The sequence below is a fragment of the Eupeodes corollae genome, chromosome 1, assembly GCF_945859685.1.
Source record: "Eupeodes corollae chromosome 1, idEupCoro1.1, whole genome shotgun sequence".
In the NCBI taxonomy this organism is placed as follows: Eukaryota; Metazoa; Arthropoda; class Insecta; order Diptera; family Syrphidae; genus Eupeodes; species Eupeodes corollae.
In genome coordinates this window covers 239,531,070-239,585,265 of record NC_079147.1, presented here as the reverse complement: position 1 = coordinate 239,585,265, position 54,196 = coordinate 239,531,070, and the positions used below count along the sequence as shown (strand labels likewise).

Sequence of the window (54,196 nt, the reverse complement as noted above, 5' to 3'; positions counted from 1 at the left end):
TTCTTATTTACAGGATATTGAAGATTTTTGGTCAAGTGTTAAACTATGTCCCCATGACTAATTGTTCCATATGCCAAGTGAGGGAAAGAAAATTAAACTTAATCGTGGTCGATTAGAAAATGTTTCACATCCCAAGATTAATCCAAAAGTGGTTCGAGAACTTTCTAATGGCGCTGATAAGTGCATTTTTGGCAGAACAAACTAGAGGAGGGGATTTGAAATAAGTGGAGTCAGCAAAAATTTTGTTGGTTATTAAATGAAATTATTTCTTTTTTTAACTAAGTACAACAAATCTTGACAACTCGATAAAAGCTTTACGAATGAATTTGTACCTCCGCCTTTGAATTCTTTAAGTCTTCAGTTATCCCAAAAAATTAGAAAGTGGACATATGTATTCAGTAGCTGATCTTCATTTGAAGTCACTTTTTCGAGGTAATTACTCTTTGTGTAAAATGACTTTTTGAAAAGCTTTTGTTGAGTTGTGCAAAACTCAACCGCCAACACTAGAGGCACAATCTTCCAAAGGTCCATCCAATTACTCAGATACGCAAATGATACTGACATAATTAGAAAATCGAAGCGTGATGTCAGTGGAGTTTTTGAGCATTGCGACGGAAGCGAAGAAGATGGGTTTAGTGGTCAATGAGGACAAGGCCAAGCATATGCTATCACCAAAAAAGTACATTGAACAAAGACGTCTTGGACTAAACGTCAACTTTGAGGTAGTTAAGGACTTTTTCTACCTAGGCACCAACGAAATTCATACGTTTCCCAATTTTATTGATCTGGTATTACATTTTCAATCCTTCACTTAATGGTCTTTGCACTGATGAACTGATAAGTAAAAACGTTCTGGCCTTCATCGTTTTTAAAAAAGCACGGCCAAATTATCCCACTAACCAATTAAAGTCTACTAAACCATCAGTTTTGTTGATTTAACGGTGACTCAACATACACTTGAGGAATATCATCCACTGCCCAATATGGCAGTTTTGTTTATTCACCTAACCTTTCAACCAAGAGTGAACCTCATTGCTCACCAAAAAATCCTAAACGACAAATTAAAAGCTTAATGTTGGTTTTTGAAACAACTTTTACCCATAGTCAGTATTGGAAGAGCTGTCTTCAAGGCTCTATGTGTTACTAGAAAATTTTAATAGTTAAGCTGTCTTCTTTATTCAAAATGTTGTTCACTATAAAATGGCAGTAAGGGATCGATACAGTACAGGGTTTGTCATTCATATGCTTTCAATTCACAGTGCCTTTTCGCAGGATATTTCATATGGGGAGGTGAGATCTAATCTCGAGTACATTTAATGGAAAGAATTCCCGCCTCTTAGGTTTCAAATCCCTAAATACCCTTTGCCTTTCCATGTTTATTATTCCGATGTCAACTTCGTCTAAGTGTACGCGAACAAGGCTTAGGCCAACCATTTGTTCTCAAGTTTTCTGCAGAGGACAGTAAAAATGATTATTTCATGGTTATCGACTAAATGTTACATGAACAAGCCTAGCGTCGTGTTTTTATATTCTAAATAATTACTTGTATAGTGAAAACATCCAATGACTTGTGAATTTTAGCTTCAAGGAAAATACAGCACTTGAAACACCGTATTTAAATAGTTTTAAGGTCGATAATCAGTATTTGACAACTCTAAAGAAGTTGTTTGCTTTCCCGGGGAAGAACTCTGGAGTTTGGACAGTTACGAGTGTGAGCTAGTCTTGTATAAAAAGGATCACAACTTGATGCTTGTCATACATCATTTGAGCTCCAAGGACAGTTCTGTTTTCCTAATACGACATTGATATCAGCAGGAGCAAATTACATTCCACAATTCAGTGGTCTTAAATGCTATTTAGTACACTGGTCTAAGTTTATAACCTAAAGAGTGTTCCTTCTTGATTATTCAATAAAGGAACGTCAATTTGTTGCTAGGTCTAGACCTCAAGGATTGTTGTTTCCGAATGTGCATTACATTGCTATTTTTCTACTGCCTTGACTTTTCAGGTCAAATAAGAAGATTTAAAGAATCTGAGCATTACTTTACATCTACTCAAAATATATGCCCAATCCTACGCATCAGAGATGATAAATTATTGGTCCCTTGTTAAAAGTTGTACATTAAGGCTTTTCAACCAAACAGGCGTTTTCAATCTACACTATACTAAAACAAACTGAACTTAACAAAAGATTTCATAATTCGGCTCCTATAAAGATCACCAAGATTAGGTTTTGTGAACGCTGGAATATCTAAGAGTTACACAAATCGCATTTCTCATAGCCCAAAATTTCGAGTCAAATTATTATCATTCATTATCAGAAATCACGGCAAAAAATACTTCAAAGTTTAAACAGTAGTCAAAAATTTCTGGTAATTTGTAAAATGTGTGCAACACTAACTCATCGTAAGTTCCTACGCTCGTTTCCATTGAAACTCCTTTTGTAAGCTCGATTGATAAAGCCAATTCGCTTGCAGCACAGTTTGCTGATAATTCGATGCTGCCATTGAGTGACATGACTCCTCCTGTACTTGAAAGCGTTAACGATTCTATGGGACGAATTTTCTGTCGCACTCGTATACTTCCTAGAGTACTAAAAGATCTTGACATTCACAAATCCGCTGGCCACAATATATACGCTGGGGTGCCCCAGGGCTCCGTTTCGTCTCCAACTCTCTTCCTTATATTCATAAATCATTTTCTGTCTGAAGCTTCTAACCCACTACATTGTTTCGATGATCGTTTTAAGATTCTCATTATTGTTCTTCGGATAGGGACAGCGTATGATAAGCCCATCAAATTCTGATCTTGATAGCATTGTTCAATGGGGATTCAAAAACCGTGTAGAATTTAATGCTTCGAACACTCATTGCTGCCTACTATCACAAACGCATTACCCTCCCCCAACGATACTCTCCATGGATGGTACTTGCATGGAGGAGATTGAACAACTAACAGTCCTTGGTGAATCACAAACCACTTGTTGTATAGTGATCACATATTTGACATCGCCAAAAATGCTGCTAAATGTTAAGGTTTTCTCCAACAATACAATAAGCTTTTTACCCCTTCTGATTCGGCTATAATTTACAAAGCTTTTATTCTTCCAAAATTTGAGTATAACTCTCATAATTGGGCTGGTGCTCCAATAACTTGAGTCTTCTGGATAGAATTGAAACCAGAGCTCTTAAAATGATTGGAGATCGTTCTTTTACTGAGACATTTGTTCTCTTGAACACCGCCGCAAGGTTTCATGACTGTCATTGTTTTATCGTTACCTTTATAAGCAATGTTTCATTGAAATAGCCAGTTGCATTCCTCCCCTTAAACAATTCAACCGTAATACCCGTACAGCTAGGAATGCCACTAGTTTAACCTAGAGCCGTATTTCGGACGTGCTGTTAAGTACAGAGATTCTTTCTTTAGCCGCACTTCACGAATGTTGAATGCTTTACCAGACTCAATATTTCCCACTCATTACAATGTGCAGGCATTTAATGTCCATCGGTTTCTAATTTCTAATCCTATCCTACTTTCCTAATTACTCGAACTGTGTTTAATCATTATGAGGGTATTCCCAAACCCCTAAGTGCGCGCCTAATAATAAAAAAAAATCATTAACAAATATACAACTTAAAATCGGCTTACCAGAGGAAAATAGTTCACAAGAAGGAATAGTTCACAAATAATCCCAATCATGGTCCGTCTTATTTTCTAATAGAAGTTTCCTAGAAACTTACCCCTACACAAATCACAACCCACCAAACAGTAAGACTTAATCAATATTCAACTACCTACCTAAAACTCCATTAGTGGTTTAGGCATTTAAATCAAACTCTCTTTAAATAACTTCTATTCGAAAGTCTCCTAAATACATAGTACAATAGCCCAGTACTAGAAGATGTTCATCAAATAGTTTGACCTAAATGGAAATACCATCACCACCACTATAAATTCCGTCTAAAAACTTATTTCACTGGCTATCTCTTCGTTTTGAGTTTGAGTACTTTGTGATATAGAAACACTCTCTTTAGATACAGTGTCGTAATTTGATATAGTGACATCAAAAATCTTACTCCTCTTTGACTTGTCCACGACAACTACGGACGTTGCTGTTAAAACTATCATTATACAGTATAGAAGCCACCCTACAACCTCCTTAAACCGCCACAGGGTAGATATACCCTAAATTGGCTTCTACTTTCACATAAAATGAAGAAAAAAAAAACAACTTTAAAATATTTTGTATTCTTACTTTTAACATTCTTGGTTCTAGGTATAAGAAAAACTAAGCTTCGACCTTCAAGAAAATCTACATATCTAAGAGGGCAGCTGTGGAAAATTGCTGAAATAACCTTCAATACTCCAGGCAAAACCTATGAACGGAAAACTAAGGAAATATTGAAGGAAAACCCAATTTAAATTCTGCATTATTAAATTTTTAAGTTTTACATAAGAGAAGACGAAGGTATGTAGATAATTCAAACTTAAACGACGTCAAAATTTAATCTTTTGTGATGCATGAAAAAATGGCAAGTCTCCCTTTTGAAATAAATGGATCAACTAATTTCTCGATGAGGAAAGTCCATTATAAAACCATGAAGTAGTAGCTTGAAAACCCGGTACCTACCAATTGATTCCTCTTTCTCCAGTCTTCACCACAATTGAAAATACTTTACCCCTAAAACCCTTTGTTTCTTATTTTATTTCAATTGACATATCCACTATAAGTACCTCTGCCATACCTAAAACAAATGTTCCATGTCTACCGCACACTACCAAAACATTTAGGTTAAAGGTCTATCTAAAACTTTTGATGTTGAAATAAAAATGAAAACTAAAAAAAACAACAAAACTAAACTAAACTAAACGAAAACGAAGAAAAATTGTTCTTGCTCTAATTGAATAATGTCCTTGATACTTTTTCTCCGCGAGACAATAGAAAGAAAACTATACTTCTATACGAAACGAAGCGAACCGAAAGTTTGTATATTATATATATCCGCACCCAAAAGGGCAAACAAAAGCCTTTAAAAAACGTTTCGTTTCGTTGCGTTGCGTTGCAATTATTTTATTATATTTTGCAACTTTAGCGCAAACTCAACGAATTTTTCAAAATTGAATTGCGTTGAACAACAAGTGTGCGAAAGTGCACCTAATAAATTTTGATTGAGAGAGAAAATACCTCTACATTTATATACATAGATACATATGTATAGATATAAAATAATATATAAAATTTTATATAAAATATAAAAATGTCATGGCCGGACATTATAACCGAACTGAAAAGTATCATCATCATCATCATCGTCGTCGTCGTTATATTTTTAAAACTCACAATCAGTTTTTCTTTCCTTACTTCTGATACCCAAAGTAACTTCAATGCTAAAAGATGCTGCATCTTCCAGTTTTATATCTCTGTGTGAATTATAAGAAAATAGCCTTAAAAAAAGATCAGAAAAGAAACTAAAGACTCTAAAGAACTCCAGCACCGGAGCGTAACCGAAAGCCAACACTTGCCATTGCCGCACATACGTTTTCTCTACTTGGATTTCAAAGTGAGATGTGAGATGACGATGGGGGCTTCAGTTTAGCTTCAGCTTCTTGCATTGCGCCAGCCAGGGCTATCATCAAGGGGCCTTGTGGGCCAAGGAGGTGGTAGGGCTGGCGTGAGAGGGGCTAACATCTCTACGCATTAAAAATGCATCCCAACGCCAACCGTTTCTTCGTTAAGTTCATCTTAAAGATTTCTTCCATCCATCCATGGTACTCGCGCACAGTTTCTTCGCTTCGGTCCATATTCTCAATTCTCGAAATAACCTTTATCAACCTCACAAAGAGTGAGAGAGTATATTCTCTTTCTTCTCAAAACCTGCCATTCCCAAAAACTGAGCATAAAAAGAGAATCGAAAGAAAAAACCTGCGCATTGACAACATGGTGCTGCAAGAAGGCAGGAAGTCATTCGACAAGTGTATCTTTTCGCAAGAGTGAGTATTTTTTTCGACTTCGAAACCTACCACCGTTCTTTTTTTGGTTTTCCTTCGTCAAATCAAAGACTCTTTATTCAGCTTCCGTTGGACTCGCGGTGGCGTTGTAGTATTCCTGATGGCTTCAGTTTTGTCTCTCGTGAGTTTCTCAGGAGTTATAGAGATGGTATTGTGGAGTTTTTCGTAAATCCGAATCTGATGGTTGTTTGGGACTTTATCAACATTTTGTTGTGTTCATGTCTTTCGTATATTGCATGCATGTGATGACATTTGCTTATGTTGTGTTGTTTTTTTTTTGTATTCGTTTTCTTTGTTTCTTTCGTCAACATACAAGAAAATTTATATGCGACCAACAACGACGACCAACGACAACAACGAGACGAAGTCGAGGAGAGAAAAATGCGATATAAAAGAAAAACCTCTTTTCTGAGCCTGTTTTTCTTCTACAGCACTTCGCATTCGTATTCGTTTTCGTATACTCTAATAAAACACACCACCTAACCTACCTTACCTACAATACAGGCTACAGTGGTTATAAATATAAGACGAAACAAACAAGAAACAGAAGGACAGCAAGACTGAAAGACTGAAAGACAGACGAAAGAAAAAATTAAATGAATGCGAGCCGGGACTGAGCTTGGTTTTGACGACGAACTCGAACAAACCATCTTAGAAGCTAAAACATAATGTTGCCGCACAAATAATCAGTTTTAATTCGTCTGTGGTGTGGTTGAGTCGTCGGTTGTTCTCGAATCTCGAATCTCGCTCCTCTTCGACAGTGAGTTAGCTATAGCTGAGTATTAAGGTATTAAAAAAGAAGAAAAGACTCACAGAAAAGCGGTTTCTGTGTTTGTTGTTGATGAGGGTTTTAATAAGAAGTTGCTTGCTGAAGAAATAGGTACCTATCTACCTACCTTACGTATCTCTATCGATAGATATTCCTTCAGAACTAAACATTAAGCCAGTACCTCTGAGAAGCTTGATATAAAACGCATAATAAGGGGAATGCACCCGTTAATGGTGATGCTCGTATTCCTCGTAAACCTCTAGACTATAATAATTTTGTGCTCTCCTGATGACTAAATGTTATGTGGATGTAAAAGATAGATTTTTTGTATCTTTGAGATAATTTAGATTATCTTCGATTGGATTTTTATTAGAAACATCATTAAATATTATAATTGATTTTATTTTACTGCGTTTGTGCTGAAGTAAAAAAGTGTTTTATTTTTGTTTTTGAAAAAAAAGAAATACATTTCAAAAGTTTTGTGATCATTAAATCGAAAACAGAAAAGATTAAAATATAAATATCCTTAAAATGCATAAATTAAACATGAAAATTCTGCCGGTTTGTGAATGATTAAGAAATTGAATTTTTTAAAATAAAATTGAAATAACAGTTTTATTTGAAGCTGATTTGTTTAAAAAAAAAAATTGATTTTTAAAAACAGTTAGTGATTTAAAGAACATGAAACAAGGATACACAATGGCTCACATAAATAGCCAAGGATTAAGCATTAGCATACTTTTTGGACTTGTTTTAGGTAAGTGGAGATTTTTTTTGAAAAGTGACAAATTTTTGAATTTATTTCTTATTCAATATTTAGCTGAAAAAAAAGAAGAAAAACACGAATATTGAATTAAACTTACATTAAGGACGTTTTAATTCCTTTCTATTTCTTAAAGTTTTTAAGTAGGTAGGAAGTAATGACTTATAACAGGTGTTTTTTTTTTGTTCATTTTTGGACACGTGAAGAGTTGAATATTTAATCGAAAATCTTGACTCGGATTTTCAATTTTCATAGATTTTAGATAGATCTTAGACTTTTACAGGAGCTTTAAAACTTTTTGTACAATATTTTTGCACAATATTTTTTAAATTAAATTTTAATATTCCTTTTTTTTGACGGTGTTCGAAAACTACTTAAATTATTTTCCGAATAACGGTAAATTTCAAATATACAAAAACAAGTGAGTTTAAAAATGTGTTCCAATCAATAAAAAAATCATTTTTCAAAAAAAATTATTATTAAAAATTAGTTATATAGTAAAATTTTTATCAATTATTGATTAAAATAACAATTTCGTTTCAAAACCCGAATTTGAAATATTGATTTTGATATTTGCGATTTAAAATACGATTCTGCGCAGTGAATCATCATCATACTTTGAAGATCTTCAACCAGCATTAATGTGCTCTTATCGTTTTTCGAATCAAAGGGTCCTTCAATTTTATTGCATTTTTTTTTAAATCTTCTTTTTTATGAACAAAAATTAAACAAAATTTATATCCTTCGATATAAAATTTGAAGTGAATCAGTAAGGCTTTTTACTTGAAATCTCAGAAGCCACCTGACGACCTTTAAAGTTTTTTTGGCATTAGACTCTTCATTTCCATTGAAAAATCGAAATTTTTTGAAAGATACAATTTTTGATAGACAAGAATTCAATGATTTACGAAAATAATTTTGGATTTAAAATTAATTTCTTTAACGCAATTATTGTTTTAATATTTTAAACATAGGCTGAATTTCAAGTGTTTCAAGTCAAAGATTACCTTCGGTTCTCTGGGTTACATCTTCTTCGAATTATTAATCTTTCTCTTTATGTTGGACTCTGTTATTATATGCAATAGAAGTCTTCTATGGGATCATAAGCTAAAACGATTTTGTATGATTTTAAGCCAAAATATGTCTCTCCTTTCGTCTACCCGATCATTCTAGCGTGTTCCAAGCTGTAATCCTGGCTTTAAAAGAAGGCCTATCCTGGCTTAGAGAAAAAGTTATACCAACTACTGAAATACGCATAGCCAAGCTGCGTTAAAGTCCCTAGAATCTGTCTCCACTAACTCACTAACAGCCTTAAATTGTCGATCATCTCTTACAGAGATGGCTACACAGTTCAAAATTCACCTTTTCTGGGTGCCGGGTCATAGAGACATTCCAGGAAATCGCAAAGCTGACGAACTTGCAAAAAGCTGATCAACTTTACTTCTGCTGGCTCACAATTCTGGCATAGGTATCCCCTTAGCTACATGTAAACTCATGCTGAAGCAAGATACCATAGAGAAAACAAACTTCAGCTGGAATAACACCTCCACCTGTTTAGCGACAAAACTAATTTGGCCTAATCTTAGCGCCAGGCGCTCAAAACAATTAATCTCTCTGAAAAGATTGCACATTAGATACGTTATATAGGTGTCCTGAATGAGCACTACTTAATAGGAAGGCATGCTAATCGACTTGGAGCCATTGCAAATGATTTTTGTAGGAGTTGCATGGACGAGGAGGATAAGGAGACAATCTCTCATCTTCTGTGCACATGCCCTGCCTTATCGCAAAGACCTAGAATCCACCTTGGAGAATACTACTTCAACGACACCAGCGATCTTAAAAATTCTGACATTATTTGTCTCCTACGCTTCATTCGGAGCTCCAATTGGTTCGACGAGTTAAGCTGATCAACTGATCCATGTGGTATCACAACGGACCATACTTTGATCTAAGAGTGTTGGACTTCCCAACCAACAGCCACTTTAACCTCACCTAACCTAAGCCAAAATATGTGTTCAAAAAATAAAAAAAAAAACATAAATACCCTCGCTGAATCTTTGAATTAAAATAATACTAAACATTTGATACCCGTGGCATGATGGTAAGTGCATTGGACTGTCATTCGAGAGGTCTTGGGTTCGATCCTATGCCACCTAAAGTTTTTTTCACGGGTACTGCCTCTTGCGAGGAATTGACAAATTCTCCAAGAGTAATTCTTGTCATGAAAAGTGCTTTCTTAAATTTGCCGTTCGGATTCGGCTTAAAACTGTAGGTCCCTTCCATCCCTGACAACAGTACTCGCACACAGGAATCGTTGAGAGTTGTCAGTAACTGGGCCCTAGTTTCCAAACGGACTGTTGCGCCACCCAATTTATTTATTTTATTTAAACATTTGATAAAAAAAAACCTCATCGCTACATTCGGAATTTAAAGCCTTGCAATTAAGTCGTTTAAGTTAAGTAACTATCCTCTAAGAAATTAGAGTTTTTAAGGAACTTAGAGATAAGATTCTTTAAAAAGGGAAAAATAAAATGATTTTTAGGAACTTTGTTGCATCTTGTAATTTATTTTTGGAAATTTATCGGCTTTCAGATTAAGACTCAAAATTAATGAGTTAAGAATAGAACTCAACGTTCTCATTTCTCTCCATTGAAATAAAAGAAAAAAAAAGCGAATACTCCAAGAGAAATTCTTGTCTTGAAAACCTTTCTCAAATTAGCCTTTAAAATCCGCCATAACAACTGCAGGTCTCCTTTATTCGTGGCATTTTCGCACGTTGTAGTTGTAGAGAGTTATTAATCACAAAGCCATGGGTCTTTAAAAGCTTTTGCGGCACTTAACTTAATTATCTAGCGCAATTAACCCAAAAATTCGTGCTGCTTACTTTTTTCTCACATTTTCTCATTTTTTCAAAGAGTTGAAGTTTGCGTCATGAAATTTGTACACATTCATAATTTTAACAAACATTGCGTCAGTCATTTGAACAAATCTGTCAGTTATTGAAAGAACCAGAAAAGTTGCCAGAACGTACCGAAATAAGGTATGCAAACAGGCACTAGGGCCTATTGACTTACAACTCTCAGCCAATTCGTCAATTCTTAGCAAGAGCCAGTACCCATGAAAAACATACTTAAGATGGCGTAGGCAGGGATTTAACCTAATTATTCAATTTCAATGCTTAACACTGGTATAAGGTTCAAGTTAGGTATAAGTTGATTTGACCACCAAATCAAATTTAAAAAGATTCCTGAAATCAGTGAATTAAAGTTTGTATAACTACCAAAACCATGTACTCCTACTCAGGTATTTGAATGGGTTCTCGCTTACTAATTTCGCAGTAATTAGCCGTTCACGGGTTTTGAAAAATTGACCTTTTTCATGCTACGTTTGTTAGCAAAGTTTTCACTGTACACTCATGCTAGATTAACACAACTCTATAAAACACAAAAAATAGAACTGAAATTTTAGCTCCTAACAACAAATTATGCAATAAACAAGAAGATACTTTCTGGCTTCTAGGACGAGACCCTCAATAAGCAAATAAAGTGCAACAAATTTTGATTTATCTCCAAAAATCACACTAAAAGATACACATTTTTAGCCCAGTTCTAGAAACGTAACTAATAATGTTGAAACTAAGTTATCAAGAAACCAAAGAGACATGGATAACTTTATAAAGAAATAAACAACGTATTTAACAATTATTATATCCAATAAACTTATTATCGATCTCGCAATTCTTCTATCATCACAAAAATTTTCTTTTGCTAACTTGACACTTATCTTTTACTACCAAACGTAGAACGAACATTAAAATTACTAACTTTTCAAACGAAACAAAAATGTTGACCTTTTCGAAAAGTGTGCCAATATGTTTTATGTTACCACAAAAATAGAAAAAAAAAAACAACAACCGAAAAACTTCTTTCAAACTTTTGAACATTTTCATCTATGACAATTTCCACAACAAAAAAAATGACTTTGGACCTAAAACTTATTGTTTTGTAATCAGCTACCAATGAACAGTTGTATTTTTTGTTGTTCGAAAAATTTAATAATTGAGTTTTCCTTCCCCCAAAAAATATTGTATATATACCTTTCCTGTTGCGTTCAAAAAGTAATATAATAAACATAAGATTATATCCCCTATAAATTTCAAAAAGAAAAAATAAACTTATAGAAATAACTCTTGAACAAAGTTAAGCTCCAATTCTATGTTGTTGGTCGTTTGTTTTTTCTATTTTTTTCATATTAAGCAATTTTCCAAAAATATGTTTCTCTCTACTAAATAAAAGACATTCCACAATAAAAATACCCCGATACTAGGAAAACTTGAAAAAAAAAACGAAAAAACCTTTAACCTTTAGAGAAGATATTACCAATGAAAAACAAAAAATAAGAAACTTTTCAGTGTTTGATCAATTTGAGACATAAAAATTCAAGGAAAAACTTAAATTCCATCTTCCAATCGTCCACCGAGCGACACTATAGCTTGCCCCTTCCCCTTCACCCCACTAATTCAAGCATCTGTGATGTATCTTCGTTGAATGAAGAATAAATACAAAAAAAATCTATCATCAGAAGGTGCGTTCTAGATACATAATTGCAAAGTTCAACATACTTGTTTTTTGTATCTTAAAGATACAAACACATACAGTAAGTATATTGTGAGCTAAAGCAAGCTATTAGGTATACAATAAGAACTCAATCAATCCAACTACTTTAGACTATATAGCTAAGCTAGCAATTTTAAAAGCTGCTACTTTTAATTGGACAACAGACTCATAACCTATAAGCTACGTCTCTAATACCATAGAGTCATATACCTGCTGCTGCCTACTCTGCTCGTACATCAACTTTACAGACCATAGATCTATAAGTTTTTCGTTCAAGAGTCATTTAATGGGTTTTTATTTATCTATATCTATATTTTGTATACATGTAACTTATTTTTAAACCTACTAAAACGTTTACTTAATCTCTGTGACTAGATTTCTTGAATGAAAAAGAATACTGATATTTCCTGTCCTATTTCATTAGATTTTATAGGCATAGGCATAGTTTAGACTTAATTCAGTGTGATACCTACGATATACATTTACAACTATGTAGCTACGAGTCGGCTTTAGCTGCTTAGCTGCTGGGAAAACCTGTCCATAATAAATAAAATAGGGCCTAGATGAAAAAATATGTATGAATGTAAACTTGTAGACTTGTAAAGTGAAATTAGCACAAACATCATTGCCCTCTGCGACGAGATGTGTGACAGTGCTGACCATCAAGGTGTGTTCTACACGTATAATATAATTAACCGATTTTAAATTAGTTTTTTTTGTTGTTGTTGTTGTTTTTGTTGTTGGTTTGTATTGTTTTGGCTTTGTTAAGTCAATGCAGATGGTTTGTATTAATTTTAAATTTAAATTAAGTGTCGTTTTTTTTTTTCTTTCTCAAAACCCACCAGAAATAAGTTGTCGATATATCGAGGGTATATCTAATTCATTGGGGGCTTTAACACTGCAGTTCACTTGGTTTGGTTCATTATTTTTTATATTCAATAAAATTATCTTTCAAAATAGAAAAAGAAATCAATTTGAAAAACGAAAGTAAATTGTTGCACAATGATGATGAATAAGTGCGAAATTATCGATAAATATTTTAGTGTTATACTTAAGAATATTTACAAAATGTGTATTAAATGAATTTAAAAAAATAACAACATTTAAACTAACTAAAAACATTCGAAACATAAAAAAAAACTCTAAACTAGGATAAAATGCTGCGATTTTGGTAATTTTTTCAAGAAAACTGCTAAGACGGGACGCTATAAAATTGCAAGAAAACAGCAAAACAAAAACAGTTTTCAATATAAATTTCTGCGAAATTACGATGCAGTGAAATAACTGTATTGCGAAACAAACCAATAATGACAACTTAAGACTGTCAAGTAACTTCATGCGAAGCTTTCTAATAACAAATATGAAGATTACGACTTGAATTTGAGTGATTATGATTATAAGCGAAACAGTAATGATATGATTCAAATTTAATGAATAAACTGTTAAATAATGAAATGCGGCACAAATAAATTACAATATTTATTACTGTGAACTTAAAACATGCTTATTTTTCTTTTAAAATTGGTCTCTGAACAAATTTTCTCTAATTTAGATAGTTTTTCAATAAGAGGTTACATTTTGATGGAACTCCATTTGGACATTTGTCGCTTTTCAAGATGTCATCTTTTGACATTTGACAGATAACAACTTCTTACTTATTAAGAACGCATTGAAATTCTTCAAGTACTCTAACAAAATATTACAATTTTTACAATTGCTGTTCGAAAAAGTAAAAAACTTGTGGGTCTTCATTAAAAACCTTCTTTAAAGGCAATATTGGATATTGGTGGTAAAACATCTGAGAATCGAAACCCTGTACGTCGCTTATTAAAAACTTAATGGTTGGCTCACATCTAGGTTTGATATTTGGAAATAAGCATTCCAATAACGACATTATAGACATTGTGTCTTAAGGTTTTTAAATTTCAAAAAGGTTGAATTTCAACTTGACGCCTCCACATGCTACAAAAGCAACGAAAAATTCACCATTTTGTAAGACAAGGATCCTGACCGTGTTATTTTTTAAAGAGGTGATCACATGTAGCTATTATATCTTCGGTCCTAACATATGTTGATTTCAACCTTTGCAGTCATGTGAAAGAAAGTTCTAGTTTTTCTCAATACCTGTGTTTTTTGGCATTCTATAAATGGGATAGTAGAAAATTCCCAAGAAAACGCATCGGCAGTAGCCAGAGTTTTGTATTCAAAAATTGGTACAACTGGAAGAAGATCTGTCAGAATAATGATTAAAAAAACACAAGTAAATTACCATCAACAAAAAAAATAATTAAAACTAATAAAATGGACAATTTTTAACAAGAAATATTTAGAAAACATCTGGAAATTGAGATTCTATAAATCTAGTTCATTTAACAATTGCAACTTTGACATAAAATAAAAGCTTCAAGAGGGGGTTTGTTCGTAGATTACTACTTAACATGTGGTATTGGAGCTAGCTTGAAGCTCTTTTCAATTCTTTATATAACTGAATCGAGTTGAAATGAGCTTAATTTGACTCGATTCCGGTCGGGGATCGGAGTCGATTCAAAAGTTGCGAAGAAAAACCTGTGTGAAGGAGTTGGTTTTACGGATAATGCATAATGGTCTGTTTATTTGAATGTTTGTTTTGTTTTAATCAAATTTAAAAAATGTATCCGTTGCTGAATTATTCAGTTCTTCATTGTTTAAAACGAATCAAACTATCTCACTTGCTCTTCATAAGAAACATCGAAACACCCTTTGAATTTTAGAAAGTGGTGTCAAACTTAATCATTTTTGAATCCTCTTGTGCGGTGGAAACACCATAAAGATTTATTTAATCTAAACTCAGATAAACGTTTAGTGAAAACGTAGCAAAACTTAATTTTCTTTTGTATTCTTGCATAATAAGCCCAGTCCACTTTCATTTATAAAACTAAATAATGTCAACATGAACAGATTGATTTTTTTCGCCAATGGAAAACACATGATTCCAATTGCACAACTACTCAACGAACACAGCCATTGAGATAAAAATGCGATATCAATCGTACCAACATTTAAGAAAGAAATAACATAAGATCCATTCGAGATTCGTATAAATGTCAAAAACCAATCCGTAGTAAGATTCTACTTTAACTTTTATCGGTAGTTTTCATACTGCGGATATTATTTTTGTTATTCGTGTAAAATCCTACTACACTATTGATAGATTTTCCAACAAAACACGGCTAATGTCAAATTAAATCTTCTTATTGGAAATCCTTACATTTTTCTTTATAATTTTGTTCCTAATTAGTAATTACATTTTAAAATACAATTTTTACTAGAAATTTCAAAGCTTTGAAGCTCAGTGGTTTAAGTTACACGTGTTACGAAAAGTTTAATCATTAATATGTACAATTTGAAGAAGTTAACCGATTTTGATGAAAAATTGATTAGAAATAAGAAATGTCATTGTAGTCTCAGAATATTTTCAGAGTTATTCATCAAATTTCTTAGAAAATGAGATTTTATTGTATAGACAAGTTGAAAATACTATGATATGGTTTCTATTAAACGTTCCAAATGAACTTAAGGAAGAAAACAAAATAGAACAGAAAATAAAGTTTTGTAATAAAAATGAATGCATTTTTCGACAATAATAAATGTTCTTCCTGTAATTATTTGTTAAGCATTCTTAGAACACTATTTTTAATGAAAATAGTATCAAAATTGGTAATATATAAATAAAACAATAATTAAGTTGAAAATAATTCATGAAATTACAAAACAACAAATCCTATATTATTATTTAGTTTAAATGTGGAAGTCACTTACTTTTACTTGATAGGAGTGAGTTGCTTCTTCATTTGAGAATCTAAAAAAAAGAAAAAGAAAAAGAAAAGAACGCCATGAATATAAATGGGAATTATTTTGTTTAAATATAAAATAAAATAAATTAAACAATATGTAGTTTTTATAAGCATCAAAAATGACTTCTTAAGTGCCTCAAATTGTAAATTGCTTTGAATTTTGTAAATATTGGAAATATGACAAAACACAATAATTGCCTCTTGCGAGGAATTGACAAATTCTCCAAGAGAATTTCTTGTGATGAAAAAGTACTTTCTCAAATTATTCCTTCGTATTCGGCATATAAACTGTAGGTCCCCTCTTTCCCTGCAATTACTCGCACACAGGAATGGTTGAGAGTTGTAAGTCACTAGGACCTGGTTCTCTACGAACTGTTGCGCCACCTTATTCATTTTTTTAGACTAATGAACAAGTATGGACATTTTTAACGAATAGGCTGAGCAAATATTTGAATGTATTTCTATTAATATAAAAACATATAATTTGATAAGTTATTAATTCTTCACTTAGAGTTAAAATGGTTCCTTGAAGTTAGATCTATGAAAAAGCGTAAAGATCTATGAGAGCTAAAAAAAGGACAGTCTTAGCAGATGTCATGAATTAAAAGTTATCGCATACATCTTTCTTCGGTACTCCAGTGACTGATAAATACCAATAAGTTGACATCTTACAATATTAAAGGGCATTTCAATGTTCCACCTTAATTTATTAAACACATATCCTGTGAATTTTTTTAAAGTTTATTTTACGGTTATTTTCATCTCTCTTCTACATTTCCCGCTGCTAGAAGCAGCACTTTAACTCCTTCTGAAGCATAGGTCAGCCAACAGTTCCTTACATCTCCCTCTATTCCTAGCACGATACCTTAGCTGGGACCACGTCTTTAAGTTTTGGAACCGAGCTTCCTTCATGACAGATGATCTCCATGTTTCTCTTGCCCTTCCAGGCCACTTTCTACCTTGAGGATTCCATCGAAAGCACAGCTTTGCTATGTTGTCGTCCGGCTTCCTCAATATATGGCCAATCCAGCAACACTTTCTCTGCGCAATATCAACATCCACTTTTGTTTGCCCAGTCCTGAGCCACAGTTCAACGCTAGATATGGTTTGTGACCACCGGATGTTCAGGATATAACGTAGACAGCTGTTGGCAAAAGCTTGCAACCTTCTCGAGATGTCAGCAGAGCACTTCCACGTTTCGCAGGCATATAGCAGCACGGATTTTACATTGGACTCAAACAACTTTAACTTGCTACAGAGCGCTGTTTTCCTAGAGTCCATCATTTTAGAAAGCATTCCAAATGCACTACGGGCTTTATTTATTCAATTATTGACATCCAGGTCCGTTCTACCATCGAGTGCCAAATAGCTTCCCCGATAGTTGAACTGGGTGACCTCTTCTACTGCCACTTGTCTCACAATAACCTGTTGTCGTTGGTTTCGATTGGCGTAAATTAACTAAGTCTTACTGGCATTAATCCTTAAGCCTGCCACCTCCCCATTTTGTTAAAGAGAGTGGCACATTTGGCTGAGGTCTCCATGTCTGTTTGCCATTAAGCATATGTCGTCAGCATAGTCCAAATGGCTTAATGTTTCCTTCAGGTGACATTGGATACGCAGTCTCTCGTGTTCACCCTCCAAAGCAGTCATAACATCATCAATAGCAAGCAAGAACAGAATCGGTGACAATACATCACCCTGTCTCACTTCAAATGCGCCGGAAAACTGTCCATTGTGCAAAACGAAGCACCTTGCGTTGTTGTAAGACTCTTTTATTGTAGCAACAATGTTATCAGGAATGCCTCTAGCAACAAGCGATCTCCAGATTACATCACGACTAACGCGATCGAAGGCCTTTTCAAAACCGACGAGCATGAGGTAAGGCGGTGATTGGTACTCCGACGATTGTTCAAGAATAATTGCCAAGGTGTTAATGTGGTCGACACATGATCGACCACTGCGAAATCCCACTTGAGCGTAGACTCGATCTTAGATTTTAGCATCTGGAGAATGATGGTTGCCATTAACTTTGGAAATACGGACAGAATGATGATGCAATGTCAGTTATTGCAGTTCTTAAGATCACCTTTTTTTGGTAGCTTGACGATTACCCCTTCCTTCGATTCCCTAGGAAAGGTTTCGTTTTCCCAGGGATGTTATAAAAAGGATTCTTAATTATGCAGCAGTATTTTAAAACCTACCCTTCATAACTTATAAAAAGACGCTTCCACGTATACGGATTACGTAGGTCACCAGAGTTTCTAAAACCAATCATGGAATCCACTTTGTTAATTAAAACCTTGAGATTTTTGTGAAAGTTCAATTTATGGTCAAAAATAACTCCTAGATCTTTTTTTGTGGAAACTTTTCCAACCGTCGATCGATAATTCACGGAGTGTAAAAGAAATTGATTGATATTAAGGAATGTTCAGATTTAACTGATTTATCTTACACCAGTGAGAAGGTCTATTGATTTCATGATGCAAAAGATCACAATAACTTGTGCTTTGTATGCGTCTAAAACATTTCAAATCATCTGCAAACAGGAGACACATTGAGTTTTGAAGTACATTAGTTAAGTCATTTATTAAAACAGAGGAATAAGATCGGACCTAAATGGCTCCCCTGAGGAACTCCTGATGAAACAATCGTAGGATTTTATAGATTTGAATCAATATGTACATACTGATCACGATTAGTTAAATATCTTTTTAACCCAAAAACCTGACTTTAAAAAATTGTAGGAACTGAAATTGAATTTTTGAACAATCTTACCCCAAATCACTCTACCGTTAATATTAGGCTGATTCATCTAGTTGACCAGAGTGTAGGTTAGGTAGGTACCCTTGTGTCTGTCTATTAAGTTTCTTGCCCCGCCGCGCGTACCTACAAAACATATGCGCGAGTTGGTATCGAAATAGAGATTTTGTAATCCAATGTTCCCACTGACATTTTCAAAAACAAAAAACCGTGGGACCGCATAGCAAACCAAACTAAAATCTTACAACAGCCACAAAAAAAAAGAACGTGTTTTTCTAGTTTATTGTTTCTTTTTTATTTTTGTAATGAAAACACAAAATTATTAATATATGCAACGCGTACGAATGCTGTTTATCCCAATAAACATAAAGATACATATACTTAAAGATACAATATGTCTTTAATTCGACGACCTGTAGATACTAGATAGTATAGTCGTAGGCAGCAGCAGAGAGCTGGGTATAGGTATATAGAGGCAAGGTATATAGATTGTTCATTGTCGATCAGCGGTCCATTCATAATTTTTGATCTGACTGAATTTTTGTTTTTTTTTTTATTGTATAATTTTATGTTTTTTAATGACATTCACGTTTCCGCTCAACTTTGCATGAAGTGGTTGTGATTTTTTTTCGGAATTTTTTTTTTATTTTGTCGGTCTGATATTTTTTTTTCTTCACGTACTTATACGCTTCGTTTGGAGATTTTGACGTTGAAGACTTTGTCATACAAGTAAAGCGTTTTTTTTTTGTTTGCCTTCTTTCTTCTTCATCATCATCTTACTTTACCTTCTAAATCACCTGTTCTTCCAAAAAGTTAGGCACAGGAAAGTAAAAAAAAAGAAAAGAAATAAATAAACCCATGTGATGGAGAGGCTGGGAATAAAGGGAAGCACAACAAAAAAAAAAAAACAACTTTTCCAATATTCCACTTGATTAATTTAATAAGCCAACGCTCTTTTGGAGCCCAACGAAACGTAGACGAAATAACCTGAAATCAATTACCTCTTCGCAACTCTAACAGTCCGAAACATCAAGACGGGGGGAGAGGGCGAGAATCATGTTGATGTTGATGATGATGTTGACGATGATGGGGAGGACGGAGGGCTCTGCTTCTTTTTTCTTGTACTTTGTTGGTTAGTTTATTTTTTTTTTTGGCTTTGATTCCTCATCTGTTCATCTGGACGCCATCAACATTATGGTGGTTGTAAGAAGACGTTGTATGATGGTCGATTGTCTTCGGTCTGAATCGACCAACAACAACAACAACTACGATGATGTCGAGGACGACAGAAATCGGTTAACGCAGGAAACGCCACAACACACAAAAAACAGGCCATTCTCCTCGTTTATCATCTGACATTCAATAAAGTTACTGTAATGGTCCCTTGAGTTTTGAATATGACGAAAAAATGAAGACACCCAAGCAAAAAAAAATGAAGAAAAAAAAAGAAATCAAAAAATCAATATGACGGATAAAGGATCTCCCTACATTACATACCGTTGGTATATTTACGGTACCTATACAATACTTTAGGTATATGATAGAATATACAATGTGATAGACGTCTGGCAGACATTGCTGTGCAAAACACTTTCAAGTAACAAAGAAGCTTCTTGGTATTTTTCAGACAAGAAAGAATTAATTTAATTCTTTTTTTTGCATGTAAAAGTATTTAGAAAAGTTTTCTTGAAACTAATCGAAGGAAGAATTGTTTCTAATTTAGAGAAGCTTAACTAAAGTTACGCAAGTTTGTTAAATGACAAAGAATTTGGGGGTAAAGGTAATTCTCGCAGATAAAATGTATCGAAAATGTACAATGAGTGGCAAACTACACAAAAAATCACAATATCAAAGGCTAAAATATGTTACGATTGTGACAAACACATACAACTTTAAATTTTGACTTCAATTGAGTTTCAATTTCTTCTTTTCAAAAAAAAAAATAGTCTAGTTTTTCTGTTACGTTAGTGACAATTTTTACTTTTTTCATAGCCGTATTCAAAACTTAGTATGCTTAACTTATACCATTTGTGACTGGGAAAGAATTTTAGAATGATTCTTTTAAAATACTGCTTGACTTAGTTGTTACGTTTGTGACGTATTCTATTTGTTAAACAAATTAACCGAAAAAACTTAAAACCAGCTAAAAATGTAATTGCGCGAAAATAATTCTAAATCATTAAAATGTTGTCACCGTTGTGGCACATTCGATTAAGAATTTTGACTTGTAGTAACTTCTTTTTTTTAACGCGTTTATGACAATCTTTGTGGGTAAAAAAGGTGGGTACACATATAAAAACGCTCAACCTGTTACGGTTGTTACACAAGCATTTTATTTATAAGGCATCCTGAATTCTATTCACAAACAATAAGGACATTTTTGTTACGTTAGTGACACTTTTTTTAGCAAATTATCTGCAAAATGACAAAATAATATTTAATATTTTAGCTTGTTTAGCTTGTTATGGTTCTCACACAAACCTTCAACTGTACATTTTAATTTAAAGTGAATACTAAATTCAAGGAATAGTTTCAGACTAATGTAATCGTTCTCAGTATCTAAAATAATAAGCAACTTTTTGGGTAACTTTTGTGCTTTTTTGGGAAATTTTATTGTTACGTCAATGACCTAACTTAATGTTTTGTTTTAAACTTACTAAAAATTGTAGAAAAAAGTTTAAAATATAAAATCAACATCTTGTTACAGTTATGACACAAACATCCCGTTGTACATTTTTAATAAAAGTGAATTTAAAAATCTTCAATCTTTTCAAACACATACATTCTTTTGCAGTATCCAAAAAAATTAGCAATATTTTTGTTTACTTTTGTAAAATATTTCTGAAACTTTGTTGTTACGCCAGTGACACAACTCACTTTTTTTCTGAAAAACTATATTAAAATGACCGACGAAAGAAGTTCAAGGAATCTTTTGGAAACTCTTACATTCTTTCTCAATATCCAAAATAATGGGCAACATTTATTGTAACTTTTGTGACACTTTTTACATTTAAGTACAAATTAGTCAAACATATAAGTATCGGGACTTCTATTCACAAAATATTGATATCTATAAAAATAAATTGGATGGCGCAACAGTCCGTTTCGAACTAGGACCTAGTGACTTACAACTCTCAACCATTCTTGTGTGCGAGTAATGTTGTCAGGAATGGAGGGGGCCTACAGTTTATATGCCGAATCCGAACGGCTAATTTGAGAAAGCACTTTTTCATGACAAAAGTTACTCTTGGAGAATTTGTCAATTCCTCGCAAGAAGCAGTACCTGAGGAAAGACTAAAGATGGCACAGGCAGGGATCGAACCCAAGACCTCTGGCATGACAGTCCAACGCACTAACCATCATGCCACGGGTACTACATTATTGACATCTCCTTAGTGAAAAAAGTTGGTCCTCTACCGCACCTAAGGAAAAAAATGATGTAGTGTTAATTTTCTTCACAGTAGTGTTTTTTTTTTATGTGCTGGGTATTCCTTAAGCCCTATACTTTGCATCATTACTCATTACTCCTTTGCTATCCTGCGACAAAACTCCATTCTTCACTTAACTCCTTATGCATGTTTGCCGTTGCAACGGAACATCAATTCCTGTAAATGTATGTATGAGTATGTGTAGCAATTTTTATTATTTTTTTTTTTTGTGTGTCGAAAGCGAAACAAGGATGCATATGTGCCTGTCGTCTGGATGGATACAGGTGGGTCCGCACCATTCATATGATGTATACAAAGTATTACCATCCAACCAACAATCCAACAGAGAACAGAAAACAGAGGCTACAGAAGCAGCTATAACCGCTCAACCAAGAATCAAAAGGGAAACAGGGGGGTCACAGCAGCCCCAAAAACAGACGCGACTTTTGTGTGCACCTGCTCGATTTCCATGCTGCCAAGCCATACCATTCCATGCCATGCCAATGCCATACCATGATGATGGGTTGTTGTTATATAGCTTATAGCCTGTTAGCTGGATGTTGGCTGATGGCAAATGGCAAATGGTGGATGGTCGATGGTGATGGTGATGTTGCTGCTCCTGCTGGTGCTGGTGCTTCTGCTTCTGACTGACTGTGTGTGTTCTGGTTCTGTGTTTTCTGGGTGCTCTTAGGTCCCTGCTCTTTAACCGGCATATTGGCAGAAGGCAGTTAAGGTAGAAATTGGTATACCTACCCATAGTAGAGACGGAGTCAGCGAAAATGAAATGAAAGGGGGAACAATGACTTCCTTGGGAAAGTGTTTTCTGTTTTTTTTTTGTTTTTTGTATCGTCGTCGTCAATATTGTTGTTGTTGTATGATATTTTTGTATTTTAGGTAACTACCTCCTGTGAACTTTTCTGTTGAGTGTTGTGGGTATTTTTCTTGTACTTTTTTCTTGTTGTTGTTGTTGATGTTTCGTTAGTTAGGATTACTCTCTGTACACTTGTGTATCAATTGAAGTACAATTTTGTTTTTTTCTTTTTTTTTTATTGTTGACCATGTTGTATATCATATCGTCACAGTTCGGGAGCCCCGTCCAATTAAGTGTGATTTTTATGGAGCGTAAAGTCATTGTGTGAATGGGATGAAAATTTTGGGAAACACTTAATGGAAATACATATACATTCATACATAAATAGTTAATAATGAAACATGTTCTTTCTTTTTCAAGGAAATTGAGAACGGGGTAAAGGTGAATATGAAGTTTTATAGGTTTCAAAGCATCAATTTTATGTTTTATCTCTCATCATTATCATCAAAAATACTTTGTGTTATTTATGAATATTATTTCACTGAAAGTTCTGAGAAAATTAATTATCTATTAACTATTCAACTTGGAAGACACAAAAAATGTTTAACAACTTTGAATATTTTGTTTGACTTGCTGATGCGAAACAACATTTAATTTAGTTGAAAAGTATTATTTTGTTGGAGAAAAAGCCGGTAATTGAATACTTGGACAATGTAACTGAAATGCAATGAAATTGAGTCGTGAAGGTCAGGAAATGAGTTCTCAACTATTAAAATTGACAATTTAATAATTAGGAACTTTGTGTGGGATTTTTAGAAAATAATAATTACAAGAAACAATAAGTTTTCCATCAGTTTGAACATGAATTTCTGTAAAATTTAGTTGGGAGTTCTTTTAGAAAATTAAATCCATTGAAAGGTTATTGAATTGAAGAACAAATTGTAATGAAACATGGATGTGGCTCAAACACCCCTATTGCGATTATCAACTATGTATCAGCTATCGGTTAATAGATGCCAAGTATTGGAATTCCAAAAATTCCAAAAAACTGGCTTTTCGTCAACACTATGAAACAATATTGTCAGCTTTTTAATTCACTCTATTACGAACTTTCCGAAAAACTGACATTTTTTGACCATTTTGACTACTGTCGACTGTCGACTGTAAGGTACTTTACGACAGACCAAAATTGCTTTAGACTTACGAACTATGACTGGAAAATGTTTACCTTTTTTTGAAGGGAATTTTAACAACGCAAAAAAGGTGTTAGAAAGGATATCGTTCAATTTCTAGTATAAGTGCAGTTTTTACTTGGCAAAGATGACAGTTTCAAAAGTGACAGTTGTCTAAATAATAGTCTATTCAAAATAGAACCTCTAATTAGAAAAATCGTTGTTCGATCAATTTTTAACTTATATACGACTTAAAAACGTCTGCAATTGTTCGTTAAAAACTAACTTCAAGATTTAGTATATACTGATTTGAAGCAAATTTACCTAATTTTAAGGATATAAGGATAACTCTGAAAAGTCTGATTAAACCAGAACTTTCTGATCCTCCCTTGTGCGCTCTTGAACTCGATCAATAAGTCGATTAGCGTACAGTAGCCCACAATAAAGCAATGGAAACTGCCTGCCCCTCACTACAGTGCGGGGAAAGAAGAAACCATATTATTGGGCTGCGGAACCAGAAATACTCAGGAAATGTTGTAGAAGGCTTTCCAATCGTGCAAAAAAGACTAGACACCCCAAAGATTGGAACTCCTATAAGGAATCCCTCAAAAAGTATAAACAAGAATTGATAATAGCCAAAAGATCCTTAAAGAGATCTTTCTGTAGCTCAATAGAAGAATCCTCGGAGGCATCAAGGATAAGGAAGATTTTCTCGACAAATTCAACCATGCCTAGTAGTCTTAAAGACTCAGATGGTACATGGACTAAGTCTTGCGAAGAAACGGAAAACTTGCTACGGGACACCCACTTCCCAGATAGCTCGAAATCCGTTAATACAACAAACCGTCCTGGGTTGGGTATTAACTTAACTTTACCTCAAATTCTTGTTGCAAAAGAAAAATTGACATGGGCTCTGAATAGTTTCGAACCTTATAAATCTCCAGGTCCAGATCAAATCATACCAGCTGAGCTACAACTTACCATTGATATAACTTTGCCAATAATTGAGATGATATTCAAAAGTTGTCTAGATCTGGTCTATTCATTTCAGCGAGGGAGAGTAAAGGTAGTTTTCATTCCCAAGGCGGGCAAATGCTCGCATGTCAACCCTAAAGATCTAAGACATATAGCCTATCATCATTCATTCTCAAAACTATGGAAAGATTGATTAATATCCATGTACGTAATAGCATTGATAAGAGACTGTAAATGTCTCAGCATGCTTACTGGAAAGAGAAATCGGTAGAAACAGCCTTGCACACTCTGGTAAGAACTATCCAATACTCCCTAGAGCAAAAGGAATATACTATAGTGGCTTTCCTGGATATTGAGAGCGCTTTCAACAACGTTGACACATCCGCTATCATTTCTGCTATGACGACCCTAAACAGCAAATAATCATTCTCTGAGTTGATTAATCTAATGCTACAAAGCAGGATCATCAACTATAAGGTGGGGGATTTTTGTACGAAAAGGTCTGTCGGTAGAGGCACTCCGCAAGGTGGTGTTCTGTCTCCTTTACTGTGGAACATAGTGGTTAACGAACTTCTTATATCCCTTGAGATGGAAGGCTACAGAGTGGTTGCATTTGCCGATGATGTTGATATCGCCGTCACAGGGGATCATCCTTATACATTGAGAGACCTCCTCCAAAATGCACTCAATATGCTTACTAGATGCGCTGATCTCTGCGGACTTAGTATTAATCCTCAAAAAACTGACCTCGTCCTTTTTACATGGAAATACAAGATCCCAGTAATTGTACCTCCTTCAATAAAAGGCGTACCACTAATTTTTACCAATGAAGCCAAATATCTTGGTCTGATATTGGAAAAAAAATTAAGTTTAGGAAAGAGTTAAAAAAGCTACAGTAGCTCTTTTCCTTTGCAAGAAAGTCATAGGAAGCAAATGGGGTTTTCAACCTCGCATAACCTATTGGCTATACACATCAGTCATCCGACCAACACTTATATACGGGATTGCAGTATGGTGGACTGCACTGGAGAAAGTCATATACTACGACAAACTCAGCAGTGTCCAAAGCACTGCATGTCTCTGCATAAGCGGGGCCAATGAGAACCGCACCCTCAGCAGCGTTAGACACTCTCCTCCAGTGAGCACAGCTATAAGACTCAACGCTTCATCTCAATGGACCAACAATAAAGTGGGGCACTCCATTATTTTGAACCTCTTCGGTTCTGTATAAAAAGTAAATAGACTACACTATTCCAAAACCCCTATTTGGAAAAAACCTCCCAGTTATCCATTTCATCCAGAGATGAATGGGAAGACAAAATAACTACTGGATGACAAATCTAAGCATCTCATTCCGCCTCCCTTATCATTGTAGCGTCTTCCAAGTGGACATTTTAGCGATCAAAGAGGTTCTCTCCTGGCTAAGAAAAAACGTGATATCAACTTCTGATATCCGCATCTTCTCTGCCAGTCAGACAGAAGAGGGAACAATCTTTCACCTTCTCTGCACTTGCCCTGCTCTTTCACTAAGACGCAGACTTCATCTGGGAGACTACCTTTTTGATAATCCCATCATCTTCCCTTTATAAAAAGCTCAAAATGGTTCGAAGTAATTCTCTAGATTCATGTGGTATCAAAATGAGACTTTTCTTTTAGCCTAAGTGTTTGGATTCTGTATCCGCAGCAACTTTAACCTAACCTACAGCTTAATAGAACTTTTTTCGTGTTGGAAGAAGTACACAAATCATTGCCTTAAAGTTCACATTTGACAATATAAATTCCTAAAAAATCTCAAGAAATTATTAGGAAATGACCAAATGAACAAATTTTCTCACACATTTTTGACCAGTTCGTCAGCTTTTAAGAAGGTTCTTAGACACATTTTCATCAAAGTGATATGCATCAACTTTTCTCATTGAACCCCACATTAAGATAGCTGCTCATTTCAAACAATCAAAAATATAGGAATATATTTTTGAATGTTTTTTTCCAGCAACACCTATAGTTCCTTTTTTTGTGAATGATTCATCTAAAACTTCTAAGCCCACCCCTGATGTGACTATGAGTAAAAATAATAATCAACATTACAGAGTAAAATGACGCCTTTAGGCAACACCGCCATCGTAATTTTGATAAAAAGGTCATCTTTATTATTACAGTGGCATGCGCCTTCTATAGACATAGTCAAAGCCAACGAAAAGCGGTATCCTTTAAAAAAAACATACATTATATCAATACCTACCGCAAGACCGACTAAAACCTATAATGTAACCTAAATCAAGTGTTTTTATATAGATATCTATTACAAAACAAAATGCTTTTTTGTCAAAATATAATCCAGTTTCTTAATTTGAATACCTACATACTCTCGTCTTATACTTTGGTATACATCCATTTACGGCATTTTACTGGAACATAAAAGTCGGAACAACGGATAAGAAAACAAATTTTTTTCTTTCTCAAACAACCTGTCCCTATTATAATTCCCTAATGTATAGGTAGCTACGATAGACCATAGGTATAGGAATCTCCCACAGAAATATGAAGAAAAAAAAAAGAACCACAGTCAATGGCCTTAGATCCGAAATTATCTACCTGGACCTCATTATTGTAAAATACAAAACAAAACCTTTAAAGAAAAAGTTCCAAAAAATTGATTAGATTTCCCCCTCTCGAAACTGGGAAGCATATAATTATGTCCCAATTATGAAAACGTATAATAATGTTGAACTTTTTTTCCCTTGTTCTTGGATTGGAACATTTTTTGGATGTTTTCCCTCTCAGGGTTCTCCTACATCTCGAGGTATAGAAAATTGTAAAATGGATGTCGGATGTTAATTAGGTCTGCCTGGAGTAAACTGCTAGTACCTTACATATATATAGAAGTTATAATCTAGAGGTTGTGGTGCTCCTACATATAGAGCTGGTGTTGGTTCTAGTGGTGGTGTCATGGCATAGTACATAGATGGGATGCCCTCATAAGGAAAGTCGTTCTGTGCACTGAAAACACAAAGATCCGCATGCAAGGGTGAGGGTGATGACGACGAAGACAACGGAAGAAAATAAAAGAAAACGGTTTAAAGTAGTTCCCTGTCTCTGTGGCAGTTCGATGACTAAGTAAAGAAGTAGTGTGGTATTATAAGTGACCCAATGACTAAGAAAATTTATATGACTCTACGACAAAGACACTGGACGTATCTATATAATACTCGTGAACGAATCCCACCATGCCAACTATCTATACCTATACCTACTTTTCCTGCTGCAAGTTGTAATCTAAATTAAGGTAACCTCTCTCTGACATAAGGAAGTGCTCTTCTTCTTCTTCGTCTTTAGTTTTTTTTTTCTTTAATTTTGTCTTCTTTCTTAGTATTTTAAAGTGCACTTTTGTATTTTATATGAAATAATCTACAAGGAAGCACTTTTGTCTTTTGTGTGACCGCACACGGGAAGTCCTTGAAGTGTGACTTAAAATAAAACGAACCTCAAAAAGGAAAAAAAATTAAACGAGTTTTTGTGCAGAATGCTCTTGTTTGTAATTTATCAAAGGTGTACTTTTTATTGAGGGTCCGGCGAAAAGTCGTATAGTATTTTATATTACCTACCTTCAAATATATATATGTATACATGCTTAAAAGGACTTTTAACATCACACACAGAGGTAAGAGCAAACCATCAAGGTATAAACTGACCGGATGTCACACACTGGTTACCTGTTAGCCTTTTCTGTGTCTTCTCATGTGTTAATTTCACTTTAGGGTTTTTCTGTTTTTTACTTATTTTATTTTCATTTTGGTTCGAAACTTAAAAAACAAAAATATGTGGACCATACACGAAATAAGTAGGTATAATGGGTTGTCGTTAATTTTGAAGGAAATTCATCCGGAAGATATGATAGTATCGTGTTGGTTTTATCAAGCGAAATCAATCAATTTTTGTATACAGAGTGAAAGTTTTGTTACTTATGCAAAGATGAGTGATACACCCACTATAATATAATACCTACACCTATGGCATCATCCATGGTCTTTATTTCTTATTAAGTGGTTGGACAAAAATACAAACAAACAAACAAAAAAAAAGAAGAAAAATCGTTGGAATTTTCAGCAAAGAAAAAGAATTAATTCTCAAAAACTACAGTGTAATCTCTTTGTATCGAATTTGTTTCAATTTTAAACATACAAATCAATAAGATTAACTTTTAAAAGGGTTAATGGTTCTTTATTTCAAGATCATAGAACGTTAGACACCTTTTAACATTTATGTTCAGATTTGTTGAAAATCGTTGCTATTAGTTCCTTTGAAAACATTTCTCAATCAGTTTTTTTTTCTTATCTACTTTTCATTGAAAATTATTTTACTCCACGTTGGGCGCCATTTACAAGTTTTTTTTAAACTATTGCAAGTATTTGATGAAAGATGAAATAGGTGTTGATGAAACTTTTTATGATTCAAATAAACCAACATTGGGCGCCACTTAAAATTACTGCACATGTTATTAAAATGAAAATCCATATGATAAATTGTTTTTATTGTTTTCCAATTTTCACACTTCAATTTAATTTTAATACAACATTATAGGGATCGATTGTATTCCATTAATGTTTGTCACTCTTATGAAAGCTGTTTCTGGAATTCTATAAGCTTCACGTTGGGCGCCATTCAAAACGCTATATTTAATTTAATATAGACCCCACGTTGGGCGCCATTTAAAAGTAGTCTCTAGTAATTCCCAAAGTCCGTTCAAACATTGCAATACGATATTATAGGGGTCGATTTTATTCCATGAATGTTTGTAATTCTTATGAAAGCCGTTTCTGGAGTTCTATAAGCTTCACGTTGGGCGCCATTTCAAACGGTTTATTCAATTTAATGAAATCATTTTCCGAATTCAACTAACTCAATTCATAAGAAGACATACATTTTTGTAAAAGTTGTTTTGCGATTTGATTCAATAGACAACACATTGGGCACCATTTTGAACTTCGTTTCGGGCATTCTACAAGCTTCAGGTTGGGCGCCATTTAAAAACGTTCTATTTAATTTAATGAAGTAATTTTCCGAATTTCAATGACTTAACTCATAAGAAGACATTCATTTTTGTAAAAGTTGTTCTGCGATTTAATTCAATAGACCCCACGTTGGGCGCCATTTACAAGTAAGTCTGTAGTAATTCCTGAAGTCCGTAAAAATATTGCGGTCTTCAAGCCCAACATTTTAACTTTCTCTGAACATAATGAATGCACACATTTATGCATTCAAATAATTATTTAAGTACCATGAAAATAAAAAAAGAAAAAACATAGTCACATGAGTCTCCCGCCAAAAAGAGATTTCACTGTAATTAAAATTAACTAAGTAAAGAAAAAAAAAAGAATAATCTGACCCTCATCATCTTAATCAAATGAATTGAATTCAAAATTGAAATCGTTAAAATTCATATTTAAGGTCTTTTAAGTCGAGAGAAGACTGATGGCGATGTCGAAGAAAAAACAAAAATAAGAAGAAAAATGATGACAGACATCAGAGAGGGCGTTCGTTTGCATGGCAAAGTATATGGCGTTAAAAGTTCCAAGAAAACGAATAATAATAATTAACACCAAAGGCCTCCTACAATAATTGACTCTCTGGTCACGGGAACTAATTAAATTAAATTATACAAAGATGCGGGGGTCACCATATATTACCATTATCTTTATTATTATTTTTTTTATTTTTATTATTCAGGAATTGGGCCTGGCTGACTCCATCGTATGAATATGTGGTGATGATGAGCAATTTATAATAAATTCACAAATCCTCCACTTAAAAACAAAAACAAAAATTTCTTCTTTCAGGGAACAAATTCCATACATGTAGCTTGCACAATCATGCTACATTACATACTTTGCTTGCTTTATATCGACCATAGTCCACCAACAGACTCAAAATGAAAGCCTCACAGTCATACTCATATCTACAGCGAGCCAGAGAAAGGAAGAAGAGAGGAATGAATTCTGCAAAAGCATATATTTTGCAAAAACGAAGAAAAATAAAACTTTTATCGCTTATCTGGTGTGTCATCAATTTTAAGAATGTTTGGCCAACTCTCATGTATGGCGCTTGTCTGGTTCTCTATATCCGAAAGTATCTGCAAATCGGGAGTCAACAGTCAAAAAAAGAAATAGTTTTTTTTTTACGAGCATAGAGATGTCGATAAAGTTGACTTTATGTGGCTTAAAGTAAAGTGGTGGATTATAAAACAATGGTAATAAAAAAAGGCTTCTTTTGCTCTTTACTTTATACTGAAACAGAAAGTATAGGTATTTGGCACCACCACAGCACATACCAAGCTATCCACACCACCACCGCATCGACAGCAAAAAAAAAAGTAAAATTATCTTTTCAGATTCTTAAATCTATTTTGATAGATCAAAGGTACTGGCACTGGTATAGATAAAGAACTGAACTTATTGTTATAGTGATAGTTATTTGATTCAGCTAAGTATTTTAAACAATAAAATACTAACATGCATACTTTGTATGCTCAACTGTAGCATGTGTATGATGATGGATAAAGATCATCGCAAAAAAGGGGTTAAAAAAGTCTACATATTGTTTTTTAGTCTAAGAGATTACAACTTCCTCAAAATAGATTATAAGACTTTCTATGAAGCTTATAAATGTGAAAAGTTGTCTGCATTTATTGATTTTGATGAACCATTATTTGAAACTTGTGAAAAGTGATAACAAAGGGGGCTATTGAACAATCCAAACTTAAACAAAAATGGCGCCCAACGTGAGGTCTTTGAAAATCATTAAATTGTCCACCCTTCTATCATTTAAATAAACTTTGGAATAGAGGTTAGACAAGTTCAATTAACTTAAAGTAGCTTTGGTTATCATTAACACATTATGTGCCAGATCTAATTCAAATCAATAAATAAATCTAAATAAACAAAAAAAAGAAGTGTTAAATTCAAATTGTTTCAAAGATTTGATGAAATAATATAGTTGTCCAGTCATTTTTAGTTCTGGTTTGTTGGGAAATAAATGTATCTTTCCATGGATGCGACTCATAATTTCTATCAATAAGGAGTTCAAAAGGTTTCACGTTGGGCGCCATTCTGAAATATTTGTTTAATACAATCTAAAACACTATACTAGCCTTAACCATTTAAAATCAAATGTTGTGATATTAGTAAAAACATAATATATACTTTTTTTTAAAGTTGTATGCAAACGTTTTACTTTGCTTCTTATTTCCTTTTTTCGAAATATAAATACTATATGAAAACAACATGGATGCTTAACACCACATATTATGTAACGATGTTTGACAAACACCCTACAGCTTAGTTTATAAACACGAACCATTGCTTCGTCTTCCTCCACTGCGCTGCTCTTTGGGTGTAGATTCGAACTTTCCGGGCCGAAGCAATGGTTTCCATGCGCTCCAGTGACCCAGCCATCTTAGTGGTTGGACTTTTACCCTGCTGGCTAAGACTACGTCGCTGTACAGCCCGTACAACTCGTCGTTCCATCTTCTCCTCCACTCCCCTTCGATACATACGGGACCGTAGATCACATCTCGAAACGACCCAAGGTGCTTTCAGCCATGCTTGTGCACCGTATAGCTGGACGGAAATGATAAGGGTCTTATAAAGCGACTCTTTGGTCCTTCGAGAGAGGGCTTTGTCACTTAATTGCTTTCGTAGCCCAAAGAAACAGCGTTTAGCAAGAGTTTCTCTGCATTTGATCTCAGCGCTGGTGTTGTTTTCTGCGTTTATAGCGGAGCCTAGGTAGACGAAGTCCTTGAATACCTCAAAGTTACGTCTGTCGACGATGACGTTTTGACCAAGTCGTCGGTGTTGTAGGTCCTTTCTTTACGACAGCATGTCCTCCGTTTTGCCACATTAAGCGTTAAACCAATTTTCGCAGCCTGTGCCTCAATACTCACAAAAGCCCCATTGACATCACGCTGAGTTCTTCCGATTATGTCAATGTCATTAGCATATGCTAGTAATTATACAGACTTTTTAAAGATAGTGTCTCTAGAGTTGACGTGTGAGCTCTGCACTATTCTTTTAAGCACCACCTCGTCTTAAAACTTTTTTGACATCGACAGGTTCTGTTAAGTTGTTTCCAACCTTTAGGAAGCAGCATGAATTCTCAATGGCATGGATGTTGGCTTTCGACGTCTATAATGATTGGATCATCCTACCTGACAGGGGAATCCTGTTCGTCATCGCCGTTATACAGTCTGCAGAAGTGGTCCTTCCATATCCTCACCATTGACTGCTAAGATAATAAGACAAAAATACATATTTGTTTTGATATCTTTGAGGCTGTCTTACCAGTCAGACATTATGTAAGTTATTATTATTAGTATTTTGTTTATTCAGCTTGGATCCACCCATAATGTCAGACAAAAGTTTTCTAGATTCTAAGATCAATAATCCCCACGTTGGGAGCCATTTAAAAGTTATGGTCTTCTATTAATTAAGGCGTGGTAATTTCAATTCAACTCACAACAAACGAACGGTGCTATTCTCAAGTTTCTAAACGTTCTCTTAATTTAATTCAATATACGCTTAGACAAAGGTTTACTGTGTTCAATGTTGGGCGCCACTCGTAATTCTGTATTTAAACTTTAAAATGGAGTTTAGGGGATATTTGAATTCTGCTTTCAGTGTTTCGTAAGGTTAATTTGTTCCTTTCTTTTGAATCTTATGGTTTAGTAAGCAAAAAAACTGAAAAACAAAAACGACTAGACAACGTTGCATGTTTGCAAAATATTATTATTTATTTACGAGTTACCAGCATGCAACACTATGTGTAAAAGAATTAATTTTGTTAATTGAATCCTGATGAAACCATAAGTTTACAAATATCATCAGGATGAGAAATTAATGACAACATCATCCAAGGAGTATTTTTGCAAAGTTTTAAAATGAATAAACAAATTGATTATATTATAACAAATTTGCATGGACCTCATGTTGGCCGCCATTTTTTTTTTTATTCTAACTTTTTAACATTTTTGCTTTCTTTGCTGGTTTTTGGTCATAAATGTCACTTCTAATTACAACTGTGCTTCGATTTTTCCTCCCATATTCTATTAATCCCAAAGAAAAAGTCCATACATAAGAATAATGTTAATTTAATTTTTTTGCAATACATTCTTCCCCCCAAAAGACTATAATTTAAATAAATTACACAGTGGCAGTGTTTATGACATTTATTCTGAATTAAAGTTTGGAAAAGTATTTACATTTTTATTATTGAACATAACTTAAAAAATGTCCATACCAATTTTTTTGTTGGCAAAAAGTTCGTTGACAAGCTATAATTACTTTACATAGACACAAAAAAAAACATACAAAAATATTTATTATTTGATTTGAATATCATTGGACAAAGTTAATAATAGATGGATAGAAAAAAAAAATTGAATGTACTCCAAATCAAATCACACCCGATGCGTCAACTACGACGATGACGACGACGTCTGACAGGAATTTCAATAAATTTTGTTTTATCTGACTGTGACATGTGTTTCTTCCATTACACAAAAAAGAACACAAAGCAAAAATCAACCAAATTACAATTTGGTTAGTACACATTTGTATGATTAACACCATAACATTAAACAAAAAAAAAAGAAAGGAGGGGGTTTATTATGTTCTCGTTAATTTCATTTAACTGTGAACTGCTGCGGTTTCTTGACATAGTTATTTAACCAGAACAATTTGAAAATTAAATTAAATTACAAATTTTATATAGACCCTAATTAAAAAGGCATAAACATGACACTCTAAAAAAAAGAAGAAAATTCCTTAAAATTTTGTATTTTAAACTCTCTAAGCAGAATTAACAGAGTCTTAGGTGAAGATTGACTTGGTATCTACATTCCTATGGGAACTATGGAAAGGCAAAACTAGCCTGAGCTTAGTTCATACAAAAATCCTCCAATAAAGGTCATCAAGAGTCTTGTTACTGCCTTCAGATATACTGGAGAGGTATTTCAAGACCATCTGTCATCTAATTTATTTTTTTTTTTTTCAAATGAATTTCATCTCTCATTACGCCAAAGTATCTTCAACTTTGTATTGATCGAAATTAGTCACGTTTCGCAGAACCTCTTCAACTAAATCAAGTTCATATTGAATGGGGAGGAAGGATGTTATAGAAGAGGGTGTTAAAGGGTGTTTTTCAGCAATTCTATCGAAAATTCAGTAAAAATTCAATGAATAAAGAAATATTGGCGGATAATTTACCAGAATTTAGAACAACTTTTCTGAGTACCAGATTCAAGACACCAATTTTTCATGACTTCCTAAAGTTTTAAGAAATCAATCAAACAATAAATTAAATAAATTTAAAAGTGTCTTCGTGGGATTTATTTATAGATCCACACCTTTTGATTTGAGTTAGCTCATCTCAGTCCTATTACAATCTAGATGATCTTTTATTTCGAAAGCAACTCGTCTACTACACACACCGCACACCCTTAATTTCTAATTCCAATCAATCAAGGTATTTAACCTGGGAGAATTTTGAGACACAATTATTATTATTATTATTATGTACTCGTATTGTGAATAGAATGAATTGTCCAAACCACAAACGTGACAAAAATTAAATATTACCTTTTAACCATGAAGCATGATTTATTAGAAAGAGAAGCATAGAGACCCACAGGATAATCATTTCTTAGTTTACTTCATATCAACTAATGTATAAATGTATCTAGATACTTATAGAAGGTATATAAATAGAATTTAGATAGATACGAGTGAAATATTGTGAAATAATCAGTTTCATGGTGAAAATGTAGTCGTGACTATGAACGGTAATAATCTAATTATTATTTACCTTCGTCTACTTTATATAATATAGAATATAATTATCAGATAAGCTTAATAGCATTAAAGTATTTTATAAACTTAACTTATATTATTATTGTTTAATTCTAAAACAGAAATAACAAAAACAGGTAAAACAAAAATATATAAAAATTAATAAAATATCTAATCCCAGGGAAACACACGAATTTTCCCATCATCCAAAGTAAGAGCTTTTAGACGATATGTTGTGTTGTATTGTGTGTGTGTGTGCGTGTTTGGGGGATTTTAGGTTAAATGTTAAAGCTATTTAAGTATAAAACCCTTTAATGTGTGCCTAAATACAAAATAATGTCTATAACAGCCTTAAATATTTTATATACCTATGGTAAAGGTAGCTACATAGCAAATCTGCTTTAGATTCAAACCTATTTAAAACCTTTGTATGTATGACGCGCGGGAATTTATAAATATACACAAACTCAATTCCAACAAAAAAAATGGTTCTAATCTCACTTCTATTTCCATGCCCTGGAAAATTGTGTCAACCTCATTTCTCCATTATATTTTAGAACGACGACGTCTTTTTGTACCTTAAATATTATCTATCTTCTCAAGGCTTTTTCTCTTTGCTGCAAAAAACAGAACAGGTAGGTTATTTTTTGTTTTGTTTCTATATCTCAAGCCAGCACCACGCACCTTACCAAAAAAAAAAAACGTTAAAACCCAGCACAAGCACCGCATATAACCATCACCATCACTACTAGGTACATATACCGCCAACAACATATCTACGCCCATATTAACTTTATATAAATTCAAATTTTTGAGTCTGTTTGTTTGGATTTCATGAATTAGAATGAGATTGACGGAAATGAATACCGTTACGGAAGTATCTATCTTCTTATAATTGGTTTTTATTGTATATCTTTTTCTATTTTTTTTTTTTTGTTAATGTATCTTTTTGATTTTCTTTTTTGTTTTGTTTTTTTCTGAATGAATGAATGTTTCATATTATTATTCAGTCATGTAAAAGCATTTTTCTTTTTTTTTAAATGTGTACCAAGGCATACAAAATTTAAAGTAACAAAAATTACCTTTGAATTTAGATCATATTTTTATATTACTTTTCCTGAGTAAATACCTTAAGATAGACCAAATATGGGAATAAGATGCAGTCCAAAGTAGTGGAGATCTCTGAAATACAATCAGTAACAGTTGATATAGAAAAAATTGGTAAATTACAGACTAAGATGCATGACTTTAAAAAAATTACAGTCTGATATAATAAATGCAAATGTTTAGTTAACACTTGCAAACATAACTAAATATTACTGAATGAGATAGAAAATGGTTTAAAATAGCAGTATGTTAAGCAGATGCCACAAAACAACTGGTTAAGATAGGACACATCACAAGTTTACTGTGTCTTAAATAACAACTGTCATTTTTTACAGACTAAAGTCAATTATTTACAGACTGTAGTCAAAAACATAGAATTCGAATTACTAAAGTCTCAAAACCTGTTATATAGCCTGATATTAAATGGAGTATTAAGGATTAGGTTTCAGATGGACGAGTTATAATTTGTCAAAATTTTACAGTAACACATTTACAGTGATAAACAAAAGATGTCATGTAAAGTCTGTTAAAGTATATATCAAAAAGTAACAGTGTGAAATAAGGCTTTAGTGAAACACAGTGAGTTATAAAATAGGTATGAGATATAATGCAGCACCCGTAGTGTGATGGTTAGTGCGTAGGTCTGTCAAAGCAGAGGTCTTGGGTTCAAACCCTGCCTGTGCTACCAAATGTTTCTCGTACAGATACTGCCTCTTGAGAGGAATTCACAAATCCTCCAATAGTAATTCCTGCCATGAAAAGTGCTTTTTAAAATTTGGATTCGCCTTAAAACTGAAGGTCGCCTCTATCCCTGACAACATTACTAGCAGACAGTAGTTAATGCTTGAGAGTTGTAAGTCACTAGGTTCTTGTTCTGAAAGGACTGTTAAGCCACCTAATTTATTTTTTAATCAGATATAAGACCGCATTTAGTTACAGCTAGAGGGGAAGTCATTACTTCATTAGAGTATGAATAAGTGTCATCAGAAATTGATTGTCTGATATAGAAAACATCATGAGATCGAAAATATGACGATATGATTTAAATTTACAAATGACATCAGTTCTTCCAAAAACAACAAAGCCTTTCCACTCCAGACTTTGATCAAATTTTAAAGAGGTATGAAGTTTGGCAAAGAAGATAAACAAAGAAATACTGATTGGATATATTTGGGGATGGAGATCCCCCCCCCCTCCCTTCTAACTAGAGTGAAAAACTATGTACTGTCGCAACACTAAAAGACGCGCTTAAATTAAGCAGCGTAACATTAAGTCAGAATAGCAATTGCATGGGTCGTTCGTTAAAAGAGTTTTTCGTTGGGCGCCATTTTTAGAATGTTTAATGAAGAAAAACACTGAAGCACTAAAAGACGCACCTTCGTTTAAAGTCTTGTCCATCTATTCTTTCAAAGACCACAGCGTAACATGTAGGCAGAATAGCTATTTTTTGGGTTTTTCGTTAAAAGAGTTTTGCGTTGGGCGAAATTTTAAGAATTTTGAATGAATATAAACGTTAAAGCACGAAGAGATGCACCTTCGTTTAAAATCTTCTTCATCTATTCTTTCAAAGAATGCAGCGTGACGTTTAATAATGTCAGAATAGCTCTTTTATGGGTTGTTCGTTCAAGAGTTCAAGAAGTTTTCCGTTGGGCGCCATTTTTAAATTTCGAATGATGGTAAACAATGAAGCACTAAAAGACGCACCTTCGTTTAAAATTTTATCCACCTATTCTTTCAAAGACCGCAGCGTAACATGAAGTCAGAATATATTCTTTATGGGTTGTTTCTTAAGAGAGTTTTGCTTTGGGCGCCATTTTCAGAATTTTGAATAAAGATAAACCCTGAAGCACTACAAGACTCACTTTCGTTTAAAATCTTTTCCATCTATTCTTTCAAAGACCGAGTCGTGACGTTAATAAATTCAGAATAGCTATTTTATGAGTTGTTCATTCAAGAAGTTTTGCGTTGGGCGCTATTTTTAGAATTTCGAATGAAGATTAACATAGAAAGACTTATTATTGAGTGTGGAAATAGTTATAAATGGAGATGCCTACCCCACTAACATTTACCAATGTCAAACTAAAAAACGCACTTCTATCTTAAAGAGTTTTGCGTTGGGCGCCAGTTAAAGAATTTTGACGTTTATTGACAAAATCATAAAGGTTCATAATTATCAATTAAACTAATTCATGTACAACTTCGAAATCTTTTCCGAGAATAGCTATGAATTGTTCGTTAAGAGAGTTTTGCGTTGTGCGCCATTTTCAGAATTTTGTATGAAGATAAACACTGAAGCACTAAAAGACACACCTTTGTTTAAAATTTTGTTCATCTATTCTTTCAAAGACCAAAGCGTAACATTTAGGCAGAAAAGCTATTTTATGGGTTGTTCATTAAAAAAGTTTTGCGTTGGGCGCCATTTTTTAGAATTTTAAAATTAGATAAACATAGAAAGACTTATGTCCGAGTGTGGAAATATTTATAAATGGAGTTGGCTCCCCCACTTTAATTTTGCACTGTCCAACTAGAAGACGAACCTTCCAAAAGATTCGCGTTGGGCGCCATTTTCAGAATTTTTACTTTTATTGATAAAAATATCAATATTTACAGTTATTAATTAAACTTATATATATGTACAATTTGGAAATCTCTCCCAAAGAGAAAAATAATGAAGCTTTTTACCACTTTAATAGACAGCTTTGTGTTGGTTCATGTCTTCATTTTCAACCACTTAATTTCCTTTGTTTTTTCTTCCTTACCCTTAGGGGTAAAAAAAACCATACCACACAAATAAAAAATCCTCAAATTGAAATCTTTCTACGACATGTCGACTTTTTCCCCCAAAAATATAAAAGAAGAAAATAAGAAAACAAAATAAAACACCTTCTAAATAACCCAATATCTGGTATGTAAAACAATATTTACCTCGAAATACGTGCAAATAATTCCCTAAATCAAATTTTAACATTTCTTACGTGGCCCCATGTTTGCATGCCTTAAACGAGCCAAAAAAATAATTGCCTGCAATCAGTATATAGAATATTGCCTGACGTGCCTGGGCCTGAGATGTGTTTCTATTTTTTTTTATTATTTTTTACTGAGGCTGGGTCGTCGTGGGTAGGAAGGAAAGGTATGTTGGTACTTATTTTATTTATTGTCTCACTTCAAAAACTGCCCCGGGGAATAAATTTTGGCACACACATATGAGTTGAGTATTATACAGCCTCTGATAGGTAGGTATGCCATCCATATACCTTTGCATGCTGGTCCGTACGAACGTACGTAGTTACAAAAATAAAATAGAACGAAATTATTTGAAAAGGGATGTATTATTTGTCAGAGAAACAAACGAAATCAAAAAAGTAAAAAAAACACGCCTTTACCGAACCTTTACCTTCAGAAACATGATAATTATCCTTATTCATTCTTCCTTTTTGCTTTCTTTTCAACATTCATACTTATTTTCTTTTTATTTTTCTTTATTTGCAGCGCAATTTCCAATTAATATCGTCACAGGACAACAACAAATAAATTACGCTGTACAATCCTTCCGTACAACCCCCCACGATGTACACATCCTCGAAGGTACCGACACCCTGCTTCGTTGTGAAATTTCCAACCGAGTCGGAAAAGTTCAATGGACAAAGGATGGATTTGCATTGGGATTTTCCACCATCATCCCCGGTTATCCTCGATATTCGGTTATTGGTGACTTTAATCAAGGAGTCTACAATTTACAAATATCGAATACGACTTTGGAAGACGATGCTGAATATCAATGTCAAGTTGGTCCGGCCAAAGGTAATCCAGCTATCCGGGCCAATGCAAAGCTTAATATAATCGGTAAGTCAATCTCCATTTTTTTCTGTGATTTTTTTTGTCGGTTGTTGCCTTTGCTTTGGGGGTTTTTTAATTAGTAACCCCCTCGCAAACAATCTGCCCAAGAAGCCGCTGAAATCCCTTTCGTCTTTCCTTTTCTTGTCACCAAAAAACAATCAAAAAGAAAGGAAAAAGGATGAAAGACACACAACAAACAAACAATCTTTTAAAAAAAAAAATCATTATCAATGTCTTATCAGAAGGATAAGCTCTTTTGCTAAATCCTTTTTCATCGACTTCCTTATCCTGTGTCGGTGGTAGGTAGTAGACATACCTATACTCTAACTCTACTAAGTTTGAAGACAGATTTGAAGCGAGAAAGAGACAGAGAGAAAGACACACATAAATTCTGCTATTAATAAGGTTGTATTGCATTTGAGATGGTACGAATTTCCTTCCAAGGAGTCTTCCTAAGCTAGGTATAATCATTGTTATGCTAAGAGTTTCATCATACAATCGCTCTCGTGATTAAGCCTCTAGCAAAAGGATTTAAAGTTATGCAATTAAAACTATTTAACATAAAGAAAATTATATTCTCCAAGGCTCCAAGCTTTGGGAGTTCTTCAATTCCTTCCTCTTGCTATCTATCTGTGTGCATGTATAGGTATACTTTAGGAATATACCTTCCACGACATCTTGGTCGTATCTTACTTTTGAATATACTTTAGGTATAGAGTCCTTCTCATCGTCTTGTATGAATTTGAAAGATGGAAGGGTTGTTTTCTAAGGATATACGATATGTATACCTTTCGTGGGGTATGGCATAAAGAAGGGATAGGGAGGGTAGGTTAGTATAGAAAGACAAACTCGACGACATTGCTGAACTGAAGAAGATGACGATTAATATGACGACTATGACGACAACGAAGATGATAATGGTTTGCCAAACCAAACCAAAGCAAAGCAAAGCATTGTTCTCTCCACAGAATATCCATAACCCTGTTTCTATCATCCTTTCTGTTCTGCCTGCGCTATCCCCTCCCCATATACGGTATACATTACCATTTTCGTCTATTAAAAGCGTAAGGGTAAACAAGACGTTCTCGCTCTCTGCCTGTCCTGTTTTTAGCTTGGGCTTTGAAGCATCATATTATACTCAGATTCCATAGCCAAGACAGCAACACAGAAGCAGCAGTTCCAGCCATCATCATCATCATCTTCATCTTTATCATGTGCGGATCAGATGGGCGATATGGGGGTGTTCGGAGGCCTTAATTATGTTTGTTTTGCGGGTGAATTAGCATAGATTTTGAAAATTTTGCATTCGATTTTCCATCATCATTGTAGACAACGGCATCTTCTAGTCTTCTTAGTCGTTTATTTTGTTTTTTCTATCTTTTGAGCTAGCGAACCAAAAGAACGTCTCTTTTGATTTGACTCTGATTATTCAACTCATCCTTACCTTATATACATACACACGCTAGAGTCCTTAGCAGTTATTATATTAAATCTATATACAGATGAAGAAGACTCTTCCTATACCTACCTTCCTACCAGCCTTAATATTTTCAATATTCTTCTGTCTGATGATGATGATGGCGATGGCGATATGCAAAGAGACTAAAGAAAAGGATTTGGCGTAAAAATTCTTCTTCTACCGTCGGATTGGATTTGGATTGAAGCGGTGTTATTAAAATTTGGCACTTTTTAATGCAACTCACGTTTCTATCATAAGATTTTCTATTCTAATTTTCTTTCTTTCTTTTTATGATTTTTTTCTTTTTTTGATTTTTTGGTGTATGTATTTTTCAGCTGCGCCCACATCAATTCAAATAGATGGTTATGGTTCGAATTCTCGAGTTGAGGTTATTGAAAAGCAAAATTTAACATTGAAGTGCATAGTTGAAAATGCCAAACCTGCCGCAGAAATTGTTTGGTATCGAGGAAATATGGAATATACCAATGGTATGTATTTAATTGCAATTAAAATTGAAGAATATTTAATTTTATGTCTACTGAAACAGGGTGATTATTAAGTTAAGTTATAAAATCAAAATATTAAGACCTTTTTAAACAATTGACACTTAAGTGCGACTTATCCTAGACGTTGAAACTTAGGTTTCAATGTTGCCAAGAATATTTTGACATTCACTTTGTCCGGTAAGTCATGACTTTGTATATAATGCTTTACAAAATCCCAACCCGGGCGCCATTTTTTTAGTTAAAAGCCTTTAATGTTAGTCATTTAAAACCATTTTCTTAGACCATGAAATGAGCTATGAGTGCAAAGATGTGGAAACTGAATTTATATTATTCTGGCTAGTGTGCACTTTGAAAAAATGATATGTTGTATCCCAACCCGGGCGCCATTTTTCAACATATTATTTCCTAATTAGGATCCTATGGCAACTAATTAAATAAACGGTCTGGAATCATGTACTTGAGTGCTTATTCAGATATTCTGATTCCGGTAAGTGTACAATATTAAACTTGTTCTTAAAGTGGTTTCTATAGTCCCCACTCGGGAGCCACTTTTGTATATTATTATTTACTTCGATTATATCATTTTCCTTAAATGTCACATCATATGACAGGCATAAGGTACACTGATTAAAGTATATAATATAATAATATTATTAAGACTTCATTTATTCTTATGAGCGTACATGGTGATAAACGTCCTTAAATCTTTAAATGTAGTTCTAACCCGGGCGCCATTTCTATTTTTTTTTTATTTTTTAACGCGATAGAGCTCCAAGAAGCTGTCAAATAAAATAAGTTGAAGAGAGCCCGAGAATAAAGTTTTGTTTCAAAATTCTAGGCCTAGTTGATTAGTAGCTTAATCATAACAAATACAAAGTTCTTCAACATCTTAATAAGATATGAATCACCCTGTTTACTGGAATTCTTCTTCTCTGTTAAAATAATAATAATAATAAATAAAATTAATTTGTAGCTTATGAACCGGAAGTGCAAGTTAAAGAAACACAATTGAAAACTTTCACTACCACTTCGACAATTACCATTCGTCCAAGTGCCGACGATGACTACAAGGATTTTTCATGTCAAGCAAAACATCGTGCTCTGCCTCCAGATGTCCCAATGCGTGCCAATATTCATCTATCTGTTCTGTGTATGTTTTTATGCATTTTTTTTTATTGAATCAGAATAATTGATTTCTTGTTGATTTATTTTTTGTTTTTTTTTTTACTCCGGTTGATTGTTTTAATTGAGAAATATATAATAAATATTTCAGATCCCCCAGGCCCGCCATTTTTTGAAGGCTATTCTACTGGGGAAAACTTGAGACGAGGACAAAACGTTGAAATTGCTTGTCGCAGTCGAGGTGGTAATCCACCAGCTCAATTGGTATGGTTTAAAAATGGCCAGCCAATAGTTTCACCACAAAAGTATGAATTTCGCTTTTGATAAAATGGGATACAATGAAATTAATTATAAACAATTTGTTTTTTTTTTTTGTAAAGGAACATGGGACGTCTATCGGAAAATGTTTATAAATTTGTAGCCGAACCAAGTGACAATGGAGCGAAATTAACTTGTGAAGCGAAAAATATTCTTTCCGAAGAGCCCCTAAAGGCCGATCTTGAACTGTCCGTGACATGTAAGTTAATTAAGCCAAATACCCCAACATACACCTGTCAAATCTGAAAGATGCTAATGATTATATTTTTGTTTGTTTCACTATTTATGTAGTTTCTCCATCTGAAGTTACTATTTCGGGTCCAACAGAGGCTTTAGCCGAAGAGACGGTCCAGCTATCGTGCTCTTCTGCTCCATCGAATCCAATTGCAGAAATCAGTTGGAGTGTGGACGGACAACAAATGAATGCCACCAATTCGAAAAGCCAACAGAATCCCGAAGGTAAGTGTGCTTGGGGACTGGGTTGGGAAAAAATATAGGGAAGATTGGCAGGGGGAGGGGGGGTTTAAATAACAAGAAGAACGATCATCAGAGAACAAAATTGCAATCAATCATTCATCCATTTCAGGTGGTTGGATAACAGTATCAAACTTATCAGTGACCATTGGCTCAAATAAGAGATTCCTGGTTGCCGTGTGTCATGGATTTAATGCAGCCTTGACAGAAGCAGTGGTGGCAACACATACAATAAATATTTTGCGTAAGTATTATCATTTGAGTGCTTTTTACTCTCTTGTCCCATTAAAATGCTAACATACCTTTGGTTATAGTCTGTGAGTGTAGGAAAACACATATAAATTATCAAGTGTTTTCCACAGTTTCCTCCATATTTGTTTTAAATGAAATGTTTCCCACCCGGGCGCCATTTAATTTTGATAATATTATTTTTTTTGTGTTACTGGCAAATAACTGAATCAATATTAAATGTCGTACAAGTCGTATTAATCATTGAATGTGTTTCATATTTTCCTCAATTTGAGTCAAATAAATGTTATACATGATCCCCACCCGGGCGCCATTTTATTTTAATTTTATTATTTTGTTTGATTTACTAGAAAATTACTGATGCCGATACTCAATTTCGTATAAGTTGTATTAATTAGAGACTCTTAAAGCTCCCGAAGTTTTTGGAAGGTCCCCATTGAGTACGACAAAATTTGAGTTTCCTTTTGGCAACATTATATCTTAGGCTATTGTGAGTCTATAAATCTTATAAAACGAACCCTGCATACCTTACGGACGGACATTATAGGCCCACACATCGAGATTAAAAGCGAAAAGCGAATCGAACAGCAATGTCCGCCCGTCCTGGATGCGGAAATTTAACAGCAATATAGCCGTCACGCTAATTGAAGTGAAAATGTTGTCGCTGAATCTGACAGGGTTTCGTTTCGTTTGTTTTTTTTTGTTTTTTTAGTTCAGTTGATTTATTTTTTTTTTATTCCGTTAAATTCTGATTCAGTGTTTGCATGGAATTCCGATGAAAATCTGTGATGCAGTGCACGCTCTAATGTAGGGAAAACATTGTTGGTAGAGGAGTCGTGTTTGTTTTTTTTTTTTTTTTTTTTGTTTTTTGGAATATAGTTTGCACTGAAACAATATGAAAAGAGATATGGACTATGCAATTAATGCAATAATTAAACTTCCAGTAAGCGTGCTCATCAATAAAAACGACGGATTGTGATTAATCAATCGTTCAGTTTTCGTTGACATTTAATTTTTTTTTTTTTTTACTTTTGGTTTGGTCCTGTTTCTGTCACATAGTCAACAACGAGGGGTTATGAGGGGGTTGGGAAGAGGGCGTAGTTCAAATATTTAAAATCAAGAGGGTGTAGGGTATCGTGGATTTTTTTGTGTGTTGCATTACAAAAATAAAGCCTTTAGGGCTATAAACGCGAAGTAAAGCTATCTGATCAAACACATACAAAATCGAAATCAGTGCCAGATAACATGACCTGGGAAAGCGTTCTACTATAAAATTACAATAAAAATTTGTGAAAAAAGGCGAATCGGATATTGCTGAGTGAAGGGTGATACGTCTCTGATGTATTTTTATATAATGCACTCACACATAGATGCAGATAGAGTTCTTTTCCCCAATCGTTATCGGGTTTTTGTGATTTTTTTTTTTTTTGAAGGAATAAAAAACCTTTTAAGCTTCCATAATAAATGCAGGTACGTTTGTTTTGTTTTTTTTTTTTTGTTTTGTTGCAGCTTTCAATGATTTCATAAAAGAAAAACAAAACCAAGCACTTCCATGCATAACGCAACATATAAAAAATAAAAGTTTCACCATCGTTTGACTGAAGAATATATTTATTTAGATAGAATAAAAGCTATTAACAGTTTGATATAAGGCTTACAACACGCATCCACACTTACCCATATACGTGGAATATTTGTTCTCGAACGAGGATACGATACAGAAGGGGTAACAGTAGGAAAATTGGAGATATTGGCATTAAAAAGATTTATGTTTTTGTATTGTATTTCGGAGTTTTTTTTTTCGTTGTTGTTTTTTAATTAGTTTTTTTTTTTTTTAATTTTTATTTTGAAATTCTAGGCCATTTCAGTGAATTACTCACTTGGGAAATCTGAATTTCCGCTGCTTCACTTTGAATAATTGGAAGCACAAATTAAACTGATAAATCGGATGGGGAAGTCAGTCGAATAATCTATATGGAAAATTTTGAAAGGCTCTTGTAGAATTTAAAAGTCCCACTGGAATCGATCTCGATTTTTGTGTTTGCTTTAAATAATAAAAGTAAAAATATCTGAACGTTACATATGGCAGAAATAAATGGAAGTTCATTTGACAAAAAAAAAAAAAAACAAGAAAAAATATGCAGAAATTGAGGTTTATTTCCATTAAGCTGCCAGACCTAATGGGTCAGATTATATATGATAGAGATTTTCTTCCGGGAAATATATAGACTACGAGAAATGAAGTGTACTTGTTTGTACTATTGTTGGTGAATTTACATAAAATGACATTTAAGTTTATGCGTGTTAATATAATAGAATTTGATTCGAAGTTTCTACCCGGGCGCCATTTTCTTGCAAAATCAGATTAAAAGTTTATTAAGTCAAATGTCACAAATAATGGAATTGATTTTAAATCAGATCATTTTCTCATGAAAATTTCAATATTTTTGTATTCAATAATTTGATTTTGAATTATGATGTGTCAACGCCCGGGCGCCATTTAGTTTTTTAACTAAAGAAAACAAAACAATTTTGTTATAAGTCTTTATATGAGATCCATATCAAGTCGATATTTGATAAAGAAAGATACACCGACTCTAGAGAACAACATTTTAAACATTTGATATTTTCCCGGGCGCCATTTTTTGATTTGGATAATAGAACAGAAATATCTGTAAAGAAAGACGAGATTTAAAATTGATTTCATAATAAAATCAAATAAAAAACAAAACTAAATATTCTCTGTTTTGTAAATATATCCTTACTTGGGCGCCATTTTAATATAATTAATTCAATGTACACCGTATATAAGCACTTCCCCAGAAATTTATTTAAAGTTTTATTCATTCTTCAATTTAGATGCACCATCAGCACCATCTGTGACAGGTTACACTGATGGCCAAATAATCGTGGCCGGATCAATTCAAAAGCTGACCTGCACATCGGCAGGTGGAAATCCACCACCAACTTTGATTTGGTATAAGAATGATAAAAAGGTAAAAATTCAAAAACTTTATATTATTTAAAAGTCAAGCAAAAATTAAAAAAAAAACAAACTTCATTCAAACAACTCCCCATCATTCTACAGCTAAACTCTGTATCTAAATTAAATGGAAATACAGTTATCTCGGAATTGACAATATTGGCTAACGCATCAGATAACCAAGCTCGTTACAAATGTCACGTAGAAAGCAAAGCCAGTGATATACCATTATTCGAAGTTAAAACCCTGCAAGTTTACTGTGAGTTTTTTGTTTGTTTTATTTGTTGGAATTTTTGTTTTTAAATTAAATCTTATCATTTCATACGCAGTTCCACCTGAAACCGTCAAAATCCGAATCGAACCAAAGGATCTCCATCCGGGGACAACAGCCAAATTGATTTGTGACTCGAGTTCCAGCAATCCGCCAGCCATGGTGTCATGGTGGAAGGACGGAATACCCGTTAATGGTAAAATAATTTCATTAGACTTAAAAATATGCCACAGTTGAAAAATTTCACTCACACGTACTAACGTATATTCTTCATCTATAGGAGCAAATCCTTCGAATCGTTCTGGCTTATGGGGTGGTTCAGTATCTACGCTGGAATTATTCATTAATATAACACAGGAGATGCACGACTCGATATACACCTGCCAAAGTATAAATGAAGCATTGCAGCGAAGCGCCCACGAAACAATTTCCCTGGACATTTTATGTTAGTGTCAATAGGTTTTAAAATTTATACGTTTTACCTTTTCTAATTCGAAAGACTAACTCTAACTCTAACATGACTCTATATTTCTTCTCTTCTCTTCTCTTCTCTTCTCTTCTCATGGCACATTTATATTATATTTAGATCCACCTAAATTTGCCACATCTCAGCCAGTGACATTTACGGGGGTGGAAGGCGAGCCACTACAAATCCCATTAGTGGCAACTGCTAATCCAATGACAATGTCATTCACCTGGACTAAGGATGGCTTTCCGATTTCATCGAACAACAGAGTTGCAAGCAATGAGAGAATTCTTGCGGAAGGACCTGTTCTAAACATAATCAAATTGGAGAGAACGGACGCCGGCAGATACACCTGTGAAGCTATGAACTCACAGGGTACGACGACAATGAGTGTCCTTGTGATTGTCGAATGTAAGGATGCCCATGTATACGTAGAGTAGATACTGTTTTGTTGTTCGAAAGACCATAAAAAAAAAGAAATCAAATTGTACATAATGCCTGTACCGTAAAACCCCACCAACTAACGGTTTTTACCTCTTTTTTGTGCTTTATCACTTTAGATGCACCAGACATCGAATCAATATCGGATGGAAACATTTTTGCTCCCGGACAGGATGCAGTACTTTCGTGTTCGATTAATGGCAAACCATTAACCGAAGACCATGTCAGATGGGAGAGATCTGGCTACGATATGGCTACTCGAACTACGGCAGCTTTCGTCAACGGAACCTCGTATTTGCACATCAAAAATGTCCAACACTCTGACGTTGGGAACTTTACGTGCATGGTTGACAATCAGAGGGGTGCTATGGCTCAGCGGGATGTCCTTCTAATTGTTGAATGTGAGTATCAATGGCTCTGTGGTCTGGTTTGGTATGGTTTGCCTCCTGCACCCAGCCCCTGTCTCTCTATAACTCTCTATATGATATAGCCTAGCTCTACACTATACAGAGCATGGAATTCATGAATTCAGAGTGTGTAATGAACCTTTTCGTCCTCTTTTCTGTCTTCCTCTTTCTCATACCTATTCATGGTGTATAGCTGCTCCAAAAGTCGATAAATTTCCGTCAGCAACGCGGTTTGCGGCAGGTTTAGGCGAACGTGGTATATTGCAGTGTACGGCCCAAGGTGCTCCAACACCCATGTTCGTTTGGCGGAAAAACGGCAAAGAAATTAAGATGTATCGCCGGAACAAGTTCAGGAGTGAAGAATACCAAATTGACAAACTATCATCTGGATCAAGGTTGTTTATTGAGTCGGTGCTGAATGACGATTACGGAGTCTACGAATGTGTGGCAAAGAACATGCACGGTGAGTCAAGTGCTGCGATACAGTTGAACAAGCCATCGCGACCGGAAAGTCCTCAGAAGCTGATGATTAATAACGTGACCGATAATAGTGTTCTCCTATCATGGATTGCTGGTTTCGACGGAGGTCTACCTGTTTACTATCGCATTCGATACAGGTGAGTTAGCTTTGAACTTTGTATATATGAACTGTGCTATTTGGCATGGTTTAGGTATTGAATAAGGAATAATGAAAGTTGTCCTTTCTCTTTGATTGATGATGTTTTGTCACAGGCAATTGGAAGAGGATAAATACAAATACGTTGAGGCACGACCAAATTTTCTGAATGCCACTATCTCAGGCTTGCAATCGAATACGGTTTATGTCTTTTCGGTAATGGCAGCCAATGAAGCCGGTGGATCAAAGTTCTTGCCAGATATGAAAATAACTATATCCACGAATAAATCGGAAGCTATTACAGCTACAGAAAGCTCAGAGAAGAATGAGATGCCCAATTTGGTTATAATTGGAATTACGTCGGCGGCTATGATTTTACTTATCTTGAATGCGGCGTTAGTGGCTTGGTTTGTAATAAGGCGACAGAATAAGGATTCGGCGGAGAGTGAACATCAAGCGGATGATGCTTACTCGAAGGATGATAATCAATCAGACTATAAGGTAGGTTTGAAGTTATGCGTGGGCTTTTATTTGAAATTTAAATTGGACATTTTTAAATTTATGTAAGTGGTTTTTTAATTAACCATCGATTATCTTTTATGCATAGTAACTTACTATTAGTTAACGCAGAGCTTTATTAACCAGAGATTAAGTTATTTTATACTTATTGTGATATCAAATATCTCAAGTTTTAACACGTGCAAGTGATTAAAAGTTCAATAAGTTTAACCGAAGTTTGCTTAACCAGAGATAAATGAAAACCTGGTTTATTTATCAAGTTAGTTTGAACGGAATTCAGTTTCTCTGGTTGAGTGCGTTAAGAGTTGTCTCATTCAAAATATCAAGCATAATCTTAACCCTTAGTAAACTAGATAACAGCTTAGTTAAATAGGGTTAAGTGAAGTATTATTAATCAAGAGTCTACTTATAGAACGTAGATTGAGTTAAGCTAAGTTTGAATATAAAAGTCGAACGACTGCTTGTGAAAAACTAAAGAACTTTTAGGCTCAATTTTTTCTCTCACACAATGAGTGAGCTAGTAGTTTAATCAGAGTAAGCTTAACCAGAGATTAAGTGTTTTTGTGTTACAATTATTCTTATACGAAATATGTGTCTTGAGTTAGTTGCATGATAAAAAGCTCAATGGCCATGTTAATCACATTTATAATTTACAGTCTATTCTGTTTAAACAGTTGATCTAGGGTTAACTCTGTTAAGTGAGCATGGGCTAAGTCAGCTTTAAGTTTGACTAAAATAAACATTTCATTTGATCACTTACTATTTAAAACATCATTAAAAATGAATTTACTTAACCAATAGTTAACCCAATTAACGTGGGTTAGGTTAATACCAAGTTAACCCGAGTTTAACTCCTAAAATCAAATAACTTCTTAGTGAAGACCTGAATCATCTTGTTTATTTTTTTTTCTTGTCACTTATAAACTAGGAGTAAGCTTAATCAGAGATTAAAATAATAAGATGCTTAAGTTAATCCCAGATTATCTTACCAAAATGTGGTTGCAAAACAAAACATTGATTTAAAGAAAACATTCACTAAACTAACCACAACATTTGTTTTTCATTTGAAATTTCAGGGTGAAAATCACAAAAAGGCTGCCTCAACATATTTGGTCGAAAATGTTGATATCATCCAATCAGCTTCATTTCCACCAAAATACCAAGAGAGCTCCCTAAGCTCGCCTCCCTACACCATTAATGCAGGTAAATCAAAAAGCTCCTTTCAATCATATCCAACCCAACTACCCAAAAACCTTCACAAAGCCCAACACCAACCACCAAGACCAAACAATTTGCTTCAACATTAAGCCCATTCATTTGCAGATTATACCAAAACATTGCCAAATCCAAAGCGTCATGCCAAGATTATGAACGACAATCGATCAAAGGATGACCACATGTTGGTGTCCAATGGATTATACATTCCTTCGCCATCTCCAGCTTCGTCGTTGGTTATCAAAGGGAGTTACATTTCATCGCCGTCACCGGCGCCACCGCCCGATGGATCATACTTCAACATGAGCGATAAATACTTATCTTATCCACCAGTGGTAAGGGCGGTGCGTTGCTTTTGATGCATTCTAACCAAAAAAACCTCAACAAAATCAATCTTAATTACTAATGTCTTCTTTTTTTCCCTTTCTCTCTGTCTTTCTCTTTTGTCCTTTCTGTCACTTTTGCAGGTTTATTAAACAAGACGAGAACCACAAATCATCGTTAAAAAAAGGGTGTCATGCGTTACAGCATTTAAATTTGAAGAAGAGACTGAGAAACACACAAAGCAAAAACAAAACAAAACAAAAGTTGCCCTTGGATGCACAGATTCTGGGAATAAAATATAAATATTTGACACGAGTTCTGTGCAAAAGGCTGTGATATGTACCTGTTATATGATATCATTGATACAATATTTATTTATTATTAAAAAAACATAAAAAGAAACAAAAATTAATTAATTACTCACAAATTCGACGATTCGATACGAGATACGACGAACATGTTGCTTCTTTCTTTGTACATAAAGATATATCATATTTTTTCCGATTTCAAAACTTTTTATATAAATATATTAATGTATTTAATTAAATAGTAATAAAATAATTATTTAGTACTAAGAATGTATGTATATGTATTTTTAAAATTAAAATTAAATTAAATTTAAGCCTACACAGCAAAACACAAAAAAAAATATATTTAAAGACAATAAGTTATAATAATGCATTTCATCACATTCAGCAAGCAGCTAAATAAACTTCTTAAAATCTAAAAAATTAATAAAAATTACAAAATAAGCCTGCATGCTTATATAACAAAACAAAAAATATAAAATAGCGATACGACATTTTTTATCAATATGAATTTATATTTAAGACTTTTTTATTGAATAAAAAAAATTATATGATATTTAAAAATTATTGAATTTTATTTTGTTTACCTGGATATAAGACATCGATAGAACAATATGAATCAATAAAAAGTAGCCTGTGAGGTCTTAAGGTAAGTATAAGGGCGGAAACCCTCCACAAAAATTGAATCCTGTAACGTCAATGAAAGAAGATGCACGTATAGTCTTTCGCTCTGACAAAGACTTAAGGTGAATTTCTTGTTATCTCTCAAACTTCAGCTTAGAGTTTTAGGGGGCAGGAACCCCCAAAGAAAACCTTAAGGGCAGGAAACTCCAAAAGAAGGATTGGAGGCAGGAACCCCCAAAATGAAATGGAAGAGAAAAAGAAAACTTTTCTTTTCTATTTGTGAAATTCCCAAATCATGCTAAGTGTAACGTTTATAGTCAACCGAATATCGTAACTTGATTCACTTTTACAATTAGGCTATGGCCAGGCTACCTGAGCCATTCTAGAAATTTGTCAGTTGCGAACAAAAATTAGGAGGAGGAGGGCAAGCACCAAAAAGCATTAAATATTCCTTACAAAATGACGTAACTTTGTATTTCACTGTCTCTCTTGTTTTATTTCGCAACCTTGATTAACAAAATGAAAAAAAAACCAAAAACCTGAATTAAGTTACGTCAAATAAAACTAATTTTAGCATTTTGGCATCATCTGTGAGAGTTCATTACATACATATCTTAAATAGTTTTTTTGTTATCACGTTTTTGTTGAGATTTAATCTTACCCACGTTGGGCGCCATTTATATGCTTTTTAAATGACTGCAGGAATCCGATGAAGTGTAAGGTAGTTTTATATGAAACTTTCAATGATTGCAATACATCCCACATTGGGCGCCAATTAAATCTATTTCACATGTTATTGGAACGTAAATCCATATAAAGGGTGTCCCAAAATTAACGCAAGATTTGAATTTGTGCAGTGAAGTGTTGGCAACCCTGAAAAAAAAAAGCAATTTGACAGCTAATAGTATAGGGTTATTAAAAATGGAGCGTTACACGATAGAACAACGTGTCTTCATTATTAAAGAATATT

At 34.0% G+C, this 54,196-nt stretch overlaps 1 protein-coding gene across 2 annotated transcripts; it reads left to right on the top strand.

Moving 5' to 3' along the window:
- The first annotated feature begins 6,633 nt into the window (after nucleotides 1–6,633).
- On the top strand, nucleotides 6,634–53,166 carry LOC129940248 (nephrin). 2 transcript variants are annotated; one of them, XM_056048512.1, is made up of 19 exons: nucleotides 6,634–7,535; nucleotides 40,577–40,930; nucleotides 42,719–42,871; nucleotides 43,863–44,039; nucleotides 44,163–44,316; nucleotides 44,392–44,528; nucleotides 44,621–44,788; nucleotides 44,916–45,047; nucleotides 47,912–48,048; nucleotides 48,141–48,294; nucleotides 48,365–48,502; nucleotides 48,587–48,751; nucleotides 48,893–49,183; nucleotides 49,333–49,614; nucleotides 49,814–50,237; nucleotides 50,353–50,737; nucleotides 51,832–51,958; nucleotides 52,079–52,314; nucleotides 52,438–53,166. In XM_056048512.1, the coding sequence occupies exons 1-19, from the start codon at nucleotides 7,460–7,462 to the stop codon at nucleotides 52,444–52,446; spliced, it is 3,699 nt and encodes a 1,232-aa protein (XP_055904487.1). In that variant the 5' UTR covers nucleotides 6,634–7,459; the 3' UTR covers nucleotides 52,447–53,166. The 2 variants fall into 2 exon arrangements, with proteins under 2 accessions (XP_055904487.1, XP_055904488.1); XM_056048513.1 differs by having other exon boundaries at nucleotides 6,635–7,535; nucleotides 52,079–52,305.
- The last annotated feature ends 1,030 nt before the right edge of the window (nucleotides 53,167–54,196 follow it).

Bases quoted from the DNA above. Each gene is read 5' to 3' on its own strand.
- LOC129940248 (XM_056048512.1), top strand. From the start codon at position 7,460: ATGAAACAAGGATACACAATGGCTCACATAAATAGCCAAGGATTAAGC. The intron at 49,184-49,332 runs GTAAGGATGCCC...TTATCACTTTAG, and splicing joins TGTCCTTGTGATTGTCGAAT to ATGCACCAGACATCGAATCA. The intron at 51,959-52,078 runs GTAAATCAAAAA...ATTCATTTGCAG, and splicing joins TCCCTACACCATTAATGCAG to ATTATACCAAAACATTGCCA.